The 72,089-nt window shown below is 41.3% G+C and overlaps 2 protein-coding genes across 2 annotated transcripts; both read left to right on the top strand.

Annotated features, from left to right (window-relative positions):
• The first annotated feature begins 37,515 nt into the window (after positions 1-37,515).
• On the top strand, positions 37,516-40,979 carry LOC139461290 (serine/threonine-protein phosphatase 6 regulatory ankyrin repeat subunit B-like). Its single transcript, XM_071242918.1, has one exon. The coding sequence runs from the start codon at positions 37,554-37,556 to the stop codon at positions 40,977-40,979; it is 3,426 nt and encodes a 1,141-aa protein (XP_071099019.1). The 5' UTR covers positions 37,516-37,553.
• A 14,381-nt stretch (positions 40,980-55,360) lies between these two features.
• Positions 55,361-55,966, top strand: LOC139461291 (glutamine-rich protein 2-like). The gene has a single exon (XM_071242919.1). The coding sequence runs from the start codon at positions 55,361-55,363 to the stop codon at positions 55,964-55,966; it is 606 nt and encodes a 201-aa protein (XP_071099020.1).
• Positions 55,967-72,089: the final 16,123 nt, after the last annotated feature.

The following is a 72,089-nucleotide window of genomic DNA, read 5'->3' on the forward strand; positions in this document are numbered from 1 at the left end:
AGGGTGAAAAGTGATCTTCACAGGGAAGCTGGTCTTGATGTAATGTCAGATGAAATATGTGAGATGCAAAGTCCCTTCTATAGCCCAAACACAAAAAGTTGTCAACTGATCTCATGCGAGCGATACATAGGATCACGCACAGGATACATCACACCATATGCCCCGAGGGATCGGTTGACAACGAATTTATCTCACCAACATTCATTCTCACCGACCCGGAAAAGATGTCCGAAGTTTCACTGACAGCTAGCTGACGACATTAACGAAGAGTAACCTCCCTTTATCCAATGAACATTACCTGAATTGCGTTCTGATTGACTTCTCAGAGGGGTATATGAGCGGGCTACATCAGCGGGCTACATGGAAAATAATACAGTCAGAAGCTAGTACTATAATGTACGGAGATATACTATCATCCATTCTCTAGGGTGAAGTCCTTGTTGATGTCAAAGTAACAAAACAAATAAATGAAAAAAATAAAATCTGACTAAAGCTAGCCCCAGGCATATCATTGCATAAACCATTTGCACTCAAGTAGTTTGTCACATGACCAGAACAAATTCATAGGATGTGATAATTATTCATAAAAAAAACCAACATGCTTATGATATGTTTTGAATCGTTCTATGGATTCTGCTTTGCAGACATTTCTGCGATTAAGGAAATGGTTTTGTCTTTTTTATTTTCTTTATTTGACGGTCAAGGTAAAAACTGCTTATAGCCCAACAAATTGAGATATGGTGAGAGGAAGAGATACAAGCAGTGAGACACTATACCGACATATTATTAAACATATTCATGGCCATAAAAAAATATATATGAGGGACGGCCCTCCCCAACAGTTTTTCATGAACTGACCCTGACCCCCTGCTGTTAGCATCTCGGTACCGCCACAGATGCGCCGACATTGGCAACTGACCAGTCTGGTAACCCGTTAACAATAGTACGTAATACCCGGGGCTAGAGTTAATTCCCGAAGCCAAATATTTCTCCGAAATACGTTTTCTTGTAAGCCCAGGCCATTTTATTTCATTTTACATTCGGCCATGGACGACTTCATTCACTGGGACTATTTCGTCTTGGAAATAAATAGTTTACTTGGAGAATTCCCACACAACGGCCAGGGATTGGTTTCGGATGACTCTTGGTCTGAAGAAAATGACAGTGATGTTACGACTACCAAGCCGTTGGTAATACATCCCAAAACGTTTCAATTGGAGGAACAACAAAATAATACGCGATTGTAGGTTTTCGAAGGTATGTGAAGAAAAATCAGATCCGAACCGATATCAAAAGTATCATATAATTTATTCCATGTTAAGAAAATCAGTAAATCTATCAGATTTTTATTTTTGCTAAATTTGTATAACTATCATAGGTAAACAAAGTTACTAGATCTACCACGAACGCCACAGAAAGTACGATCAGGTAAATTGCACAGAAACTCAGGAAGTGTAAATAAAACTCATCCAGAGGCAAGCAAGACAGTTGTAACAGTTAAGCATATTCCCGATGTTCACAAAATATATCTCCAAGTTATCTGGCAAATATGCATGGCCACTGGCTGGTGTAAATGCTCTACTGTCAGCCACTGTCAGCCAGAAAAAAAAATCAACGGGTCATGTCTTGATAAATCATGTAAATTCGCTACTATGTTATAATGCTAATTGCAGCGTCCAAATACAGCCTGCAGCGTTTGAATGTATTTGATGTTTAATGATTGTACGGGGCTTTAATTTTGTTCGTCAACCCTCATGGAGCCTGGACGTCAGTCAGCCTGCATACGGCTCAGTGCCGCACTGTGCTGACGTCGCGGTTTCGAAAACGAAAGCTTTGTATCAAAAGTGTTACAACGTTCTTATTTCTTCACACAGTGTAAGCCAATTGTATAACATACAACTCGAGTTAACTGTCTATCCTACAGCATCTAAAGTCACCAAATCCAAAGGATCTATGCACTGCCTAGCCATCGATAAAGTGCTGGTATTGTAAGATTCCTACTTTTCTACATAATCGTTATATGGAAAGTGAAGTCAAGTCAGTGCCCTTGTTTGAAATCTGCCAAATAATTCCTATCATTGGATGTCGTGGCCACACTTTTGAAATCTCCTGTAGCGACAAAATGTGAAACAGTAAGGGCAATTCATTCCCATGGTCAGGTATACGTTGGTTAAGCAATAAGACATGACTCTTACTCATTTCTTATGAAAAAAAACCGTAACTGTTCGACAAGAAATCGCGGCAGAGCCGTGATGCAAACATGCCCTGTCGATCACTTCAGGCTTGGCCATTCAATGTTTACGTTTCGATCATGAACTTCCTGCTTGTTAAGCCATTACCCCATACACTACACTGCCCAGAAATATACACGTCAAAGCTATCTTTCCATATATTATATTTGAATATTTACTGTTAATCAGTATCATAAACAGAAAGACAATCTGCACCGTCGTTTCGTCTCTAGCGCCGTGCTAAATCGCCATGACACAGTCATACAAATACGTTAGTTAGTAGTCTTACACCAATAACTGTACAGTGGAGAACAGTAAATCTTTCTGGTCAGCTTGATAGATTTCTCTTTCAAATTGGCTGTCTAGTATTATAATAGTTACTTGTATGTGGCATGGATGCATACTAATAAAATCGCTGTCATTCGCATGAATATGAACATGGCAGAAAAAGAACGAGAAGCGCGGTAACCGCTTTACCAATGTCGCCATATTTCGCAATCTATAACACTCCATAGAATATGAGTTACACTTAACCTGAGATGAATAGGGTGATGAGATAGGGTTATAAGTTTGGTTGTACGCACGCAATCTTTGACATCTAAATCCACTTTTGAAAAGGGATATATGGTCCCGTGGCACTAAAAGGGTTAAAAAGGGAGGATACTGTAATTGTAAGGGGGTTGAGAAGCGGCTTGGCTCGAGAAGCGAGAAGGCTCCTAATAACCAGTTTCTCTTGACCAGAGTATATTAACCAGATGTTCTCTGATTGGCCAATGTCCCCTTGGCTCACCAGGTATTGATACAAACCCTACTAGTACGGTTATTGTAATGATTGTCTTTGCGTCGCGACTGTCCACCGCCCGACAACGCCGTTGATTCATCTGCGGGTGTGTTTAAGGGTCAAAGGTTTTCCACTCACCAGTGCGTCATTACTCAGGGAAGCAATCTGCGTGATTATTCAGGGCCGATCTGGCCTTCCTTTACCCCCGATACATGGTACATGTACCTGACTAAATACGAGCATTAAATTTTAACCTGGAATGAGGCATGCAACTATTTTTATTCAAACAAATAAAAACATCATAAACTCAGATATATGAATATATATTTATCATCCCAAACTGGCTTCCACGTGAGATATCGGTATCCCTCGGAGTTTGTATAAACTGACTGTATAAACCTTCTATTTTCTTGACACTTACAAAGCAAATGACAATTTCTTAATATAAACATTTCACATAATGGATTTGTATCTTGTATGCTGATTTCATTGTTGTGTGTCAGAAGCTGTTATTCCAAACGCAATCTGCACTTTGCTGATTTTACATATGCAGCATTTTCCAAGCGTGATCACACTTATCGAAAACACTGACACTAATATGCTTTAGGTCACCAAAAAATCTCAGTTGTAATGTGAATAAGCTTAAGAAATACATATATATTTTGATTTACATCATTTGCATGGAAAACAATGTGACAACAATGACGATACTTAACGCATTTCCGCTAGCTTCCGGATAGGCTGTGCAAGTCGTAGCTAAACTTTATGGTATCTGGTTAATGATATAAGTTCGATTTTGATTACAAATAGATAAACGGACACAGACAGACACATATACACATCCCCACACATCTCACACACACACCCCAACACACGCACACACTTCACACACACAGACACACAGACACACACACACACACACACACACACACACACACACACACACACACACACACACACACACACACACACACACACAGCTTCTTAATAAACAATTAAACCTGCGATACTAATAAAAGCAGTTATACACTATACCGCCATATTCTGAAACAATTGATAGCCATTTCTATGTAAAACATATCTATGTTCCATTTTGATTTCAGTGTTTAATGCTGACGGTGTGAGAGAGTGCGTCCCTGGCCACTACGGGAAATCATGTGACAAGTCCTGTGCCCAACACTGTGCCCCGATGCCTGGGTCGACTATCGGGGTCTGTGCCAGAGACACCGGGAGATGCTATGAAGGATGTGTTCCTGGCTGGCACGGAGATCACTGTAGTCGGCCATGCAGCAGCAGCAACTGCAAGAAGAACGTTTGTTACCAAGTCAATGGACGCTGTGGTTTTGGCTGTAAAGAGAAAGACATCATTGGTGACTTTTGCACTATAGGTGAGGTTGGAACAATTTTACAGAGATCTGTAAATTTAGGAGGTGCAGGAGAGGAGAGTACTTTACTTTTCTACATGTTCTTACATTCCTTTATTTGACACTCTGTTGGGTCTTTCTTGAATGCAAATATATCTTATGGGTTGTATTATTCTTACATTTGTTGATTTTGGTTCATTTTTGTTCATATATCACATTAAGATTAATGCCAGAGGTTTGAAAAGAAATATCATGTACAACCCATGACTTATGATTATCACGTAATGAAGTTTTATGCATAACTGACAGACATAAGTAATATGGCGCAGGCTGCAACGGTTTGAGAGACAACAGCAACACAGAATTATAAGAGCGGGATTTTACTGACATCATAAACACTTATGTGCCAGATCAGCACATGTGACAGTGGTGATGTGGCAGGTAGCACCTTGCCTCACCCCAGCGGGGCTAAGGGTGGAACCTTACCTCTCTTTCTGTCCGTGTCCCTAACTCTTCTTCTTCTCTCAAGTGTTCTTAAGAGATTACCTACTGGCTTCGCAATTTTTGATGATTTGTCCCTTTGGGACTCATATATGTGAGAAGGGTGCAAATATGTAGTGTTTTTTTGGTATTGATTTGATTTCTGATTTTGTCCTGAGGTGATGTTTTTTTTTAGAAATTGGTAGGATGTCTCTGGTAGCTGTAATCAGATGCATTCCAGCAGCCGACCATCTTTCCGAATATATAGTCTCTGGCTTTTGCTATTCCATCTCCTGGTTTAAGGAGATCTACGAGAGATAGCCGACCTAAGTGCAATAATTATTGTCGTTTCAACGGAGCCTGGGCTGGGGCATTTTCTTGACATACCAGTATCACGTGAGCGATGAATTCCGGCTGATTGCAAGATGGACTTGTCATTGTGACAAGCCTCGCTGACTTGGTTGATACATGTCATCGTATCCCAATTGCGTAGATCGATGTTCATAATATCAATCACTTGAATAGTCCTTGTTGAACCCTGAAAGTCGAGTCATTTTAATGATGCATATTTTTTAAGTTCTGAAAACTGGACGTTGTGCGAGAATTGAGTGATGCACACTGGGTCTACCATCTGACAATGTAATTATGCAGAGATATAGGATGAATATATCTCAGATGAGTGGAGTAGAGGAGGAAGATTGTCCTGAATGTGACCAGCAATGTGACCGTTTTTAACCAGGTTCGAAACAAAGCAGGCTGTTTGCTCAGATGATTGAGGAACATGATGCCAATATCGAATTTCAGTTTGATTGTAGAGCATCAGTCAACATTTTACCACGAAGATTACTTAATTTTTTCTGGTACTTTTTCATCATGAAAAGTATTAACCTAGTAGTTTCGAAGGCAAAACAATTAAAATATCACACGTATCAAATTTATTTTATTCATAAAATCGGTTCATATTTTTCGCATTTACATAGAGTTCTATTTCCATAATAAACACACCAAGGCTTATGCCCCTTGCAATATGACGTCATTGGGGTCAATTGATAAAGGAATGACGTCATGATGCGCAACGTAGCTATTGTTTTTTTCGGTGCCACGCTGTCCAAGACACAACGCTAAGCACAATTACTCTAAAATTATTTCGTTTCCCTAAATCGTGACTGAAAAAACAACAATGCACTGATAACATACGGTAAGATTCGCGATTATGGTTGGAAGGGTCCGTTGTATGAATTGCGCTTATTCGTTCATTTGTGTTGCGCATATTCGCTCTTGCTGAGTTGCTGTCGTCTTCCGTGAGAGTTTAGATGCCTGCTGGTACTGAAACCACAGGACCATGTGTAACTAATAATAACAATAAAAAAAACTCGCCCAAAAATTAAAGACGAGGCCGAAGGCCGCTTTTGTTACTATTATTAGTTACATATGGTCCTGTGCTGAAACTGATCGGAAGCGGATGGTGTGCGATCCTTATATGGAAACAGGCTAAAGGGACAGCACTCTCATCAAGACCCTGACTGGGATGTTTTTGTAAACAAACGCCGTAAAGTTGAAGTAAGTCGATGAGGTAAGTTTGCTGTTTTAGTTTATTCTAACCACAGCAGTATTTAAGAAATGTGTTTTATCAGGGGTAGGGTGATATTTGTACATAGTTTCAATTGATAATCATGAATATCCGCGATGTTGTCTCGTTCACGTGTTCACTTCCTGCATGGTTATGTCGATATTCCTGATCAGCTGATCTTTGCAGTATGCAGCAAACTCCTCTTGATGGAGTAAGTTGTGTTACGTAATGTTTTAGTTTTACAACCAGTCCCGTCTGGAATTAACACTAATCATCTCATTTCGGTAATTAATAAACTGTATAATAACACAGTAAAACAAATTATAAATTATGTAAACTCATTGAAAGTCTGTGTGTGTGTGTTTGTGTGTGTACCTTATCTTTAAATAATCATGTACAATAGTTTTGATTCAGACTGTCGAAGCAGAAATCCCCCAAAATAAATTGTTGCAACATGTTATTTTTTTTTATATTTAGGCTTTTTATATTTTTTTAGTTAAAAAAATATCTGGTTTTGCTGGTTTGTAGCTGACAAAATATCCAGTCACTATCCAAAATCATCGCCCACCTAAAACCCAAAATATTCAAATTTCATGTTCAATGCACACATATATACAATTTATAGCACATTTATACATGAACAAAATCAAGTTACCATTCTATATTTTGTGATAGTGAGATATAGATGACAAAAGTGATAATGTTTCTATGTTGTATCTTTCAAATATGAAGTTTCCAGCCAAGTCATACCATACACTGATGCCCAGAAAGTACAGGTCCCCAGTCCATCATGGTGTAAAGTCGCTGTCCAATGTACACCAGAAGCATGGCACACAGTGCTTCACAGTATGAGGTACAAAATAATATTTTGACAATGAATAATCACACAATGTAAATACTATATGCAAATAATTTCTGTATTGAACTATTTTGTGTATCTATTAATTTCTTTATTGTTGTCTTTTGTTGTAAAAGTGTAGTGTGGGTGACAAATGAAAGTATACTGTGAATGACATAGATCTGATACAGTTTGCAAACAGTTAACTGATGATATTTGTATTCAGGCATCCAGTGACATACCTGACACTGCTGAAGATTATTACCACCTTCTTTTACAATTACTTAGTCAGTGTGCATATTATTTTGACAAATTTATGTTAAAATTATTTTTATATGTTTCAGGTCCCACAATGATATGGAAGAGTATATTCATATGAAATATCTGTAAAAAACAGTTGATTGCACGATTCTGACTAAATCATGAGCACGTGTTAATGAATCGCTATCAAATAGTGATAATACCAGGTGTTCGCGAAAGGTGAGAGTATCCTTCCCCCACCGGTGTCACAAGAAATCCCAGGTGTTGAGATCCATTTTCATTGTGCGCAAATTGTGTTTATTTTTATGCAGAGTTATAAGTCATAAAGTATTAGAGTGTCTTGTGAGGTACAGTGCTTCAGACAACAAACGAGCCGTACTTTTGAAATAGTCAACCAGTGCACTAACAAGTTGCCACTGAGCATTTAGCCAGTGCTTGTGATATTTTCTTCAGTCTTTTCCCCGGCCTTCGCCCTTGCCCAAAACTACCTGATCCAGCCTCAGCCAGCCTTTATTACAGAAACTTATCAAATGAAACAGCAAATGCTGATTGTTGTCAGAGACCATAAAACAGGATTTCAATGAAAAAAAATAAAATTTAAGAGCATAGAGAAAAAGATTACATACATCAGATGGAAATCTTTCATGAATCACGTCCACAACACAAGATGGAATAACCTTTCTCTGATTCTTCAACTATTTCTGCAAATCCCATGTGAACCTCTTGTTTATGAGGTGTAGATATATTCTGAAATGAAAAAGTGTATTTTATTAGTCAAGCAATGCACAACATTACAAAAAATATCATACCATTTACATATATATTATTGTCATTAAATCTGGAGGAATGCTTATATAAGAAGTAACTTGTATTGGTGATATATGCGTAATTTTTATTACATGTTAATAATTCAATAAATACCAAAACAGTTTATAGTTATGTTGACATGATGTGTTTATCACTGTAGGTTTGAATACTTCTTGAAGTTACATATGCATTCACAACTTGCTGGCAAATAAACATTTATGGTACTCGAATCTCTTATTTTACTTGTCAGATTTGTTTGTTGTGTCATGATAGATCTTAAAATGCATAATAAAATAAATTGATGAAAGTAAATCATATTATATGTTTTCTAGACTTTATTTATTTCAAGTGTTAATATAAAAAAGGATGGTGGGGTAGCCTTGTGGTGAAAGCATTCGATCGTCACACTGAAGACCCAAGTTCGATTCCCCACATGGGCACAACATGTGAAGGCCTTTTCTGGTGTCCCCCAGTTGTGATATTGCTGGAATATTGCTAAAAGCGGGGTAAAACCCTACTCACTCACTCATATAAAAAATTGATTGCATATTTCATTTGCATTTTAGGGGGTGGTTGCTACAGATGTTTTGCTCAAAAGGTCAGCTTGGGAGGTCCAAATTTCCAAACAAAGATTTACAATTTCAAATATTTTTCACTATTTTTCAACAAGTTTTACTTTTAGTTTCTTAGATAATATATATGTAGTGCTTGTGACAGTAATTGAGCTTTTTATAAACATTTTACATATATCTGGTCCACTCAGTTAAACAACCCACTGTTTTTAATAATTAATTATATATTAGATATTTCTTTTTTTTTATAGTTTCTAAACATTTCTTTCAAAAAGCTGGCCCCATAATACATGATTAATAGTTTCCCTACAAAGTTGCAATGCATTTTCTATGAATGGTTGTCAGAACAAACCTGTAGGCCTACTGCAGTAACTGGTTTCAAACACTAAACCAATCAATGGAGAGATATATCTTTCCACTTTCAAATGGGGACGGTTCTTTTCCCCCAGTACGTTTCCACTCGGCAACCGACTTTAGAAACGTACTGGGACGTAGCCAATTTTCGTGTTACTCTAAGCATATGGTCTCATCAGATGGTAGGCCTAATGTGTAATCTTGTTGAGACAACGTTTGGCGACAGATCGTATTTGTTTCTTGATATTGGCAAGTATCATTGATCTGTAGCCTATAGGTGGTGGGAATAGTTACACCTAATACAGACAAACTCAGATTGACGACAATGCCGATACCGGCGATAGGGTCGTAACAGGGTGGAACAGGATGAATAGGCCTGCTAACGAAGCATGCGGGTCACTAGGCTTGACAAAAATCTCATAGAATAGTACGTTTCCGCTTCTGAAAACGTAATAATGAGCATATAGGTAATTTAGGTATACACACATCAAAGTGTTATTCTTACCACGTTGTCACTGGTAGGCCTAAATGTGTAGATGTCGAGTCGGGGTCGGGTGACAAATTAGGTGATGTGGGTCTTCTCTTGTTTCCACTTGATTTTCATCGTTTCCATACCGCTAAGCTTGCTCGTTTTGGTTCAAAATCGTATGGTTTTGTGATTTCTTTAAGGGTCAAGGGAACCTCTTCAGACCAGGCAAGGTATCGGATGCCATGTTGTCTCGCCATAAACTGGTACTCGATATCTTTTGCGATTTGACAAGACAGGGACCCAGTTAAATTGTCACCAATTACGTCATAATCTAAGGGGGATAACTCAGGCCTGTTTAGCTCGGAAAACGAAGGCCTCATGACGGCATGACATTTTCACACTTATTGTGAGCTCGCTACTTTGACTGTGAAAAAAAAATGAGTGTATATTTTCAAACACTGATACTAACTAATTCTAAAAATCCGTTTTGTTTAAAATAAGAAAGAAAGTGATTTTTGCGTGTACACTTCCCCTTTAATGCTGATACTGATGTCACACCCACTTGGAAAATGCTTCGTATGTGACATCGTTTACTGGTACACCCTAACAGATATAACACTATTGCTGAGTACAGTTTTACAGCCAGGGATCACATTAGTCAAAGAGAAGAATTCTGATACTATCATTTCGACTTACTCAGATAATTTTCGGGAACATGAGACTTTGCCTGGCAAAGTTCTCGCATCAAGGACAGAGTGCCCATCTCACAGAGACAGGGTTAGCTTGTCAGTGATAGCACCCAAGAAATCATGGGAAAATAGCACTTGTATTGACCACAAGTCCTTAAATGAGGCACTTAGACATCAGCATTATCACCTGCCAACGATCGAGGAAGTGTTGCCAGAACTGACGAATGTGAAGGTCTTTGGTACATGTTGCTATTCTGCTGGATTTGGGCATCTTGACCTTGATGACAAATCCAGTTGCTGCGTACTTTTGGACTCCCTTTGACCAGAGTGTACCATTCAGGCTTGACATCTTTCTTTCGGAAATATACCGCCATATTCTGAAACAGCTTATAGTCATTTTTGAGTAAACCATATATGTTCTATTTGTATTTCAGTGTTTCACGCTGACGGTGTGATTCAGTGTGTCCCTGGCCACTACGGGAAATCATGTGACAAGTCATGTCCCCAGAACTGTGCCCCGAAGTCTTGGTCGACTGTCAGGGACTGTAACAAAGACACAGGGAGATGTTATGATGGATGTGTTCCTGGCTGGCATGGAGATCTCTGTAGTCGGGCATGCAACATCAGCATCTGCATAGGCAACATCTGTAACCAAGATAGCGGACACTGTACTAAAGGCTGTACTGGGAACTACACTGGAGACTTCTGCACAGAAGGTAAGGTGTTTCTATATGTTACCTTCTCCAATTAACACATCAGTACCTATCTTGTCCAACACCATTGCATTTTCGAACAAAAATGGAAACATTGTCTGCAAACACAACGCTTTGCAGAGCTTGAAACACCTCTTGAAACATCTCTAATGCAGACCCGCCCCTTACGCTCATGGCCTTACCCCAAAACCTTTATTCTTGTCTTTTTTGCCATGTTAAACACACATAGGAATTTGCTCTGTGATAGATCGTCAATTTTACCAGTTTTTTTATCTTCTTCACATCACCTATCAATTAAAACTGTTCTGGTGAGGCAGTTAAAACAATCATGTTTAGGTAAAAAGACGTGCGAGGTAAAGCATTCTGACCATATATGTAATGTAACACGATACTTGCCAGTCTGACCTATTTCACCTGAGGGTTACATATAGTAGGCTTTCTGTTAGTCGGGGCTTGATCCTAGGATCTGCAGGCTAACTGATTGTATCGCCTCCAAGATGCCACCTGGCCGGTGCTGTTCTAGCACCATTAGGTAGTTGCATTTGTTGAACCACAAATATATGTGATGTGGACCCAAAGATTGACCCCTTTGTTTGAAGAGCTGATATGCCAAACAAACAGCCCGTGGTACGGCAGGGAGATCCATACAAACTGCCCGTGGTACGGCAGGGAGTTCCATACAAACAGCCCAGGGTATGGCAGGGAGTTCCATACAACAGAAAGTAACACAGTGTCAACACTGGGACATGACCAGTAACAAAAATCTCTTTGAATTGTTAATGTTTGATATGTAACATAACAGCTGTGCCTAAAAGTGCAAAACTGGAGCGTTAATACCGCATTTCAGCGCCATTAATACACTTACTTATAAAACGTATAGTGCATGTGATGTGAAACTTTGTGACAATCTGTGTTTCATGACCCATTGCTGGCTCCCATGCATGACAAAAAAACTTGTGACAGTTGCAGACAAAGACCCTCATGAAAACACAGCACACGTGCCTATCATCATCTCTCTAGTGACAGCTGCTGTCCTGGCGGTCCTGGTGATACTGGGGATACTCCTATACAGAAGGTAAGCTTGCCACAGGTGACGGTACCACCTTCAGTTGAAGGAATCACAGCAGCAGGTGACCCTGGTGGTCCTGGTGATGATGGGGATACTCCTATACAGAAGGTAAGCTAGCTAGAGGCGACGGTACCACCTTCAGTTGAAGTAATCACTGCAGCAGGTGACCCTGGTTGTACTGGCGATACTGGGGATACTCCTTCACAGAAGGTAAGCTGGCTACAGGTGACAGTACCACCTTCAGTTGAAGGAATCATAGCAGCAGGTGACCCTGGTTGTACTGGTGATACTGGGGATACTCCTATACAGAAGGTAAGCTTGCTACAGACGACGGTACAAACCGTTAGTTGAAGGAATCACAGCAGCAGGTGACCTTAGTTTTCTCATCAGACGCACAGGTCACAGTCTCAACAGTTCTCTGTTCATCATTCATCCTCCAAATATGTTTTTATATTGATGGAATATTAAATGTAATCACACTACCAAAACTTAGATTAATTCAATGTTGTGCAGGTCATGGGTTACATTGCATCTCAACTTTGATGCCCAGCATTTTCCACTGGTATTGGTGCTAGATATCGTTTGATAAAATGTGTTTCCAATGTAGGAGTTTCCATTGTAGATTTAGTACCTCTAAATTTCCTTTCCGGTTGACTGTGAATTTTTCTTCATTTCATTGTGGTATGAATCGACACAAAAACGATGATAACCTGTCTGAATCCATGATAGACGATGGATAACAGTTGTTGCCTGGTGTATGTGTCTGTCACCCATATTACAAAGCCACAATTAGAAAACCTGGCGTATTCTGTGAACCCCAACTGGTTCTTGCCATTTCACTCAATCCACGTGTGCTGAGCATGAGCTCTGGCCGTCTTGGTGAAAACCACCTGGGCTACCCCTCCCCCCCCCCCCCCCCCCACCCCCCACCCCACCCCCCCCCCACCCCCGACGATCGATCTCTTCATTGTCTGGTGTGTTTACAGGCTGACGCCTCATGGCAGGACTACTGCTGTGCGGTATCAGGCGATACATACTTACTTTTTTTATGCAAATTGAGTGAGTGGTGGGTGCTACCGTTGGGGCAGACATGCTTACCCCTTTTCGCGAACACCTGGTGTCATCACTGATTTTCAGTGGTCCATTCATATAATTTCCACAGTTGTTTGCCCTTTACGCCAAGTGGAATCTGTTTCAGCAGAAAACCTGGGCTGGTTATTATTTTATTTTATTATTTTATTCTGGTTATAATTTAATTTCCTTACAGACGCGGTCGCAGACGAGGAGACAGAAAGAGACAGAAATGTAAGTCTACTGCTGGTCGATCTGATCTCCCATTTGAAAAGATCTAATGATTTTCTCATGGAATGTTTCCTGTTTCTTCTATTTTATGTGACTGAGGCAACTGGGTCTGTCAGTCTGTCGGTCAATGTTCATATCTCTCTTTATGAATCTCAACATCGATGCTAATGATTCTGGCATGCCAGTGAGTCTATCTGTAAATGTGCAAATGTGAGTCATATGCTTGGGAATACCCTTACTCTATCACTTCATAGCCATACATCACTTTATTCCTGCATGTGCTTGTAGCAACAGCAATACTATTTTCGTAGTTGAGACTGCAACACAAAACTGTCAGGTACTGGATGGAAAAACGACGGAAAATTCAGCACAATTGATTGCTTGGTGAGCATCCAGAAAGTGTCAGCAAATGAGTTGAGTTTTTAGAGAATAAATATATAGAAAAACGAAGCATTTTGCCCCGCCTGGTACACATATTAACGGCCAATCACATGACGCCGGTCCAGTCCCCTGGCGCACGTGATGACTAGGGCTTCCTCCAGGAAGGCTGAATGTTTAAGTGTGGCGGCATGCCTGGCTGTCATTACATATTTCTCTGCTATGCACAGTTACCTCTATTGGGCAATCGGTTGTGTATTTTTTGGTTACAGCTGGAAATGAAAGTAAATCTCTAGAAAAATGAGATATTGCTTCATTTCACGCAACAAGTATTGTGATTAGGATGGAATGTAAATAATTGAGTCATTTACCTGCTTGCATGTAATGTACAGAACATATAACATACAATTCTTATTTAATAATCATCACTACTGAAGCACGTATCTGATACGAAGGACAAAAACCAAAGCCTTCTAAAATACAGTCATGCAGACGCGAAGACCAAAGCAAACATATTTTTTTTGTAATATTTTTTAACTTACCTTATTGAATATAGAATGCGTTTCATATTAGGAACCTGTTTGGATTGTTTAATTTGTGCTAAATAATTTCAATAATCATATCTCTGATGTCTTAAATTTAAATCAGTCTAAGTTCTTCATGTCTAAGGTCTTCATGTCAGATGCAGAAATTAGCATATTATTTTGACATTTCTAATTTCAAGTGTTTTGGTTGAATACTTGTTATATTCAATCATACAGATGTAATGCTAGCAGCCGTTCGGAAATCATACATGGCGCGCTTTGCCCGACCTCAGTAGCAAATATTACAATTTCAATATCAACAAAGTTTACAATGCCTTCATATGTATGCCTTGGCAAAAGTTGATTTTTTCGAAATCGACAAGTGTATCATTATTTTGTCAATTCAGTTTAATATAACGAGAGTAAAACAAAAATAAAAATGTGAGCCAATATCACCGATGTGGTGTCTCTGACAGCAGTGTGTCTGTCAGTGCCTATATCACCGATGTGGTGTCTCTGACAGCAGTATGTCTGTCAGTGCCAATATCATCGATGTGGTGTCTCTGACAGCAGTGTGTCTGTCAGTGCCAATATCACCGATGTGGTGTCTCTGACAGCAGTATGTCTGTCAGTGCCAATATCACCGATGTGGTGTCTATGACAGCAGTATGTCTGTCAGTGCCAATATCACCGATGTGGTGTCTCTGACAGCAGTGTGTCTGTCAGTGCCAATATCACCGATGTGGTGTCTATGACAGCAGTGTGTCTCTCAGTGCCAATATCACCGATGTGGTGTCTCTGACAGCAGTGTGTCTGTCAGTGCCAATATCACCCATGTGGTGTCTCTGACAGCAGTGTGTCTGTCAGTGCCAATATCACCGATGTGGTGTCTCTGACAGCTGTGTGTCTGTCAGTGCCAATGTCACCGATGTGGTGTCTCTGACAACAGTGTGTCTGTCAGTGCCAATATCACCGATGTGGTGTCTATGACAGCAGTGTGTCTGTCTGTGCCAATATCACCGATGTGGTGTCTCTGACAGCAGTGTGTCTGTCAGTACCAATATCACCGATGTGGTGTCTCTGACAGCAGTGTGTCTGTCAGTACCAATATCACCGATGTGGTGTCTCTGACAGCAGTGTGTCTGTCAGTGCCAATATCACCATGTGTTGTCTCTGACAGCAGTATGTCTGTCGGTGCCAATATCACCGATGTGGTGTCTATGACAGCAGTATGTCTGTCAGTGCCAATATCACAGATGTTGTGTCTCTGACAGCAGTGTGTCTGTCTGTGCCAATATCACCAATGTGGTGTCTCTGAGAGCAGTGCGTCTGTCAGTGCCAATTTCACCATGTGGTGTCTCTGACAGCAGTGTGTCTGTCAGTGCCAATATCACCGATGTGGTGTCTATGACAGCAGTATGTCTGTCAGTGCCAATATCACCGATGTGGTGTCTCTGACAGCAGTGAGTCTGTCAGTGCCAATATCACCGATGTGGTGTCTATGACAGCAGTGTGTCTGTCAGTGCCAATATCACGAATGTGGTGTCTCTGAGAGCAGTGTGTCTGCCAGTGCCAATATCACCATGTGGTGTCTCTGACAGCAGTGTGTCTGTCAGTACCAATATCACCGATATGGTGTATATGACAGCAGTGTGTCTGACAGTGCCAATATCACCGATGTGGTGTCTCTGACAACAGTGTGTCTGTCAGTGCCAATATCGCCATGTGGTGTCTCTGACAGCAGTGTGTCTGTCAGTACCAATATAACCGATGTGGCGTCTTCTGACAGCAGTGTGTCTGTCAGTGCCAATATCACCGATGTTGTGTCTCAGACAGCAGTGTGTCTGTCAGTGCCAATATCGCCATGTGGTGTCTCTGACAGCAGTGTGTCTGTCAGTGTCAATATCACCGATGTGGTGTCTCTGACAGCAGTGTGTCTGTCAGTACCAATATAACCGATGTGGCGTCTTCTGACAGCAGTGTGTCTGTCAGTGCCAATATAACCGATGTTGTGTCTCAGACAGCAGTGTGTCTGTCAGTTCCAATATAACCGATGTGGCGTCTTCTGACAGCAGTGTGTCTGTCAGTGCCAATATCACCGATGTGGTGTCTCTGACATCAATGTGTCTATCAGTGCCAATATCACCCATGTGGTGTCTCTGACAGCAGTGTGTCAGTCAGTGCCAATATCACCGATGTGGTGTCTCTGACAGCAGTGTGTCTGTCAGTGCCAATATCACCGATGTGGTGTCTCTGACAGCAGTGCGTCTGTCAGTGCCAATATCACCGATGTGGTGTCTCTGACAGCAGTGTGCCTGTCAGTGCCAAAATCACCTATGTGGTGTTTCTGACATCAATGTGTCTGTCAGTGCCAATATCACCGATGTGGTGTCTATGACAGCAGTATGTGTGCCAGTGCCAATATCACCGATGTTGTGTCTCTGACAGCAGTGTGTCTGTCTGTGCCAATATCACCAATGTGGTGTCTCTGAGAGCAGTGTGTCTGTCAGTGCCAATATCACCCATGTGGTGTCTCTGACAGCAGTATGTCTGTCAGTGCCAATATCACCGACGTGGTGTCTATGACAGAAGTGTGTCTGTCAGTGCCAATATCACCATGTGGTGTCTCTGACAGCAGTGTGTCTGTCAGTGCCAATATCACCGATGTGGTGTCTATGACAGCAGTGTGTCTGTCAGTGCCAATATCACCTACGTGGTGTCCCTGACAGCAGTGTTTCTGTCAGTGTCAATATCACCGATGTGGTGTCTATGACAGCAGTGTGTCTGTCAGTTCCAATATCACAATGTGGTGTGTCAGACATCAATGTGTCTGTCAGCGCCAATATCACCAATATGGTGTATATGACAGCAGTGTGTCTGACAGTGACAATATCACCGATGTGGTGTCTCTGACAACAGTGTGTCTGTCAGTGCCAATATCGCCATGTGGTGTCTCTGACAGCAGTGCGTCTGTCAGTGCCAATATCATCGATGTCGTGTCTCTGACAGCAGTGTGTCTGTCAGTGCCAATATCACGAATGTGGTGTCTCTGAGAGCAGTGTGTCTGTCAGTGCCAATATCACCATGTGGTGTCTCTGACAACAGTGTGTCTGTCAGTGCCAATATCACCGATGTGGTGTCTATGACAGCAGTGTGTCTGTCTGTGCCAATATCACCGATGTGGTGTCTCTGACAGCAGTATGTCTGTCAGTACCAATATCACCGATGTGGTGTCTATGACAGCAGTGTGTCTGTCAGTGCCAATATCACCATTTGTTGTCTCTGACAGCAGTATGTCTGTCAGTGCCAATATCACCGATGTGGTGTCTCTGACAGCAGTGTGCCTGTCAGTGCCAAAATCACCTATGTGGTGTTTCTGACATCAATGTGTCTGTCAGTGCCAATATCACCGATGTGGTGTCTATGACAGCAGTATGTGTGCCAGTGCCAATATCACCGATGTTGTGTCTCTGACAGCAGTGTGTCTGTCTGTGCCAATATCACCAATGTGGTGTCTCTGAGAGTAGTGTGTCTGTCAGTGCCAATATCACCCATGTGGTGTCTCTGACAGCAGTGTGTCTGTCAGTGCCAATATCACCGACGTGGTGTCTATGACAGAAGTGTGTCTGTCAGTGCCAATATCACCATGTGTTGTCTCTGACAGCAGTGTGTCTGTCAGTGCCAATATCACCGATGTGGTGTCTATGACAGCAGTGTGTCTGTCAGTGCCAATATCACCTACGTGGTGTCTCTGACAGCAGTGTTTCTGTCAGTGTCAATATCACCGATGTGGTGTCTATGACAGCAGTGTGTCTGTCAGTTCCAATATCACAATGTGGTGTGTCAGACATCAATGTGTCTGTCAGCGCCAATATCACCAATATGGTGTATATGACAGCAGTGTGTCTGACAGTGACAATATCACCGATGTGGTGTCTCTGACAACAGTGTGTCTGTCAGTGCCAATATCGCCATGTGGTGTCTCTGACAGCAGTGCGTCTGTCAGTGCCAATATCATCGATGTGTTGTCTCTGACAGCAGTGTGTCTGTCAGTGCCAATATCACGAATGTGGTGTCTCTGAGAGCAGTGTGTCTGTCAGTGCCAATATCGCCATGTGGTGTCTCTGACAGCAGTGTGTCTGTCAGTGCCAATATCACCGATATGGTGTATATGACAGCAGTGTGTCTGACAGTGCCAATATCACCGATTTGGTGTCTCTGACAACAGTGTGTCTGTCAGTGCCAATATCGCCATGTGGTGTCTCTGACAGCAGTGTGTCTGTCAGTGCCAATATCACCGATGTGGTGTCTCTGACAGCAGTGTGTCTGTCAGTACCAATATAACCGATGTGGCGTTTTCTGACAGCAGTGTGTCTGTCAGTGCCAATATCACCGATGTTGTGTCTCAGACAGCAGTGTGTCTGTCAGTGCCAATATCGCCATGTGGTGTCTCTGACAGCAGTGTGTCTGTCAGTGTCAATATCACCGATGTGGTGTCTCTGACAGCAGTGTGTCTGTCAGTACCAATATAACCGATGTGGCGTCTTCTGACAGCAGTGTGTCTGTCAGTGCCAATATAACCGATGTTGTGTCTCAGACAGCAGTGTGTCTGTCAGTACCAATATAACCGATGTGGCGTCTTCTGACAGCAGTGTGTCTGTCAGTGCCAATATCACGAATGTGGTGTCTCTGACATCAATGTGTCTGTCAGTTCCAATATCACCGATGTGGTGTCTATGACAGCTGTATGTGTGTCAGTGCCAATATCACCGATGTTGTGTCTCTGACAGCAGTGTGTCTGTCTGTGCCAATATCACCAATGTGGTGTCTCTGAGAGCAGTGTGTCTGTCAGTGCCAATATCACCATGTGGTGTCTCTGACAGCAGTGTGTCTGTCAGTGCCAATATCACCGATGTGGTGTCTATGACAGCAGTATGTCTGTCAGTGCCAATATCACCGATGTGGTGTCTATGACAGCAGTGTGTCTGTCAGTGCCAAAATCACCGATGTGGTGTCTATGACAGCAGTGTGTCTGTCAGTGCCAATATCACCATGTGTTGTCTCTGACAACAGTGTGTCTGTTAGTGCCAATATTACCGATGTGGTGTCTCTGACAGCAGTGTGTCTGTTAGTACCAATATAACCGATGTGGCGTTTTCTGACAGCAGTGTGTCTGTCAGTGCCAATATCACCGATGTTGTGTCTCAGACAGCAGTGTGTCTGTCAGTGCCAATATCGCCATGTGGTGTCTCTGACAGCAATGTGTCTGTCAGTGTTAATATAACCGATGTGGCGTCTTCTGACAGCAGTGTGTCTGTCAGTGCCAATATAACCGATGTTGTGTCTCAGACAGCAGTGTGTCTGTCAGTACCAATATAACCGATGTGGCGTCTTCTGACAGCAGTGTGTCTGTCAGTGCCAATATCACCGATGTGGTGTCTCTGACATCAATGTGTCTGTCAGTTCCAATATCACCGATGTGGTGTCTATGACAGCAGTATGTGTGTCAGTGCCAATATCACCGATGTTGTGTCTCTGACAGCAGTGTGTCTGTCTGTGCCAATATCACCAATGTGGTGTCTCTGAGAGCAGTGTGTCTGTCAGTGCCAATATCACCATGTGGTGTCTCTGACAGCAGTGTGTCTGTCAGTGCCAATATCACCGATGTGGTGTCTATGACAGCAGTATGTCTGTCAGTGCCAATATCACCGATGTGGTGTCTCTGACAACAGTATGTCTGTCAGTGCCAATATCGCCATGTGGTGTCTCTGACAGCAGTGTGTCTGTCAGTGCCAATATCATCGATGTCGTGTCTCTGACAGCAGTGTGTCTGTCAGTGCCAATATCACGAATGTGGTGTCTCTGAGAGCAGTGTGTCTGTCAGTGCCAATATCACCATGTGGTGTCTCTGACAACAGTGTGTCTGTCAGTGCCAATATCACCGATGTGGTGTCTCTGACAGCAGTGTGTCTGTCAGTGCCAATATCACCGATGTGGTGTCTCTGACAGCAGTGTGTCTGTCAGTACCAATATCACCGATGTGGTGTCTCTTACAGCAGTATGTCTGTCAGTGCCAATATCACCGATGTGGTGTCTCTGACAGCAGTGTGCCTGTCAGTGCCAAAATCACCTATGTGGTGTTTCTGACATCAATGTGTCTGTCAGTGCCAATATCACCGATGTGGTGTCTATGACAGCAGTATGTGTGCCAGTGCCAATATCACCGATGTTGTGTCTCTGACAGCAGTGTGTCTGTCTGTGCCAATATCACCAATGTGGTGTCTCTGAGAGCAGTGTGTCTGTCAGTGCCAATATCACCCATGTGGTGTCTCTGACAGCAGTATGTCTGTCAGTGCCAATATCACCGACGTGGTGTCTATGACAGAAGTGTGTCTGTCAGTGCCAATATCACCATGTGTTGTCTCTGACAGCAGTGTGTCTGTCAGTGCCAATATCACCGATGTGGTGTCTATGACAGCAGTGTGTCTGTCAGTGCCAATATCACCTACGTGGTGTCTCTGACAGCAGTGTTTCTGTCAGTGTCAATATCACCGATGTGATGTCTATGACAGCAGTGTGTCTGTCAGTTCCAATATCACAATGTGGTGTGTCAGACATCAATGTGTCTGTCAGCGCCAATATCACCAATATGGTGTATATGACAGCAGTGTGTCTGACAGTGACAATATCACCGATGTGGTGTCTCTGACAACAGTGTGTCTGTCAGTGCCAATATCGCCATGTGGTGTCTCTGACAGCAGTGCGTCTGTCAGTGCCAATATCATCGATGTGGTGTCTCTGACAGCAGTGTGTCTGCCAGTGCCAATATCACGAATGTGGTGTCTCTGAGAGCAGTGTGTCTGTCAGTGCCAATATCGCCATGTGGTGTCTCTGACATCAGTGTGTCTGTCAGTGCCAATATCACCGATATGGTGTATATGACAGCAGTGTGTCTGACAGTGCCAATATCACCGATGTGGTGTCTCTGACAACAGTGTGTCTGTCAGTGCCAATATCGCCATGTGGTGTCTCTGACAGCAGTGTGTCTGTCAGTGCCAATATCACCGATGTGGTGTCTCTGACAGCAGTGTGTCTGTCAGTACCAATATAACCGATGTGGCGTTTTCTGACAGCAGTGTGTCTGTCAGTGCCAATATCACCGATGTTGTGTCTCAGACAGCAGTGTGTCTGTCAGTGCCAATATCGCCATGTGGTGTCTCTGACAGCAGTGTGTCTGTCAGTGTCAATATCACCGATGTGGTGTCTCTGACAGCAGTGTGTCTGTCAGTACCAATATCACCGATGTGGCGTCTTCTGACAGCAGTGTGTCTGTCAGTGCCAATATAACCGATGTTGTGTCTCAGACAGCAGTGTGTCTGTCAGTACCAATATAACCGATGTGGCGTCTTCTGACAGCAGTGTGTCTGTCAGTGCCAATATCACGAATGTGGTGTCTCTGACATCAATGTGTCTGTCAGTTCCAATATCACCGATGTGGTGTCTATGACAGCAGTATGTGTGTCAGTGCCAATATCACCGATGTTGTGTCTCTGACAGCAGTGTGTCTGTCTGTGCCAATATCACCAATGTGGTGTCTCTGAGAGCAGTGTGTCTGTCAGTGCCAATATCACCATGTGGTGTCTCTGACAGCAGTGTGTCTGTCAGTGCCAATATCACCGATGTGGTGTCTATGACAGCAGTATGTCTGTCAGTGCCAATATCACCGATGTGGTGTCTCTGACAGCAGTATGTCTGTCAGTGCCAATATCGCCATGTGGTGTCTCTGACAGCAGTGTGTCTGTCAGTGCCAATATCATCGATGTCGTGTCTCTGACAGCAGTGTGTCTGTCAGTGCCAATATCACGAATGTGGTGTCTCTGAGAGCAGTGTGTCTGTCAGTGCCAATATCACCATGTGGTGTCTCTGACAACTGTGTGTCTGTCAGTGCCAATATCACCGATGTGGTGTCTATGACAGCAGTGTGTCTGTCTGTGCCAATATCACCGATGTGGTGTCTCTGACAGCAGTGTGTCTGTCAGTACCAATATCACCGATGTGGTGTCTATGACAGCAGTGTGTCTGTCAGTGCCAATATCACCATTTGTTGTCTCTGACAGCAGTATGTCTGTCAGTGCCAATATCACCGATGTGGTGTCTCTGACAGCAGTGTGTCTGTCAGTGCCAATATCACCATGTGTTGTCTCTGACAGCAGTGTGTCTGTTAGTGCCAATATCACCGATGTGGTGTCTCTGACAGCAGTGTGTCTGTCAGTACCAATATAACCGATGTGGCGTTTTCTGACAGCAGTGTGTCTGTCAGTGCCAATATCACCGATGTTGTGTCTCAGACAGCAGTGTGTCTGTCAGTGCCAATATCGCCATGTGGTGTCTCTGACAGCAATGTGTCTGTCAGTGTCAATATAACCGATGTGGCGTCTTCTGACAGGAGTGTGTCTGTCAGTGCCAATATCACCGATGTTGTGTCTCAGACAGCAGTGTGTCTGTCAGTACCAATATAACCGATGTGGCGTCTTCTGACAGCAGTGTGTCTGTCAGTGCCAATATCACCGATGTGGTGTCTCTGACATCAATGTGTCTGTCAGTTCCAATATCACCGATGTGGTGTCTATGACAGCAGTATGTGTGTCAGTGCCAATATCACCGATGTTGTGTCTCTGACAGCAGTGTGTCTGTCTGTGCCAATATCACCAATGTGGTGTCTCTGAGAGCAGTGTGTCTGTCAGTGCCAATATCACCATGTGGTGTCTCTGACAGCAGTGTGTCTGTCAGTGCCAATATCACCGATGTGGTGTCTATGACAGCAGTATGTCTGTCAGTGCAAATATCACCGATGTGGTGTCTCTGACAGCAGTATGTCTGTCAGTGCCAATGTCACCGATGTGGTGTCTCTGACAGCAGTGTGTCTGTCAGTGCCAATATCACCATGTGTTGTCTCTGACAGCAGTGTGTCTGTCAGTGCCAATATCACCGATGTGGTGTCTCTGACAGCAGTGTGTCTGTCAGTGCCAAAATCACCTATGTGGTGTTTCTGACATCAATGTGTCTGTCAGTGCCAATATCACCGATGTGGTATCTATGACAGCAGTATGTGTGCCAGTGCCAATATCACCGATGTTGTGTCTCTGACAGCAGTGTGTCTGTCTGTGCCAATATCACCAATGTGGTGTCTCTGAGAGCAGTGTGTCTGTCAGTGCCAATATCACCCATGTGGTGTCTCTGACAGCAGTATGTCTGTCAGTGCCAATATCACCGATGTGGTGTCTCTGACAGCAGTGTGTCTGTCAGTGCCAATATCACCGACGTGGTGTCTATGACAGAAGTGTGTCTGTCTGTGCCAATATCACCATGTGTTGTCTCTGACAGCAGTGTGTCTGTCAGTGCCAATATCACCGATGTGGTGTCTATGACAGCAGTGTGTCTGTCAGTGCCAATATCACCTACGTGGTGTCTCTGACAGCAGTGTTTCTGTCAGTGTCAATATCACAGATGTGGTGTCTATGACAGCAGTGTGTCTGTCAGTTCCAATATCACAATGTGGTGTGTCAGACATCAATGTGTCTGTCAGCGCCAATATCACCAATATGGTGTATATGACAGCAGTGTGTCTGACAGTGACAATATCACCGATGTGGTGTCTCTGACAACAGTGTGTCTGTCAGTGCCAATATCGCCATGTGGTGTCTCTGACAGCAGTGCGTCTGTCAGTGCCAATATCATCGATGTGGTGTCTCTGACAGCAGTGTGTCTGTCAGTGCCAATATCACGAATGTGGTGTCTCTGAGAGCAGTGTGTCTGTCAGTGCCAATATCACCATGTGGTGTCTCTGACAGCAGTGTGTCTGTCAGTGCCAATATCACCGATATGGTGTATATGACAGCAGTGTGTCTGACAGTGCCAATATCACCGATGTGGTGTCTCTGAGAGCAGTGTGTCTGTCAGTGCCAATATCACCATGTGGTGTCTCTGACAGCAGTGTGTCTGTCAGTGCCAATATCACCGATGTGGTGTCTATGACAGCAGTATGTCTGTCAGTGCCAATATCACCGATGTGGTGTCTCTGACAGCAGTGTGTCTGTCAGTGTCAATATCACCGATGTGATGTCTATGACAGCAGTGTGTCTGTCAGTTCCAATATCACAATGTGGTGTGTCAGACATCAATGTGTCTGTCAGCGCCAATATCACCAATATGGTGTATATGACAGCAGTGTGTCTGACAGTGACAATATCACCGATGTGGTGTCTCTGACAACAGTGTGTCTGTCAGTGCCAATATCGCCATGTGGTGTCTCTGACAGCAGTGCGTCTGTCAGTGCCAATATCATCGATGTGGTGTCTCTGACAGCAGTGTGTCTGTCAGTGCCAATATCACGAATGTGGTGTCTCTGAGAGCAGTGTGTCTGTCAGTGCCAATATCGCCATGTGGTGTCTCTGACAGCAGTGTGTCTGTCAGTGCCAATATCACCGATATGGTGTATATGACAGCAGTGTGTCTGACAGTGCCAATATCACGAATGTGGTGTCTCTGACAACAGTGTGTCTGTCAGTGCCAATATCGCCATGTGGTGTCTCTGACAGCAGTGTGTCTGTCAGTGCCAATATCACCGATGTGGTGTCTCTGACAGCAGTGTGTCTGTCAGTACCAATATAACCGATGTGGCGTTTTCTGACAGCAGTGTGTCTGTCAGTGCCAATATCACCGATGTTGTGTCTCAGACAGCAGTGTGTCTGTCAGTGCCAATATCGCCATGTGGTGTCTCTGACAGCAGAGTGTCTGTCAGTGTCAATATCACCGATGTGGTGTCTCTGACAGCAGTGTGTCTGTCAGTACCAATATCACCGATGTGGCGTCTTCTGACAGCAGTGTGTCTGTCAGTGCCAATATAACCGATGTTGTGTCTCAGACAGCAGTGTGTCTGTCAGTACCAATATAACCGATGTGGCGTCTTCTGACAGCAGTGTGTCTGTCAGTGCCAATATCACGAATGTGGTGTCTCTGACATCAATGTGTCTGTCAGTTCCAATATCACCGATGTGGTGTCTATGACAGCAGTATGTGTGTCAGTGCCAATATCACCGATGTTGTGTCTCTGACAGCAGTGTGTCTGTCTGTGCCAATATCACCAATGTGGTGTCTCTGAGAGCAGTGTGTCTGTCAGTGCCAATATCACCATGTGGTGTCTCTGACAGCAGTGTGTCTGTCAGTGCCAATATCACCGATGTGGTGTCTATGACAGCAGTATGTCTGTCAGTGCCAATATCACCGATGTGGTGTCTCTGACAGCAGTATGTCTGTCAGTGCCAATATCGCCATGTGGTGTCTCTGACAGCAGTGTGTCTGTCAGTGCCAATATCATCGATGTGGTGTCTCTGACAGCAGTGTGTCTGTCAGTGCCAATATCACGAATGTGGTGTCTCTGAGAGCAGTGTGTCTGTCAGTGCCAATATCACCATGTGGTGTCTCTGACAACTGTGTGTCTGTCAGTGCCAATATCACCGATGTGGTATCTATGACAGCAGTGTGTCTGTCTGTGCCAATATCACCGATGTGGTGTCTCTGACAGCAGTGTGTCTGTCAGTACCAATATCACCGATGTGGTGTCTATGACAGCAGTGTGTCTGTCAGTGCCAATATCACCATTTGTTGTCTCTGACAGCAGTATGTCTGTCAGTGCCAATATCACCGATGTGGTGTCTCTGACAGCAGTGTGTCTGTCAGTGCCAATATCACAATGTGTTGTCTCTGACAGCAGTGTGTCTGTTAGTGCCAATATCACCGATGTGGTGTCTCTGACAGCAGTGTGTCTGTCAGTACCAATATAACCGATGTGGCGTTTTCTGACAGCAGTGTGTCTGTCAGTGCCAATATCACCGATGTTGTGTCTCAGACAGCAGTGTGTCTGTCAGTGCCAATATCGCCATGTGGTGTCTCTGACAGCAATGTGTCTGTCAGTGTCAATATAACCGATGTGGCGTCTTCTGACAGCAGTGTGTCTGTCAGTGCCAATATAACCGATGTTGTGTCTCAGACAGCAGTGTGTCTGTCAGTACCAATATAACCGATGTGGCGTCTTCTGACAGCAGTGTGTCTGTCAGTGCCAATATCACCGATGTGGTGTCTCTGACATCAATGTGTCTGTCAGTTCCAATATCACCGATGTGGTGTCTATGACAGCAGTATGTGTGTCAGTGCCAATATCACCGATGTTGTGTCTCTGACAGCAGTGTGTCTGTCTGTGCCAATATCACCAATGTGGTGTCTCTGAGAGCAGTGTGTCTGTCAGTGCCAATATCACCATGTGGTGTCTCTGACAGCAGTGTGTCTGTCAGTGCCAATATCACCGATGTGGTGTCTATGACAGCAGTGTGTCTGTCAGTACCAATATCACCGATGTGGTGTCTATGACAGCAGTGTGTCTGTCAGTGCCAATATCACCATTTGTTGTCTCTGACAGCAGTATGTCTGTCAGTGCCAATATCACCGATGTGGTGTCTCTGACAGCAGTGTGCCTGTCAGTGCCAAAATCACCTATGTGGTGTTTCTGACATCAATGTGTCTGTCAGTGCCAATATCACCGATGTGGTGTCTATGACAGCAGTATGTGTGCCAGTGCCAATATCACCGATGTTGTGTCTCTGACAGCAGTGTGTCTGTCAGTGCCAATATCACCAATGTGGTGTCTCTGAGAGCAGTGTGTCTGTCAGTGCCAATATCACCCATGTGGTGTCTCTGACAGCAGTGTGTCTGTCAGTGCCAATATCACCGACGTGGTGTCTATGACAGAAGTGTGTCTGTCAGTGCCAATATCACCATGTGTTGTCTCTGACAGCAGTGTGTCTGTCAGTGCCAATATCACCGATGTGGTGTCTATGACAGCAGTGTGTCTGTCAGTGCCAATATCACCTACGTGGTGTCTCTGACAGCAGTGTTTCTGTCAGTGTCAATATCACCGATGTGGTGTCTATGACAGCAATGTGTCTGTCAGTTCCAATATCACAATGTGGTGTGTCAGACATCAATGTGTCTGTCAGCGCCAATATCACCAATATGGTGTATATGACAGCAGTGTGTCTGACAGTGACAATATCACCGATGTGGTGTCTCTGACAACAGTGTGTCTGTCAGTGCCAATATCGCCATGTGGTGTCTCTGACAGCAGTGCGTCTGTCAGTGCCAATATCATCGATGTGGTGTCTCTGACAGCAGTGTGTCTGTCAGTGCCAATATCACGAATGTGGTGTCTCTGAGAGCAGTGTGTCTGTCAGTGCCAATATCGCCAATGTGGTGTCTCTGACAGCAGTGTGTCTGTCAGTGCCAATATCACCGATATGGTGTATATGACAGCAGTGTGTCTGACAGTGCCAATATCACCGATGTGGTGTCTCTGACAACAGTGTGTCTGTCAGTGCCAATATCGCCATGTGGTGTCTCTGACAGCAGTGTGTCTGTCAGTGCCAATATCACCGATGTGGTGTCTCTGACAGCTGTGTGTCTGTCAGTACCAATATAACCGATGTGGCGTTTTCTGACAGCAGTGTGTCTGTCAGTGCCAATATCACCGATGTTGTGTCTCAGACAGCAGTGTGTCTGTCAGTGCCAATATCGCCATGTGGTGTCTCTGACAGCAGTGTGTCTGTCAGTGTCAATATCACCGATGTGGTGTCTCTGACAGCAGTGTGTCTGTCAGTACCAATATAACCGATGTGGCGTCTTCTGACAGCAGTGTGTCTGTCAGTGCCAATATAACCGATGTTGTGTCTCAGACAGCAGTGTGTCTGTCAGTACCAATATAACCGATGTGGCGTCTTCTGACAGCAGTGTGTCTGTCAGTGCCAATATCACGAATGTGGTGTCTCTGAGAGCAGTGTGTCTGTCAGTGCCAATATCACCATGTGGTGTCTCTGACAGCAGTGTGTCTGTCACAGCAGTGTGTCTGTCAGTGCCAATATCACCGATGTGGTGTCTATGACAGCAGTATGTCTGTCAGTGCCAATATCACCGATGTGGTGTCTCTGACAGCAGTGTGTCTGTCAGTGCCAATATCACCGATGTGGTGTCTATGACAGCAGTGTGTCTGTCAGTGCCAATATCACCATGTGTTGTCTCTGACAGCAGTGTGTCTGTTAGTGCCAATATCACCGATGTGGTGTCTCTGACAGCAGTGTGTCTGTCAGTACCAATATAACCGATGTGGCGTTTTCTGACAGCAGTGTGTCTGTCAGTGCCAATATCACCGATGTTGTGTCTCAGACAGCAGTGTGTCTGTCAGTGCCAATATCGCCATGTGGTGTCTCTGACAGCAATGTGTCTGTCAGTGTCAATATAACCGATGTGGCGTCTTCTGACAGCAGTGTGTCTGTCAGTGCCAATATAACCGATGTTGTGTCTCAGACAGCAGTGTGTCTGTCAGTGCCAATATCACCGATGTGGTGTCTCTGACATCAATGTGTCTGTCAGTTCCAATATCACCGATGTGGTGTCTATGACAGCAGTATGTGTGTCAGTGCCAATATCACCGATGTTGTGTCTCTGACAGCAGTGTGTCTGTCTGTGCCAATATCACCAATGTGGTGTCTCTGAGAGCAGTGTGTCTGTCAGTGCCAATATCACCATGTGGTGTCTCTGACAGCAGTGTGTCTGTCAGTGCCAATATCACCGATGTGGTGTCTATGACAGCAGTATGTCTGTCAGTGCCAATATCACCGATGTGGTGTCTCTGACAGCAGTATGTCTGTCAGTGCCAATATCACCGATGTGGTGTCTATGACAGCAGTGTGTCTGTCAGTGCCAATATCACCATGTGTTGTCTCTGACAGCAGTGTGTCTGTCAGTGCCAATATCACCGATGTGGTGTCTCTGACAGCAGTGTGTCTGTCAGTGCCAAAATCACCTATGTGGTGTTTCTGACATCAATGTGTCTGTCAGTGCCAATATCACCGATGTGGTATCTATGACAGCAGTATGTGTGCCAGTGCCAATATCACCGATGTTGTGTCTCTGACAGCAGTGTGTCTGTCTGTGCCAATATCACCAATGTGGTGTCTCTGAGAGCAGTGTGTCTGTCAGTGCCAATATCACCCATGTGGTGTCTCTGACAGCAGTATGTCTGTCAGTGCCAATATCACCGATGTGGTGTCTCTGACAGCAGTGTGTCAGTCAGTGCCAATATCACCGACGTGGTGTCTATGACAGAAGTGTGTCTGTCAGTGCCAATATCACCATGTGTTGTCTCTGACAGCAGTGTGTCTGTCAGTGCCAATATCACCGATGTGGTGTCTATGACAGCAGTGTGTCTGTCAGTGCCAATATCACCTACGTGGTGTCTCTGACAGCAGTGTTTCTGTCAGTGTCAATATCACCGATGTGGTGTCTATGACAGCAGTGTGTCTGTCAGTTCCAATATCACAATGTGGTGTGTCAGACATCAATGTGTCTGTCAGCGCCAATATCACCAATATGGTGTATATGACAGCAGTGTGTCTGACAGTGACAATATCACCGATGTGGTGTCTCTGACAACAGTGTGTCTGTAAGTGCCAATATCGCCATATGGTGTCTCTGACAGCAGTGTGTCTGTCAGTGCCAATATCATCGATGTGGTGTCTCTGACAGCAGTGTGTCTGTCAGTACCAATATAACCGATGTGGCGTCTTCTGACAGCAGTGTGTCTGTCAGTGCCAATATCACCGATGTTGTGTCTCTGACAGCAGTGTGTCTGTCAGTGCCAAAATCACCGATGTGGTGTCTCTGACAGCAGTGTGTCTGTCAGTGTCAATATCACCGATGTGTTGTCTCTGACAACAGTGTGTCTGTCAGTACCAATATAACCGATGTGGCGTCTTCTGACAGCAGTGTGTCTGTCAGTGCCAATATCACCGATGTTGTGTCTCTGACAGCAGTGTGTCTGTCAGTACCAATATAACCGATGTGGCGTCTTCTGACAGCAGTGTGTCTGTCAGTGCCAATATCACCGATGTGGTGTCTCTGACAGCAGTGTGTCTATCAGTGCCAATATCACCGATGTGGTGTCTCTGACAGCAGTGTGTCTGTCAGTGCCAATATCACCGATGTGGTGTCTCTGACAGCAGTGTGTCTGTCAGTGCCAATATCACCAATGTGGTGTCTCTGACAGCAGTGTGTCTGTCACAGCAGTGTGTCTGTCAGTGTCAATATCACCGACGTGGTGTATATGACAGGTGTAGTCTGCTGATAATCCTTCGTTATAAAATAATACAATGATCCACCTCGAGATGCCCGCTTGAAGCTATGCTCGGCTTCTTTTTAGCCAACACTATTTCCACTGGACCACAGCTCCTTTCACAAATAATGAGTAGTCGTTTACCAAGTCATCAACACCCTATTGTTTACCTCCATGCGCATGCGCAGTAGCCAGTTTCTCCGCGAAGTTGAAAGGTGATAGAATTTGTACGGAGTTTCCTCATATGACATTGGATTAAATCATTAAAAGAGATTGCTGACGCATACCTATTTAACACATATTATATTTGGAAAAACACATTCTTTGTAAAATACAGATTATTGTAAAAAAATGTGTCCCGTCCCGGATTTGAACCCACACAGACAGAGGGAGGCACATAATCGCCAGCACACACAGTCAGCGATCTAACCCACTCAGCCACCGAGGCTTCCACGGAAATGAAAGTATGACAACTGGTAGTCTAGATCTCTGGTAGTGTGTGTTCATAACACCTACCTACCTCGCAACTAACACTAATGATCGTAAAGGAATGTCTATCCCTAAGGATTGGGAAGAGGTGTTTGATCGGAAAGTGGTACCTAACCCTGATGATCGTAAATGGGTACTTGTTTGGAAAGGGGATCCAAGGGCTGATGAAAGGCGTTAAGGCGTGAGGTTAGCACCACTACCAGTGTAGGAAGATCAGGTCACTGCCTTGGATCATATCATTCTGGATTGATTTCATCCTAGGCTCAAATCATTCCCTTTAGGATCATACACTCTCTCTTTTCAGGATAAAAAAACACTCTTCTTATATTTTCTGTATTGTTGACAAGCAGTAACCTACCCTTATTGATATATATATATATATATATATATATATATATATATATATATATATATATACACACACACACACACACATATATATATATATATATATATATATATATATATATATATATATATATATATATATACTTGAAATACTTCATCTATATGTCAAAAGTTAAATACAGAAAAGCTTGGATATGTGCGATAACATAAGCACTAAAAGACATTAATTATTTGAAGGTAGTAATGAAATTTTGCTGAAAGAAGATATTTTACTTAAGCCTTCAGCTTCTTATACGTATTATGTATCAAATGTATACTGGTGTTTTTGAAGAAAACATTGTTCACATCAAGCAGTCAGTCGTTTAGTTGAACAATATGGGGATGGCTTTCTCTACTTTTAAGCTTTTCTGTCAATGGTCACTACTCCGAACTGTTTTTATAACTTTTCCAACATTTCTAATTTATAAGTAAATCACAAGTTGGAGTAGTTTATCGTACAATAAAAACATTGCAGGGAGAATGAACCATTAGGAGTAAAGGTCATTCAAAATATATTTAATACATATGGTAATATATATTCCATTAATAATAAACTCCCATGCGTTTTTGTAGTTAGTTGTGATTGGCTGTCTTATTTATCCCTCGCGTTATCCAGATGCTAGAAGTTTATCAGCCCAAGTATCATTTCAAGAATAAATTGGTTGATTTATCATTTCCACACCACCATATCAGTACAGCAATATAAGATAAACAAATTAAAATCATATTGAACAAAATCAAAAGTTCTTGGCACAAATATATCCGCACAGCTCAGAACAGTTTGCCTCTGAATACCCCTCAGGGTCTCACCATGTTTGAAGCTCATGTACAGGACATGTGTCTTCAAACCCTTTGGTCGCTATATGGCTGATAAAATGCCGATGCGGCGTTAAATTTAACTCACTCACTCAAAACCATTGTGGAGGATTTCCCATATTTCCTGGGGATCTGAGCTTCCCTAGGTCGAATCAGATGCTCCTTTTGATATTTCCTTCAGTTGAGCTAAATAGCTCTTCCTGTGATAATTGTCTGACCGCTCTATTCGCGAAGTTTCCACACCTTTTCTGTGAACTTACTTACCTTGATGTCCTCACCTTCCTTTCTCTCGTTTCCCGTCGTTTTAGCCTGCAGATCTCCATCATAACCCTGTGCCCTACCTCGCTCTTCCCTTAGATGTGTCATTACTTTCTGTACCGGTTATTGTGATTCCGACATTCTGAATTAGGAATAATGTTATATGATCAAGTGGACAACAGAAGTGTTTTGGTTAATTTCAGGTAGTTTAACTCAATATCAAGTATCATTGAATTATTTCTAGGTGACTTTGTTAAACGGCCAAACACAGCCTGCAGTCTATGAATGTGATTGGCTGTTCAAAGATTTTACTAAGCTTTAAGTTTGTCTCTTAAAAAGGGAGGTTACTCTAATTCTTATTGACCTAAAAAATAGCATCTGGTCGACATTTGAATGAAGATGGCTTTGCGTTGAAGAACGAAGAGTCATTTGGTCATATTAAATGGTATGCATTTTCGAGTAACATTAATAATTAACTGAATAAGCTTCGTTATACGTAAATAAGACATAATATTTATGTTAAATGTATTTACACGTCCTGTCATGCTGTCCATTACTGTAGCAGAGTAATTTGGTAAATTTCATTTTGTTGAAGCCAATAATCTCTTACCCCCTAATACAGAAGAAAAATATAAGAAAGGGAAAAGCAAGAACAAGTACTGACTTTAATAGATATGTAACAGCGGTATCACGTTTGTGTGGATTGATGACGAATACTTGTTGGGGGCTCATGGGATATATTTTGTGTGTTCGGGGATCGAGAATACAGAGATGCCACCACTATATGAATATGGGTGACATACATAATATAATGAAGTTGAATTAGTGATATGCAATCAGAGGAATCTACAATTAAACTAACACATTATTACATTTACTGTATACCATGAGCATGAATTTAAGCATATATTATCAGAACAACCATCAGTATATTATAGCTACAAATACCATTTATATGATACAATACACATCAATATATATACACAAAAAGATAAGCACATACACACCAACCTCGTCACGGCAAAGCCAACAGTAATACTCTATATGTGCATTCTCTCTGTCTATCTCACACACAGAGTACATATTTACCAACATTTTTTTATAGAACTATGTACATAATAATCAACTAACTGATACAATATTGTACAATATATTATAAGTACTGAAAACACCTTATAACAATGTGGTAGCTTTACACACTGATTACATTATATTTTAATTGCTTACTTTAGGGATGACTTATCACAACACACACTAATGTATCATGACTTTGAAGAATAAGTAATATATTTACAACATTGCATATCATGTAGAACTATTTACATTCTGCTACAGATACACATGTGTAGGACACTGTTTTCCTCTACGTATTCCAAAGTCAATGCAACTCTCCTTAAATTGGACAAAGTATTTTTCCAAAAGCCATTGCTTGAGCACCAATCTGTTTGTTTAAAGCCTGATGTAGCATAATTTATTTGTTTATGACATATGTCAGTTTTCAGTATCTCAGTATCACATATCTAAGTTCAAATGGCTCCTGTTACAGATACCAAAGTCCCGGAGGAGGAACCACTGCCTGCAGCACAGAAGATCAGGAGTGAGTTATTTGCTGTACTAGATCTCTGAACGATCGTTCAATTAAGGGTAGTTTGTTTATATTGACTTACAAGCAAAAGAATCTCTGCACTTGTGCACCGCAGACATAATACAAAATTAGCATCAGTTAACACCTGATATATACACTGAACAACAAAAGTTCCTGTGATATTGAATAAGATTTAATGCAAAGTTATTTGTTTTACCTGATCTGAAACAATTTCGGTTTGCAACAGAAAAAGGACTCCTGTAAGTGTTCAAATGGTTTAATTTGCCATACTGACTTCAGAAAATGCGAGATTTCATCAAAAACATGAACATGCCAAAATATCAATTTACAAATCAAAAGCATGTGTGTCCACCTCTGGTTGAGATGCAAGCAACACTTCTTATTCTCATGGAATGGACCAGGCGTCGCACAAAGTCCTGTGGGATATCTGTCCATATCTGTCCATATATGTTTTGAAGTTCCTGGAGTGTCTGTGGAACACGTGGTTGATGTCGAAGGCGCTGATCCATCTCATCCCACATGTGCTCGATTGATTAGAGATCAGGGGAGCGAGCCGGCCAGGGGATGACATTCACGTTGTTTTGTTGAAGAGATTCCTGAACAAGTCGAGCAATATGAGGCCTGGCATTGCCATGTTGAAAGGTAATGCCTGGGCCATGTCGACGCAAAAACGGTAGAACAACATGGCTGATGATCTCGTCGCGGTAGCGCTGTCCATTGAGATTTCCCCCTACAACTATCAAACGGGTCCTCTGTCTTGCTGTAATCCCATCCCATACCATAACGCTGCCGCCCCCGAACCGATCTTCTTCCATGACACAATGATTGACGTAGCGTTCACCTCGACGTCGGTACACTCGAATCCGTCCATAGCTGTGGCTGAGGTGAAAACGAGACTCGTAAGTGAATAGAAATTGTCCCCACTGTCTTCTGGTGACATTCCCTGCACATCTGAGGCGGCGACGTACAGTTTGTGAAGATATTCGTCGAAGGCCAGGGATGCTTCTTGCAGTAACTGTTGCTGGCTGGAATCTATTTTGTAGTTGTGTTGTTCGAATCCAGTTGTCTTGTCGATTATTGGTTACGCGTGGCTTCCACTCCGAGGATGGTCTCTGTCTGCATTCGTCTGTTGCCAACGTTGCCATAAACACCAAATTGTGTTTCTGTGGACGTTAAATTGTCTTGCAACATCACGTTGACTCGATCTCGCTTCAAGCATACCATTGGCTCGCAGACGCTCATTTTCGGACACGCGTGTCATTTCGTAATGTTGATTGATTGCATAATTTTTTTTCTTTTTCTGAGTGTTGTTGTCAGCACGATGTTACACAATGCCGTTAACGCACATGTTTTTATACCCATTCTTGGGTAGTGAAATGCATGGGGCTTGCACAAAAGTCAACTGTTGTCTGGAATGCATGCTTTTCTGTAGCAGTTGCGTTTTTGTGACTTCATTCCATACATGTACTACAATATTGAAAACCAAATTTTATTTTTTTGAAAAATACACTAAAATATTGGTGTCACAGGAATTTTTGTTGTTGAGTATATATCAAAATTTTTATCTTTTCATTCGCAGGTTGGTATGCAAATTGGATATACCATTAACCAAAATAATATCCAATGCAATTCCTTTTTTTCCCTTGTACCTGGCTTTACTTGTTTTAGGTGAATAATTGACATCCCGTTGCATGTGTTTGTGTTGGGAGCCACTTTTGGGCAGGATACATTTACGTTTTCGTAAACACCTGGTTATGATAGTGATTTATTCACACATAGTTATTGATACAGTTGTGTACCTCTAAATACCCATGCACTTGGTACGATGCCCTTTGTTCACATGTACAGCGTGTTATGGTCCACTGTCAAACCAGTCAATATCCCAACGCTATGTAAACTGCCTGCTCTCTTGTTCAGAACATTCAGTCAAAGACAGATATTGGAGACTTAAGAAATGCTGAGGAAAGGTGAAATATGACATTTGTTTTATTTGGTTTCAAAGGTGATTTTGTCACACCTAATGATAGCATTTTGACAGTATCCATGTTCACAGGACACATGTTGACACAAGGGTGCTCCGAGTGAAACCTTATTTAATGATGACCACAAGATGATCCTTGAGGACAATTTTAATCTGGAGAAATGTTTACTTTACAGAAGCTCAAAAGTCGAGTGGGTTTGTGTAATGGCCTTTTTGTCTGTCATCTGTTGGAAACTGCGTCTCCTCAGAAATAATTATATAAAGCGAAAAAAACATGTCCCTATCCTATAGAAATATCCATTGTACGATTCCGACTATGTCGTGAGCATGTGTTCATGAATCACTCTGTCAAATAGTGATGATACCAGGCGTTCGCGAAAGGTTGAGCGTATTCTGAGGCACCTGTCACAAACACATGCAAAGTCAAGTCAATTATTCACCTGAAAAAAACACGAGAACACTGCAGGGAATTGCATCGGACATATTGTTTGTCACTGATGTGTCAAATGAGGGAATGTCCTCCATAAACCTTGTTAAAGCTTTACTAAGGTCTTGAAAGTTGTAACCTTGATCAAACAACTTCTGTGCAAGAGTTATATACACTCTTTGAAATCTTGGTAGAAAGAGCATGCTCGATCTTAAAAGTTGTGGGGCTGTGGGGTAGCCTAGTGGTTAAAGCTTTAGCTCGTCACGCCAAAGACCCGGGTTCGATTATCCACATGGGTACAATGTGTGAAGCCCATTTCCACTGTCCTCCGCCGTGATATGGCTGAATATTGCTAAAAAGCTCACTCACTCACTTGACATGAAGGGGACGTTGACTATTGGAACGTTGGAGTCATCCCTCTTGTCATACAGTCTTGTGGAGAGTGTTTTGTCACTCTGAATCTTTGTGTATAGGTGTAAATATGGAACAGGTGAGGCGGACAGAAACCACTAACTAGTGAAGTTGAAAACGCCACTTGCTTTTTCCAAACAATGATGGCATATGAATTTGGTCGAGAGTTTTAAGTCAAAATGTCAGTGTGCACAGCCATTACTTGGTCATTTAAAAAAAATCTCAATGTGGATAGCAAGGCACAATATTGAAAATTCTATTTATTGCCACTACACGAACACATTTGTAGAAATGTAATGGTAAGATTTGGTACTTGTATTTGTATTTGTATTGTTCATTTTGAGACTCTTGTTCAGTCCCCTTTTCTGCATTGTTTTTACTTCTTTTTTTCATAACTGTTATATTCCCTCAAAAGCTTATTTTACTCTGTAAACGTCTTCTCTCAAAGTGAGGAGATCAACTTTGGTATGAGTACTTCTTCTTATGATGAATGATATCATATTTTGTTCAAATAATTAGGAAGAACGGAATCCAGGATACAGTCGTTGACTAAAGACATGGTGGAGACAGCAGCCCTGAGGAAGGTGACAGAAAAGCTGGACAGAGGAGCAACATGGGTGACAATCAAGGGAAGACCTGGAGAGGGGAAGTCTACAATAGCCTACATGGGTCTCAAAGATCAGCACCTTCACGGGAAACAAGTTTATCAGGTGGTGTCACCAGAAGAGTTCATTGAGGTCATAACTGCCTGTGCTGATCCTGTCATTATGTTAGATGACATTTTCGGTGATCTGGAATTCGATGCAGCAGAGTGGGCCAAGTGGAGACCAAGTCTGCAACCTTTTGTGGATGTGAACAATTCTGACACATATACTGAACCAAAGCCGAGAGACAAGTCTACTGAAATTCCAACATCTTTAGAGAGAACTAAAGATGAACAAACACAGGTAAAAAGAACAGGACCAAACAAAGGCAAAGCTATCATTATTCTCGTAGGCCGCGATTATGTGCTGAAATCCTCATTGCCAGATTTAGGAAGGATGGCAGATTACATATCCAGTCCCCAATACGTGGTGGAAGTCACCTCACAGAGACATGTAGATGAGCGCAAGAAGATATGGCATGTTCATGCCAAAACAAAACACATAGACTTTGATGAGTCAACTGTGTCTCGGATATGTCAGGCTGACTGTCCACATGGCTTTCCCCATGTCTGTAAAATGTTTGTCACAACATATGAACATGGTCAGACTCAAGATCAAGCGGTAGCTTTCTTTCAATCACCTCTTAAATTCCTTACGAACACCATGGAAAAGTTTCTTCAGGATGAGACAAAGCGTTCACTGTTCATGGCTATGATTAAAGGAGATGGGAAGATTAGTGGACAAGAGTTGGAGGAGGATGGTAACCTTGGGTATAAATACAGAACAGCTGCTGGTGATTTGGTTGGTTCTTATCTCAAGAAAGAAGATGACACATACATGTTTGATCATCCATCTATATACGACAGTGTTGCTTTAATTCTCAGTACAAAACAAACAAAGTTTGTCATAGAGAATTGTAGTTTGAGTTTCATCCATCAGCGAATTCGTCTTAAACCTTTCTCAAAATCAGGGGAAAACGTTGCTTGTGAGACAGATCTTGTTGCAAACATCCAATGGACCTGTGCTATACATTTAGCAAGAAGATTTGCAACTGAAATTGAAAGGAGCAATTTGTTGCATGTTTTATCACACCAGGCATGTTGTATAGCAGAGTATGTTGAGTTGATGATGGACTGCGTGAAGAAACAAGGTCACATGTCTGTTCCTGATATTCTGAAACTAACTGATAAATCTTCAGGAAAATCGTTTTGCGAATTACTTCCCAGCAACAAGTCATTTCATCTCATCAAATTCATTATGGAGAAAGAGAACGTATCATTCAGCCAGAGTGAAATAAGGGACATTTTACATGGAGTGTGCACGAATGCTGCTTGTAGTGTACTGACCTATATCAGTCAACACATGGAGCTTGACATTAATGCTACATATTGGCCGATGGGGCAAACTCCGCTTATGTTAGCAGCACAAACACAGGACAGTGAGTTTGTTAATCAGATTCTGTCCCTTGACCCTGACCTGTACGCAAGAGACCACCTAGGTCTAACTGTCTTTCATTACCTTTGCGAATATGGCCTTACATCAGCTGTGGAATCTACGACTAACATGGGCGTGGATGTTAAAAAGCATTATATGTCATCAGACACATTCAGCTTTCACAGTTGGCATAAATTTTATTTTAACCGTCTCCCTCTATACCGTGCCATACAAAATGGCCACGTAGAGGTGGTGCAACTGCTGGTGAGAAGAGGATGTAAAGTAGACAACCAGGAAGGTCTTAGACGTGCTTGTAAGAGCCTCAACATGGACATGGTGCGTTTATTCTTAGACAGAGGAGCACAGGTTGACGGTGATGCTGTGTTCAATGCTTGTAAGGAGGGGGACTTAAGTATTATCAGTATGTTGTTTGACCTGGGTGCTTCTGTTAACATGGTGTCTTCTAACGGATATACTCCTCTTCACAGCTCATGTGGATACAATCCTAAGGTTGTCTTGTTTTTACTGGAGAAAGGAGCAAGTGTGAACCTTTGTTCAAATGTTACAGGTGACACACCACTTCATACAGCAGCAGGACGGGGATCTACAGAGTGTGTTGATATGTTGCTGAAGGCAGGGGCTGATGTGAATGTACAAAATAATACAGGTGACACACCACTTCATAAAGCAGCAGAAGAGGGATCTACAGAGTGTGTTGATATGTTGCTGAAGGCAGGGGCTGATGTGAATGTACAGAATAATACAGGTGACACACCACTTTATAAAGCAGCAGAAGAGGTATCTACAGAGTGTGTTGATATGTTGCTGAAGGCTGGGGCTGATGTGAATGTACAGACTAATACAGGTGACACACCACTTCATACAGCAGCAGAAGAGGGATCTACAGGGTGTGTTGATATGTTGCTGAAGGCTGGGGCTGATGTGAATGTACAGAATAATACAGGTGACACACCACTTCATAAAGCAGCAGAACGGGCACCTACAGGGTTTGTTGATATGTTGCTGAAGGTTGGGGCTGATGTGAATGTACAGAATAATACAGGTGACACACCACTTCATACAGCAGCAGAAGAGGGATCTTCAGAGTGTGTTGATATGTTGCTGAAGGTTGGGGCTGATGTGAATGTACAGAATAATACAGGTGGCACACCACTTCATAAAGTAGCAGCAGCAGCACTACTGGGATCTACAGAGTGTGTTGATATGTTGCTGAAGGTTGGGGCTGATGTGAATGTACAGAATAATACAGGTGGCACACCACTTCATACAGCAGCAGCAGCACTACTGGGATCTACAGAGTGTGTTGATATGTTGCTGAAGGCTGGGGCTGATGTGAATGTACAGAATAATACAGGTGACACACCACTTCATAAAGCAGCAGAACGGGCACCTACAGGGTTTGTTGATATGTTGCTGAAGGTTGGGGCTGATGTGAATGTACAGAATAATACAGGTGACACACCACTTCATACAGCAGCAGAAGAGGGATCTACAGAGTGTGTTGATATGTTGCTGAAGGTTGGGGCTGATGTGAATGTACAGAATAATACAGGTGGCACACCACTTCATAAAGTAGCAGCAGCAAGACGGGTGCTTGCAAAGTTACTGAAAGGGGAAGTTGATGTGAATGTACAGAAAAATACAAATGACACACAATTTCATAAATATGTAGCAGCATTGCGGGATAGATATACAGTGTGTGTTGATATGTTGCTGAAGGCGGGAGCGGATGTGAAGGTACAGAATAATGCAGGTGACACACCACTTCATGAAGCAGCAGTACGGGGATCTACAGAGTGTGTTGATATGTTGCTGAAGGCGGGAGCTGATGTGAAGGTACAAAATAATACAGGTGACACACCACTTCATAGTGAAGCACAGTGAAATCTGTGAATGAAAATATTATTTGCATGCGGTATTGTTGGGCTTGTAGACATGTTTGAAATGCTTTTATAAAATAATACTAGTCATATTTTTTACTAGGAAAACTCTTTGCATGGTTTTGGTGTAAATATCAGCACTGAACTGGAGTTTTCATTGTCAAACAGAATCGCATGAACGCAGCTTCATCATTACTGAGTTTAAAAAAAAATCCTGCTTCACGAATATGGATTGTATCGAACTTTTTTCATACAAAATGGGATGCACGTGCATAACGACAAAATGGCTCGGAACGGTATAAAATCCGCCAGTCTGTATGTTTTACACTACAATCTTTCCGACCACAACAGCTGACATGCCGAGACTGACCGCACACGAGCGCGAGAGAGCAATTGGGATGTTGCAGTTGGGAGCACGCCATGCCCATGTTGCTCACATCTTCAACTGCACCAGAACAACGATAACGAGGCTGCAGACACGACTCACACAAACAGGTCGTACAGATGACAGGCCAAGAAGTGGAAGACCCAGGGTCACAACCGCCAATGAAGATCGGTACCTCCGCATCTTACATCTACGCAATCGTTTCGTCACTGTGACGTCATTGGCAGCCACATCATTACATCACATGGTCAGCAGAAGGACAGTTGCCAGGCGCCATCAACAGAGGGTATACGGGCCTACCGGCCCTTTCGCGGGATGACCTTGAGCCGTCGTGACAGACGTAACCGGCTCCATTGGGCAAGAATGGTACAGCGGAGGCAAAACATGAACTGGCAACTTCTGGCAATTCTATTCTCTGATGAGATCATGTTCCAGTTGTATCGAGCTGATGGCCGTGTGCGTGTGTATCGTCGGAGAGGAGAGAGAACAGCCATTCGGTGGTGGAAGCGTCATGGTCTGGGGTGGGATTTGCAGGTACCATACAACAGACCTGGTTGTCTGTGACCGTAATTTAAATGCTCAAGTCTACATCGACCATGTATTGCGTCCTGTGGTGCTTCCCTTTCTCCAGAGGAATCCCAGAGTAATCTTCCAATAGGACAACGCTCGCACTCACACCGCCAGAATCACCAGAGACTACCTAACTGCAAATAATGTAAATCTTTGCAATGGCCAGTACGATCGCCTGACTTAACACCCAATGAGCACTTGTGAGACTATCTAGACAGACAAATAAGGTAAATAAATCCCCCTCCGCCAAGTCGTTAAACGTTGATTCAGGCACTGTTGGAAGAATGGCGAGCCATCCCCAATGGCGTCAACAGGGATCTTATGAACTCAGTGCGGTGACGTGTCCAAGCCTGTATTCAGAGCAATGGAGGCCATACAAGATACTGACAGTAATGCATTTGTGAAAAATATGCGTTTTCTCTTTTCGTTCAGATGATTTGTTTATTTTGCAAATTGACATTTACCCCCTGTGTCATTCCTCACCTGATATTGTAGTTCCTGTAAATGCCACCTTTGTGGAACTTGAATCAGAACATTGTCAGATACATTTTCTTTCCAACTCGCAATACTATATTTTTGTGATATATTTCATAATGTTGTCAACACCAAATCAATGTTGGTATAATTTCTTTTGTTCGTCAGTTTATTTACATCCATGTTTAGAACATCGTAGCTGTAAATCAGGAGCTTCCATTGACTTAAACACTAATTCTCTTTTACTGCCCTCTCCATGGTATTTACAAATTTCAAAATGTAATGTATGTGCACTTGCGGAACAAATGTAACTGTACTTTATATAAAGTGGTGTAAATGATTTCCACTTGAAAATAGTCAAGTGAAGATCCGGGATAGAATACATCTTGAGCAAAACGCAATTATGCTTGTCGTAAGAGGCCACTATTGATGCATATCATCGTATCCCAAATGTTCATGATGTCAATCACTAGACTGTCTGGTCAAGACTCGATTATTTCCAAACCATCGTCATATAAGAGAAATATTGCTGAGTGCAGCGTTAAACAACAAACAAACAGTTGAAAATAATATTTTGATATTCGTCTGATGAATGTTTTATCATAACAAATTCATTGACAAAACCAATACATGGTCACAGGAGACGGAGTGACAGGAGACAGAGTGACACATATTAAAAGTGGGATGGTGCAACAACCCAATTAACAATGTCAGGCGTGATCACTGTTTGCGTTGATACAGGCGAGGCAGCGTCGGCGCATTGAAGACACAAGATTATTAGAAACAGCCAGGGGAGACCCACTGAGCTCGCGTTATTGGCTGGTTCCAGTCATGTCGTTGATATCGGCCATCTCACCCAAGACTATGTTCTGTATGGGGAAGGTCTGGAGAAACAGCCCGCCATGACAGTACAGCAAGTTGACAATGACTCAAAATGTCTTTTACAACAGGTGCAACTTGTACGTGTAGGAGTATCATGCTCTCTACAAACACGCAAACATCCAAATTGTGGCCGTGCATTAACAATCTGACATGCACATTCGCATTATGAATCATGACCTTAAAGTGGAAGAGTCATGACCATGTATTGCTTTGTGTAGTTTTAATATAAACATGTTCATTCAAATTGTATGAAGCACAGTTACATTTTTTTAAGATTAAATACAACGCTGGATAAGTGACATGAAATGTGTCATAGTGAGGGAGGGAGAGAATGTAAAACGTTGTTCATAGGAGAGGAATATAATGGATGAACAGTTCTCACAAGCATTTTAGTAGTATTTACCATCCAAAACCGGGTCCCACAGGAGATATCGCTTGACGTCAGAATAAAATGTCATCACTAATGGCTCTGCTACTGATGTTGTTAGCAGTACCTTTTATATTAAGACACTGCTTATTACTGTCTACAAACTGGAAGAATGATGTTGTTTGATAAGTAAAGTATCACCCGGTTGAGATTCTCTCTCTATATATGTAGTGTTCCATTGACTTTAATATAACTTCATTATCTCTACAGACTTCCCCAGTTAACGTGCACATTCAGCTTTGCAATTTTGATCAATAAACTAAATTGCTTGTTTTTCAATCATAACATTATTTAGGCTGTACCTGGAATATTAGCATGCAGAAACAAACAATAAGACACATATCACTTTTCTAAACACAGGGCCCCATAGTAATTTACATGATGTGGTACACTATATTTTGTCTCTAAATTGTTTCATAAATGTCCATGTGTATTTTTAAACTCGATTTAATTTAATTTACACACAATGCAAACCTAATGATATAACAAAAAAAATCACATCCTTGGTGTTATGGTGGTGAACATTTTTTCATTTTGAAATTGGAACGTGAATTAAGACTGCATTTTCCCACAAGAATTCCATATTACAATCTGTAGAACATTGAACATCCAATATAAATAAATATAAATGTACAAATTTTACCATGTTTACCCTGTTAAACACAAAGGAATTATCTACTGTTCTTTCTTTTCCAATGTCCTTTAACAAATGCGTTGTCGTGTCAAGTACTCTTTCTTTTCCTGTATCGTTTAACAAATGCGTTGTCATGTCAAGTACTCTGTCTTTTACTTCTGGTTTAATGAGTCATCATCCAAAGTACTGGCTTATTTCTCACTGAACTTCTCTAAACATCATAACATGCCATAAGTTGATTGGGAATGGTTGGGTTTTTAAATGATGTTTAGATGTTCATGTGATGTTCATATGTTCATATGATGTTCAGAATATGTTAAGATGCCAAGAGGATGGTCATATGTTCATATGATGTTTAGATGTTCATATATTATATAGATGTTCAGAATATGTTTATATGTTCATATGCTCATATGATGTTTAGATGTTCATATGTTTAGATGTTCATATGATGTTCATATGTTCTGAATATGTTTAGATGTCAAGAGGATGTTTAGATGATCATATTATGTTTAGATGTTCAGAATATGTTTAGATGTCCATATGATGTTTAGATGTTCTGAATATGTTCAGATGTTTAGATGTTCAGAATATCTAGATGTTCATATTACTTTTAAATGTTCAAAATATGCTTAGATGTTCAGATGATGGTTAGATGTTCATATGATTTTTAGATGTTCAGAATATATTTAGATGTTTAGATGTTCATATGATGTTTAGATGTTCAGAATATGTTCAGATGTTTATACGCTCATATGCTGTTCAGATGTTCATATGATGTTTAGATGTTTATATGATGTTTAGATGTTCATATGATGTTTAGACGTTCATATGATATTTAGATGTTCAGATGATGTTTGGTTGTAACACTTGTTAGAAGGGGGTGGGTTCCTCACAATAAGATATGTTGACAGTTAATAAGACGTCTCTTGAAAAATGTAAAGATTTTAATAGTGTGATTGACAGTCCAAACCGGAATTTAAGTTGTTATGTAATAGAGGTAATCCGAGTGGTATATTCATTTTTTCTTGCCTTCTTGAGTCGATTTAGTACTGGATGAGACAAAACCCTTTCCATATCCAATAGAAATATTGATAGTCGACAGTACGATTCCGACCATATCATGAGCATGTGTTCATGAATCACTATCAACTTGTCATTATATCATGTGTTTGTGGAAAGGTGAGCGTATCCTGCCCCACCGATGTCACCCATCAAAAACACATGCAAAGGCGAGTCAATGGTTCACCTAAACAAAAATACGGATATATATGGTACAAGTCAAATAGGGAATTGCGTCAAATTTGAGAGTCTGTCATGTTGTAGTACTGAGGCTAGGGCTGTTCTGTAGCCTTCAATGTGCCATGTCTGAAATTCTTATCCTTTCTGAGATTTAGTATATGGACATGTTCTTCCATTGGTAGAGGTAACGTTCTTGGAAACCATGTTCAGTTGGACCAAAACTATCAATATAATCACACAAAATCTGTGTCCTCTATGTTCCTCAGTACTCTGTGTTGGAGAGACCAACATTCCCTCCCAGCTCCTAGATGGGGCGTCCACCTCGAGGGCTAGTGATTCTGGTACTGGGCTGACTTACACAGGGAGACTGTTCTTGAGGCAGGTGGCGAATAGCTGGAGATGTAGGGTGTCCCAGATTGAGGCCATTCACTTGAAGATCTCAACAATTGAAGGACCATTGCATGGGCATGATCATGTTCTTCCGGAACAGTCAATCCGCAAGTATGGTCAACTTTTGTGATGTGTTCCATCCTGCAGTTCACTGAGTCTGCCAAGGCAAATAAACAGGTCATCTCCTCCAAACAAATGTTGTCACCCCATTGGTGCTGCATTATATATGCTACCACTGTGGTGTTGTCTGTTGCAATCTGCACTGATGGTGTAGATATGCCCTGATGGCTTGGAATATTGCTCTCATCTCCAGACAGTTGACATGATCTTCCTGACAATTTCACTTGAACTCAGACGGCGCCCGTGTTGAGGTGCCGTTGTGGGTTGGAAATATGAGACGTATGCCTGGCATGACATTGTGGTCCTGTAGACACCAATGTCGTTCTGACAGCTGAGCCGGTGGCATTTCTTCGTCTAATTCTAGCTCTCTGGAAGAGCACTTAAAATCTGTTTATTGCTCTTGTATACTGTCCTCTGGGGGACATCTTGCTCCTGTACGGACCATGTCTTGAGTAGGTACTAACCCTGATATTTCGGGGTAAACCAGGAATCCGAGGTAGACAAGTAGTTGGATGTGTTCTGCTTGATCTGTGACCTGTACTGGTCAGCTGATAGAAAGTCGTCAATGTAGACCTGTAGCCTTACCGGTTTGATAGGGCAAACCCGATGACGGGGTGGTAATCCAGGCAGTACCTGCAAATCATAGACAAGTTCGATGAACGGTGACGTGAAGTTTGAGGGCATTCCTTGATGTCTTGACCGACTTGGTTGGAATTCCAGATTATCATTCTCATTCTATTTTTCTTCACAACCAGGAAGACTGGTGAGTAGAACATGTGGGTGGTGTCTGATTCTTCTATTGCGGTGTTGGCACTCTTGTTAGAAGCTTGTGTACGGCCAAGTTCGGCGTGGCAATCTTGGCCCCTGCCTGACGGAATCGGCGCCAATCTTGGGCATTGTTGAAAATGAAGCTTCTTACAACATCCAGCAGTCAGGCATCGTCTGTGAATAACTTCCAGTTTTCGGTGTTTGTGTTATGTTGAATCTTGAAAGTCTTCAATCAATGTCTGTGAGACAGGCAAGATTGACAGGTTTTACAAATGAAAGGCAACTCTTAATAAAACAACCCATAGAAATGCATTTTTAGAGAGCATGGTCAAAGTTCAAATATTGGTCAAAATTCAAACTATCGCCAATAAAAGAATATACATGTTGGATTTAGATGGACTCAAATTCCAGGCCGAGGAAAGTAGACCATAGTGCCTTATTTACTTCTGAACTTTTCAAACACACATGTCGCAGACATAGAGCCTGTCTGTTGTTTGGCATATTTCAATGTTGCCTTGTTCCCCCAATTGATGAATAACACGATACAAACATGTATCTGCTTCAGTGATCACATGTCATTATAAATCAATCTCTTCTATAATTGATGAGGAAATACAGCAATGATGTCATGCATGTGTGGCAGTGACATTGTGATGGTATTTTAATGTCTTAATTGGGTTTCTTTGTACAAATCTATTTTCAATTATATGATGTAACATGGTGTTTTATATTTTATGGTTTAAAGGTAAAATAAGAATAAAAGTAATGTATAAGTCATAAAAAGGTTGTTAAAAATATTGATGATTGGTGGCAATATCCTAACGTTTATTGTTTTAAGCGAATGTCAATAAGAATGACATTTGGTTTTGTTTATCTATTACATATATATGTAGTTCATATGAATTTCATTCATCTGAATGGTTATGACGTCAGAGTTATGTAAAGTATAATGCTGGATGAAGAGTATTGTCTCATTCTGGACCCAGGATGAAAGTTGTTTATCATCTGACCCTAATTCTTAGCTTCTCATTTCAAACTAAGATAGTATTCTTTGCACCAATCTAACCACTTCAAAATCACAGCACATGAGGCAACAGCAAGGTAGCAGTAGGATTAAACCGGTCAGTTAAAGACTTATACACTAAATTATGTTTAGGTATATTAGTTATTTGATATGTCCATTAAATATGTTTGTTTTTTTAGAAATTGATGTTATTTAGTATCTTGTTATATTTGAAAAATGTATTTAAGTATCTTATGTTGGTCAAAGCTAAAGTCCATTTGGTAGTGTAGAAAGTTACATTAAATGTCAGCTCAGGAGGTTTACCTAGAAAGAATATGAATGATTGTGGTTATATGAGCTAGCACCAAGATCAATACCAAATGGTATATATACCATATATGTCAAGTGACCTAACAATAAGGTGATACTCTTAAAAAAAGGCAAGAATTAAACGTTGTGGCTTTAATATCGGCAACATTGATGTCTCACTGACATAGGTTGAATGTTGTTGTATTATGAACTATAGGCTATAAACTACCATGCACCAAACCTCTTTGTGTGATAGCACCTGTAAATAGAGCTGCTTGGCAAGAATCAGACTCTTCATTTGGAGTTATTGTGTGGTAAGCTCACACCCTAGAGTGTAATGCTGCTTTGTTTAATTTCATTTACTCACGACTTTGCATATTGTTCGGGTTCGCTATCGCTGATTGCTGCCTATGTTGACAATTTCTGCTTGATACTCGCTCTACCTGTCCTTGACCAAAGGGGTACACTGCCATAAGTTAGGTGAGGTGAGATGGAATGGGGTTTAACGTCGCGTCCAAGATTATTGCACTTACATATAGCAACGTACATATACGTGTGTGTGTGTTTGTTTGCCTGCTTGTACTAGTCCGGACTGATGCCCATTTATAGTGCTAGCTCACTGAGATACCATGCCACAGTTTAACATGAATACCACACTCAGGCACTGTACCATGGAGGCGGCCATTAGTTAGGCGTCTGTGTCATTTCTTTTTCATAGGACATTGATGACAAACAAACGACAGGGTTACCATTGTTTTTGTCACAACCATCAATCATGGTGAGACTGTCACCATTACAAAACAACAGCTGAAAATAGGGGTAGGATGGTCCTTGGTCTCCTTTGATTTATTGGATGTTTATATTGGAATTGAAGATGTGATCAAAATTCCAGGAACAAAAAATAAAACATCCGTACATTCATGAAGACATTTTAGTGGTTTTAGCGTATGACTTAGAAGAACCAAAGTCTGACAACAGGTTGCTGATTGCAACCACAATGGGAAATGCCATGTATCGTGGTTTTCAAATTCGTCCGAAAGCAATGGTCATAGATGGGATTTATTTTGGCTTCGTCTATATTGTAAAGACGGGATAAGGCGGTATATTGACACAGTCTCATAAAGGGCATTCCCTTAGGATAAGTTATGCCTCACCATACAGGAAAACTTTAATTCCCTTCTTCTATGCTTACTGCGAGGAGCTGGCTATGCTACAGAGGAAGTAAATCGATTCTGTATATTTGGGAATGGAGGAAATTTAGAAAATCAGCTAAGGCTTCAGTAGACATTTCCCTTTCTACGATTCTTGGAAAAAGTGTGGCTATTGTAGGGAGGATATACAATGTACTTAATTTAGATACTTCTACACGTGGAGGATATGAAGTACAGACATGCGCGTGGTGCAGATGTATATACCATTTCTAAACATATTTTGAGACAGGTTAAGTTTGAATTGAGGGATAGCATTGCTGGTACATTGGGCAGGTTGTCTGAGCAGGACAAAGAACATGTGTTTGTTGACAGTAATAACTCACACCTGCGTGAAGTATGTCAGGTCAGGATGGATGGTAAAATATGCGTGGACATCGCAGATACTTTGTATCTACCTTTCTGTGACACACAATGCAAAACTGTAGCTCACTGTATCTGCATCTATTTTCGCATTAACTCCAAAATTGTTTGTCAATGATGAATTATTGAAAATATTGTAACCATGATCATAATACAATTCTCAGATAGGTACAACCATAAGACAGATCCTGTTTCAGACATTGTCTGTAATGTATTTCGCATATTTTTTTCTGGTCCTCAGATACATACACACAACTATTATTACATATAGATTTTGTATTTTGGTGTTTTGGATAATTCCTGACATGCTTTGTGTGCAGGACTCACCACTATTGGGAGCGCGGTCAGTCAGGTAGGTAAAGCATGAATACATCAGTGCTGTTTGAATCTCAACGATAAATTCACAAAGTGCAAAGTAGTTATTTGTTTAAAACAGCTGTGACTACTGAAACACGGAGACACAGAGATAAGACTTGTTTTGGCTATTGGACTGGTGTATACAGAGAAAGACAGAGTTAGGATTATAGTATTTTGTTGACAGAGAATGGTGCGAGAGTTCGAGTCTCCCCGCTGACATGAAAGGTTCTCTCTATTCTTTGATTTGGTTTACTCAAAGTGACAAGTTCAATACAATGCTCTTCAATACACCATCTAGATGAGTGTTGTGTTATTGTGAATATAATAGTCAGGCAAAAGAATGTATCTGAGGACATATGTTATATAATACTTATTCTATAATAAATGGAATTGAAGATAAACCTGACTTATGATTTGAATGAGCTACATCACCCGGGAACTAAAGTTTTGCCTGGAGATGTGATAATATGATGTCAAAAGTTTTGGTTTGGTTTGGTTTGTTTAACGCCGCACTCAGCAATATTCCAGCTATATGACGGTGGTCTGTAAATAATCGAGTCTGGACCAGGCAATTCGGTGATTAATATCATGAGCATGTATCCAAGCAATTGGACTCGATGACATGCATCAACAAAGTCAGCGAGCCTGACTACATGATCCCGTTAGTTGCCTTTTACGACAAGCATAGTCACCTTTTACGGCAAGCATGGGTTGCTGAAGACCTATTCTACCCCGGAATTGATATCAAAGGTAACAGTTCAGATGACATTATTAATCACTCAGTTCTATAATTGACATACATTAACTGCAAAACTCGTAGGAGATGCTGTGCTCCCTTTAATTCACAGGACAATATTAACATGAATTACAGATACATCTTTAAACAACAATCTTAACGTTGTCTGCTACATACCTTTCCTCAGACTCTGATTACATTTAATGAGCATAAGAACAGGTAACTGCCAAACACCCAGGTAACTGTCACACACCAAACTAAAGGCAACACGCAGAGGTAACTGCTATATACCCAACTAAAAGCCATCGCACACAGGTAACTGCCACACATCCAACTAAAGGCCATCACACACAGCTAACTGTCACACACTCAACTAAAGGCAACACGCAGAGGTCACTGCCACACACCCAACTAAAACCCATCGCACACAGGTAACTGTCGCAAACTCAACTAAAGGCCATCGCACACAGGTAACTGCCACACACCCAACTAAAGGCCATCACAGACAGGTAACTGTCACAAACGCGACTAAAGGCCATCGCACACAGGTAACTGCCACACACCCAACTAAAGGCCATCACAGACAGGTAACTGTCACAAACGCGACTAAAGGCCATCGCACACATGTAACTGCCACACACCCAGGTAACTGCCACACACCCAACTAAAGGCCGTCGGACACTGGTAACTGGCACACACCCAACTAAAAGCTATCGCACACAGGTAACTGCCACACACCCAAGTAACTGTCACAAACCCAACTAAAGGCAGCACACACAGGTAACTGTCTCACACCCAACTAAAGGCAACACACACAGGTAACTGTCACACACCAGCTATAGGCAACACACAGGTAACTGTCACACACCCAACTAAAGGCAACACACACAGGTAACTGTCACACACCAAACTAAAGGCAACACACACAGGTAACTGCCACACACCCAACTAAAGGCAACACACACAGGTAACTGTCTCACACCCAACTAAAGGCAACACACACACGTAACTGCCAGACACCCAACTAAAGGCAAAACACAGAGGTAACTGTCTCACACCCAACTAAAGGCAACACACACAGGTAACTGTCACACACCAGCTATAGGCAACACACACAGGTAACTGTCACACACCCAACTAAAGGCAACACACAGGTAACTGCCACACACCAGCTATAGACAACACACACAGGTAACTGTCTCACACCCAACTAAAGGCAACACACACACACTCTGTCGTCTCTGACGTTGCAGCTGTACAAAATCAGTACATATGTCAACTCGGTCTTCACTAAAACTGCAGCTGTAGAATACCACTACATACGTCAACTTTGTCTTCACTAAAACTGCAGCTGTAGAATACCACTACATACGTCAACTTAGTCTTCACTAAAACTGCAACTATAGAATACTACCACATACGTCAACTCGGTCTTCACTAAAGCTGTAGAATACCACTACATTCGTCAACTCGGTCTTCCCTGATACTGCAGCTGTAGAATACAACTTCGTAAGTCAACTTGGTCTTCACTAAAACTGCAGCTATAGAATACCACTACATACGTCAACTTGGTCTTCACTAAAACTGCAGCTATAGAATACCACTACATAAGTCAACTTGGTCTTCACTAAAACTGCAGCTGTAGAATACCACTTCATAAGTCAACTTGGTCTTCACTAAAACTGCAGCTGTAGAATACCACTTCATAAGTCAACTTGGTCTTCACTAAAACTGCAGCTATAGAATACCACTACATGTGTCAACTTGGTCTTCACTAAAACTGCAGCTGTAGAATACCACTTCATAAGTCAACTTGGTCTTCACTAAAACTGCACCTGTAGAATACCACTTCATAAGTCAACTTGGTCTTCACTAAAACTGCAGCTATAGAATACCACTACATGTGTCAACTTGGTCTTCACTAAAACTGCAGCTGTAGAATACCACTTCATAAGTCAACTTGGTCTTCACTAGAACTGCAGCTATAGAATACCACTACATACGTCAACTCGGTCTTCACTAAAGCTGGAGAATACCACTACATTAGTCAACTCGGCATTCACTGATACTACAGCTGTAGAATACCACTACATTTGTCAACTCGGTCTTCACTAATACTGCAGCTGTTGAATACTACTACAAACGTCAACTCGGTCTTCACCGATACTGCAGCTGTAGAATACCACTACATACGTCAACTCAGTCTTCGCCAATACTGCAGCTGTAGAATACCACTACATACGTCAACTCGGTCTTCGCCGATACTGCAGCTGTAGCATACCACTACATACGTCAACTCGGTCTTCACTGATACTCCAAAAATCTATAGATGCTGGTTGCCACAGCAAAACAAGTGTAGGTTTCCTTCTTCCGAAAACCTTCCCATTTTGGATCCGGCCTGGATACCTTCAGGAAACCTTTAAAAAAAATGTCAAAATGTAGGGGTTTAGGGGTGCATTTTGTTCATTTAAGTGTGAAACGCATAAAACAATTATCTGGAAAATACCAAGAAATTTGAAGGTTGCTGAATGTATGTGGAAGGTTTCCGGAAGGTATCCGGATGCAAATTTTCTTCATGTCTTGTTTCTTGTAAATAAGGTTAGCCTGTGCATAACAGTGAGCTGTTGTAATATTCTTTGTTACTTAAATGGTAAATATCCTCCTAAAACTGAGATCCATTGGCATGCATTTTTGGAGAAGACAATTGTTCAATTTCATATATTGTTCTTTTCAGATGTTAAGGGTATTTAATGAACAAACATTAGTTCTCTTATAATGAAATCCTTAAAGTTTGTACTGAGAACAAGAAAAAGTCATTGACTATGTGCTCACTTGGGCCTTTGGTCCCAGTGAGATGATAATAAGACTATTTGTAACAGTACATGTACTTGTTATATCCAAAAAGCTAACTTCATTGACATTTGCCTCACCCTAGTTTTATGGTACTACAGTAAGCTCTTCCTCAGTTACTGTGAATTCTTTCATTGAAAGAGATTGGGAGTTAATTTGACACTTGAGTTGTAACCACTGCTCATATATGTGTATTCAAATAATATAACAACTACGTGCTTAATACTTCACAAATATCTCCAGAAATAGGCATTTTAGTTATAATTGCAAACGGTTCTTCTGCCCAGCCTTTATCTTCTCCAAGTAATTAATATAAGAGTCTATGAAGAATTCTGCGACATTGACGTTACGTGCACTGTATGGTGATCAGCATATTTTGCAGTCGACTGATGATAAACCTCATGCTTCATTGGTAGATTGTCCAACTTAACAAGGCTAATAATGACAAAGGGTTTTTATGTGTGTTCAAGACGCCATTACCAGTAGGCAGTGTCAGTCGGTATATAACAACTCCACAGGACTCTTCTGTCAACTGATTTCATCATTTCTGCACACCATGCATATTTGTAAGGAATGAAATATCAAAATTAGCTCCCTACGATGTGTATCGCTTGATGACATCAATAAAAACACATTGTCTTCTGTTATTCTTAATTAGGTGTACATTTTAGACACATTCATTGTAATTCTTGTGACTCTTTAATAAACTGTAAATCAGATCACCATTTTTTTCTTTTTTCTTGCGCCATGTTCAATCCATGTTACCTGAGTACCTGAGTTCTCCGTCATGAACTGTCTGCCGTAAAAGGTGACTATGCTTGTCGTAAGAGGCGACTAACGAGATCGTGTTGTCAGGCTCGCTGACTTGGTTAAATCATGTCATCAATCCAATTTGCGTGGATCGATGCTCATGATGTCAATCACTGGATTGTCTGGTCCAGACTCGATTATTTACAGACCGACGTCATATAGCTGGGATATTGCTGAGTGCGGCGTAACAAACCAACCAACCAACCAGCCAAAGACGCCGTTTGACTACCAAAGAATTACGTCAATACATAGGCATGCTTTGACCTGGGTCAACACAACGTCAGGTTGCAAACGTATTTGATGTCAGCCAAGGAGTGATCAGCAGGGAATGGAGTAGATTCTAGACGTTTGATTCATCTACCCAGTGACCGGTAGATGGTCGACACCGTTCCGCCACATAAAAGGAACACAGGTGTCTTCTGATAGCAGCAAGACCTCATCATTTCGTGACTGCCACCACATTCAGAAATGACTTGCGAAATGCCAATGCCATTAACGTTTCTACTCAGTGTGTAACGTCTCCACGAGGCTGGTCTCCAGTCGAGACATTTGAAAACAACATGCAGTATAAATAGTGGAAGATCGTCTTACAAAATATAGTTTTCACATGTGCACATACCTCCAGCTGCATCAGACATAATACAGACATTTAAATATTTATATCAAAACCAATCAATAGACACTACAAGCATAATAATCATATCAAAAGGAACTGTTTGTATAAGGATTACATTCTTTGAAACATGGATACTTTTGACAGAAGACATATGTAACTTTTACCCCGTGAAAATAAGTAGGTATAAATCAGAATCAGAAGGTATACATATAGCACATGTATATTGAAACACCAAATAAATATGCCAATTTTGCTGACTCAGCAAGAAATAGCCTTCACATCTGAATTGCAGCCAGCCGAGGGACGACACGGCCAGCCGAGGAACAATGCAGCCAGCCGAGGGACAATACAGCCAGCCGAGGAACAATGCAGCCAGCCGAGGGACAATATGGCCAGCCGAGGAACAATGCAGCCAGCCGAGGAACAATGCAGCCAGCCGAGGAATAATGCAGCCAGCCGAGGAACAATGCAGCCAGCCGAGGGACGACACGGCCAGCCGAGGGACAATGCAGCCAGCCGAGGAACAATGCAGCCAGCCGAGGAACAATGCAGCCAGCCGAGGAACAATGCAGCCAGCCGAGGAACAATGCAGCCAGCCGAGGAACAATGCAGCCAGCCGAGGGACAATGCAGCCAGCCGAGGAACAATGCAGCCAGCCGAGGAACAATGCAGCCAGCCGAGGGACAATGCAGCCAGCCGAGGAACAATGCAGCCAGCCGAGGGACAATGCAGCCAGCCGAGGAACAATGCAGCCAGCCGAGGAACAATGCAGCCAGCCGAGGAACAATACGGCCAGCCGAGGAACAATACGGCCAGCCGAGGGACAATATGGCCAGCCGAGGAATAATGCAGCCAGCCGAGGGACAACACGGCCAGCCGAGGAACAATGCAGCCAGCAGAGGAACAATGCAGCCAGCCGAGGAACAATGCAGCCAGCCGAGGAACAATGCAGCCAGCCGAGGAACAATGCAGCGAGCCGAGGGACAATATGGCCAGTCGAGGAGCAATGCAGCTAGCTGAGGTGCAATACAGCCAGCCGAGGAACAGTGCAGCCAGCCGAGGAACAATAGAGCCAGCCAAGGGACAATGCAGCCAGCCGAGGGACAATGCAGCCAGCCGAGGGACAATACAGCCAGCCAATACAACCAGACGAGGGCCAATACAATACAGCCAGCTGAGGGCCAGTAGTTTGCTAAGGACCAAAACAGCAAGCTTAGGGCCAATACAGCCAGCCAACGGCCAATATAGCCAGCTGAGGGACAATACAGCCAGCTGAAGGCCAATAGTTTGCCAAGGGCCAATACAGCCAGCAAAGGGACAATATTTTGTTCTTCAACAATGACTGAAACTGTTATATGTTTTTCTGTTGAGATTCGATTGACGCTCACTGCATTGTAATGGGACAGTGATTAGTCGTCAGGAATATAGTTCTATCTAATGTAAGCAGTCGTCAGGAAGTTACTTTAATTAGATGCTAGTGTGGTGTATAAACTTCCGATCCGGTATACCGCTGACAGTCATAGTGAGTTATATACACATGTGGTATGTTCTAGTGTGTTCCTGTGTGGATCACTCATCACCATTGAATCCCTGTCTTAGCCCTCTCTGAAGCTTGGCCACTGTCGCCGCTGGGTGAATATACTATAATCACTACATTTTGCTATCATCACTGTATTTTGGAACAGAATATATACCATAGCAATAGCCAACATTAATTGAAGGGATTGGTAGTGTAAGATTTGTATACAGTGAATCTTTTATTAAGAACATTTAAGCAGCTTATCATTTAAGAGACAAATACATACAGGGATGAATGATTTCCGGGCCATTTTTGTCTTCAGCATTGACATGTGCTGTCGGAGGCAACATGGTAGAAACAGGTAATCTGAAAGAAGTACATAAAAAAATTGTTACTTGGTATCTTACGCGCCTTTTTTTTGACGTTTTGCGCAGCTCATATATATCGACAATGTGTTGAGAATTGGTCCCTGAAATCTTGCATGCTGTATTTGAAATCATCTTTTAGGTTTATTTTGAAAGAATGGCCCCAATGCCAATTGACATTAACACTTTGAATAACTGTTCCATAAGCAGAGATAGTATTGTATTATCAAATTTAAAACATCTACGCTGTAAGAAAAATCGCTTTTTGCCCTTTTTTTTAAAGATATGCCATTTGTTTGAATTCCAAGTGAATTTCGAATTAATAATGGTGCAAAAAAAACTTCTACTGTTTTTTATACTGAATTTTGGTCTTCTCTTTCTAAAATCTATTTTTGAGTAGGAACATTAATCTTGCATTAAACGACTAATTTTGAAATTTGGGAGTGACAATAAATTTCAGACTGCTTTATGAAACTGGCCAGCGCTACGTCATCTGTAAACTTAATGGTTAAACAAGTGTTAAGTTTGCTGATACAATCACAATACACAATAACATAAATCAGGAGAGAGAACAAAACCTGTGGTCTATTTGCAAGAAAATATTATATCCATGTAATAATTATTGAACTAACAGACATGTTACAGATACTTTCATGAATAAGCAGTTGATGTTGTAAGGTAATACAAGCAGAGCAGAAGAACAAGATTCGTACAAGTGAATTGGAAGTTTCAAGAGGTTGTAAGATACTGTTTAACAGAGTAAGAGTGGCATCATCTACTCCTCTCCGGCTCTGTCGGCAAACTGTAGTGGGTCAAGTGAAAGTGTTCTAGAAATGTGCTTGTGAGTTGACTATGTCCTGCGCACGCTTTGACCAACAGACTTCAGTGAAGAGAGAGACTTGTTCAGTAATGCTTTATTGATGTGTGAAACGCTAGACCTTAGCCACCTGTGACGTGTTACCGTCCTTGTTCAGAAATAGAGGTCCGCAAAGCTACTGGTCCTGATAGTGTACGCGGTATCGTCTGGAAGGCATGTCGTGATCGATTCTGTCATATTTTCAAAATAATTGTTAAAATATGTATTGATACTAATGTTATTCCTAAGCTTTGGAGGACATCTAATGTTATCCCTGTTCCAAAAAAATCAACTGAAAGATAACTGGAAAGCAGGTGACTGAACGTCTAACTAAAACATATTGGCTTTGTATTTGTAAATGAACATTGGTTGTTCTGACTCTCGCTTATTGTCCTAAATGGAAAAAAAATCAATACGAAAATCAAAACTTCACATTTGGTTGTGACAAATATTAATCAAACGGGACAATCCAGTACGTGACTTTTTAAAACTCTAAGCAATCCAAGTGCATGATACATAAAAACATATTAACATATTAGCTATTATCAACATCGAGTTTTCAGGTTTCAATCGTCAATAGTGGATTTAGGATAGTTTTTGTTATTATTTGCGAGGTATTTATGACATAGTCCCATTCAATTAGGTGTAAATATTCAGCGGGAGTTATTGTTCATACGTAGGGTACTTACTGAATAAAGTAAATTAGGTACGTAATTGTCATGAAATGTTTTGTTGTAAATAATGATTTATATTTCTGCTTCGACTTCGTCTGATACCATCTAAAAAACTGCAAATTGTTCATTCGAATATGAACAGGTTGCCGTGATATATTTGAAAACAAAACCTTTCTAATACATTTTGTGCATCAGAAATATTCAGGTGCATACATTGAAACGCAAAACGTTACATAAAGACATGTGAAATGCACAAAAGAACGCGGAAACACGTAGTCCTTCTGATCTGATATCATGGAATGCCCTTGCAGTTGTCACAAGACGAGGGTTAGTGAACTTCAATGTCAACACCAATTTGGATCGAATCATTAAACTGGGTAGTTCTCATTTGTTTTCACACTTCATTGGTATGACTGTGTTTTTGTGACATTTGACGAGTCGAGTGACTATCAGCAGTGCGTGTGTTACTATACTAAAGTGTTTTTTTTATAGTTTTAGTTCAGCTTGATTGTTTCCTAAAGCTATTTACCATACCGAAACCACACCAAGAACGTGATCAGTTCTTATGGGTTTTAAACATGTATTAATATACGCGTTTTACAGAGTTTGTGTGTGTTTTGTTTGAGTCTGTTTATATTTCTTGGGGACTGTTGAACAAATGAACTGATGACAAACAGTCATTGAATCAATGTATTCGTACTACCTTTGCGACCACATGTTTATTATCATCAGTACAGTACTCAACAACAGTATTGCTGTTGTGTAGGAGTTTTAGCCCAACTTTAATATTCCTTGATCCTAAATATATTGAAGAAAAACATGAATTGATGACAAACAGTCACTGAATCAATTTACATATATATTTTTTTTTATCATCAGTACAGTACTCAGCAACAGTTTAAGCTTCACCACAACTGGCTATTAGACCAGAATCCCTGCTGATTCCGTGGTAAAACTTGCAACCAGTAATCTTGTCACAGTACAAATGGATGATGTAATCTGGCTGTATGATTTTGCTTATTGCTTGCAAACGTATCCAAAGGTGTGAAGCATTGTTCAAATATTCAATCACAGCTGTGATTGGTCCACACTCAATCATACAATTGCGATCGTGATAAAGCTGGAATAAAACTAACAGAGAAGTCTAACATGAGTTACATTGTCTACATGAAGGCATCAAAACATGCAAAGATAGCTCCATACGCTTCAATACAATATATCTACCTAACGACTGCGTATTTTACTTCTTATTTTTCTACGTGTTACATATGGGCATTTCTAAGATACATAATTCTAAAATGTGGTAATGGTACATAAATTGTGATATGCGATACAATATTGTAACGTGTCGACTTCCAAATTAACGTTAACCCGGAATTATATACACAAAATAATACAGTATAAAACCAAAAAACAACAAAGAAATGGTATGCAATTAACACGTGTATTATAACATTAACTAGGTTTACAAATCAATGCAGAATTATTGCAGAGCAAGTACACTGGCAGTACACAATAGCGTGGTTGCACAACATTCGAATGCAGTATAAAATATAATAGCTGTGGTAATAATGTTCACCTAGCAGGGACAGTAGCCAAACTTACAAGATAGCTTTAGGCGAGATATCCAGGGTGAAAACACGATCATCACACAACCGATGGTATTGACGTAAGATGAGATGAAATATTAGATTGGAGAGACGCGCCCTTGTCTATTACATACCTCCTGGAAGTTTCTATACAGTGCTTGACTATTCTTATTTACGCTTGACTAAAAGAAACCCATCTAAACATAGTAACTTCAACACCACTGCTTACATCAGATAGTACTAAATTCCTAACAACTAATCATTGTCAAAAGACAACATGAGCTTCTACTGAATCGCAAAAAAACACAATGTAATACATTATTTAAACAAGAAATTACAGTGTCATATAACACTAAATAATATCTGGCCAAAGGTCAAAACATGCCAAAATAAAATTCAAAATGATACATAGAGTGATCGTAAAAAGATCAACATTGTTATTTTGTCATCCATGATTGAATAGCATGTGAATTCTGTAATCAAATTAAGATGCATGCTCTCTTGGATCATTCATTCAGACAGATGCTATCGGGGAAATAGATGCCAATTTGTAAATTCATTTTTATCTCGAAAGGAAAAAGATAGCTTTAACCTAAATGTGTCCGAACTAGGCCTTGTTTCAATATTTGTCATTGTGTTGTGTATCTGACTGCATTTTGTAATCACGTTTCCGCGGTATGGAATCGCTAAATTACAGTTTTGAATTACACCTTTTATGTTGAAATGAGTATACCGGAAATGAATACTTGCACACAATCAACATGTCATCGTCTTCGTTCACCAGATGCGTACATCGTACCATCAGGCCGAAATCTGTACGCATATGACTAATAATACTGATAATTACTAATTCGGTTTTTAATGGGTAAAAAGGGAAGAAGATAGATTTAACCGAATTTGTCCAAACTTGTACTTATTTTTATATAATTGATGACATAAATACCATACATATACGTCTTTGGGGGAGTGGGTATGGATAAGTGTTTTTCAACTACATAACTTTTACATTCTCTCCCTTATTTAGATATGTTATCAGTTTTTTTTCACATATCTTATCATAGAGATTAAAATCAGTGGTTTCACAGGCAACATTGTCTTAGACCTAAGCTATGAGCAAGTGAGCACAAGCATCTGATTCAGCACCTGATCAAGTTGAAAAATAAATACCCGAAAAACATTTTGTTTTGGCCCATGTAATTGTTACGCTCTTTTATAACATATTAATGTGTCAATACTTGCAATGTGTAATATATGGTTTGTGGGAGGTAGACATAGTTATTTTCAAGATCGATGTAAGAACGTTTGTCTGGCTTGGGATGCCAAATGTCCTGCAGGGGAAAGCGGCTCATAAATAAAGTATTATTTTTAAACAGGCCATTGACTCTCCCCAAAGGACACTAGCGTGATTATTTGCATTTACATTGTAATTGAATACACTCAGAGATATTTCTAGAAATACAATGTGTGAAGAAAACTATTAGTTCTTATATTAATGACTGAGCACACAAAGCGATCAGCTTGTCGTCTTTCCCGCCATTTGTTTTGAGAGTCTGTTACAAATATGAAGCATCATTTACTGGGGATTATTTGGTGCATATTCATCCTGTGCATAGTTCACGTCCGTAGCAGAAAACAGAAAGACCAAAAGAAACCAATGTTTTCTGTTCCTGACATTAGCCTAGTCTTGTGTGCTGCGACCTGTTACAAACATAGCAGATGTATGTATTTTGTGTATAACGGAGCTGACAGGAGGTGTGACGGCTACGTGGAATACAGTAAGTATATGTCTGGTACACCAGCTTCCATCAGGGTTTCCATAGATGTCAACCTACTGATTGCACCCTGTAAAATTATGAACCCTGAATATATTACAATATAAAATGATGAACCCTGTATATATTACAATAGAAAATAGTGAACCCTGTATATATTACAAGTGAGAATGGTGAACCCTGTATATATTACAAGATAAAATGTGAATCCTGTATATATTATGAGATGAAATGGTGAACCTTGTATACATTAAAAGATAAAATGGTGAGCCCTGTATATATTACAAGTGAGAATGGTGAACCCTGTATATATTACAAGATAAAATGGTGAATCCTGTATATATTATGAGATGAAATGGTGAGCCCTGTATACATTAGAAGATAAATGGTGAACCCTGAATATATTACAAGTGAGAATGACGAACCCTGTATATAAACTAGTGTCCAAAAGAAACGATACCACCTGTTTGCAACGACATATAAGAAAAACTAAACAATGCAGAAGTTTAGGATTGGTGTTATGCTTTTGAGAAATCCTTTCACAACATCTGTACAAAAATTTCATTTCAATAAAATCTGTACAACCAATATAACAAGCCTTTAAAGATGGGTGGGGTCGAAAAATGAACATTTCGTTAGAGCACTGATCACAGAAACAACGGAAAATGTCACACCACACGTCTCAAAGTCAAGTCAGTAGCGGGTATGTCCACCGTGAGCATCAATACATGCCAGAACACGCCTACGGACTGATGACGTCAAACGTCTGATGACGTTGGGAGTGATGCGTTGCCATTCCTCGAGGAGACATCGTTCCAAGTCCTGGACGTTGACTGGAGGCACACGGCGACGTCGGATTTGCCGATCGAGGTGGTCCCATAAGTGCTCGATGGGATTCATGTCCGGTGAACATGCGGGCCATGGCAAAACCTGTACGTTGGCGTTGGCAAGGAAGTTCTGTGTCAATCTTGCTGTGTGTGGCCTTGCATTGTCATGTTGGAAAAGGAGTCCACGAGGCTGTTGCTGAATAAAGGGCACCACAACAGGCCGTAGGATGTCATCAAGATAACGCTGTGCATTCAGGTTTCCACGAATTACGACAAGCATCGTTTTGACGTCACCACATATGCCACCCCAAACCATTAACCCTCCACCTCTAAACGGCCGGACCTGTTGGATACAGTTAGGCGCCAAACGTTCACCAACTCGTCGGTATACAAGCTGCCGTCCATCGTTTCTGAAGATGAGGAATCTGCTCTCATCAGAGAACATAACACGTGTCCAGTCCCGCCGTTGCCAACGTCGAACTCGCCTGGCCCAGATCAGTCTATTGTTCCGGTATCGAGGCGTCAGGAGCGGTCCGCGGTAGGGATGACGTGGCCGGATACCATACTACCGTAGTCTCCTGTAGACGGTCTGTCGACTGATCCTGTGTCCCAGTGCTGTAGCCGCCGTGGACGTCGCTGTTACAGTGCGGTTCCTCAGGTGTAATACCCGGATGTAACGATCTTCACGGGGCGTGGTTACTCGTGGTCTTCCACTCCTGGGCCTGTCTGACGTCTGACCTGTCTGACGTAACTGCTGCATCAACCTGGTGATAGTGATGCGTGCGCAGCCCAACCTTCTGGCGACGTCGACGTGTGACGCTCCTTGTTGGACCATTCCAACGGCTCTCTCTCTCTCGATGGCTGTCAAACGTGGCATATCTTGTGTTCTTTTTGTTGCTGTGATATCAACGTGTCTGATCAGCCGTTTTATACAGTTTTTTCTGCACGTGCAGAACATGCTAGAGAGGGAAATGTCACTTTCACGAAATTTGCGTTTTTTCCCGGAAGTGATCACGTGTTCCCGGTATTTTTTATCGACTATGCTGTGTTTGGGATGTGCAATACGAATTGGCATGTTTTCATACTTGACAATTCACTTAGTCAAAAACAGTTTTGAAAATAAGTTGGTATCGTTTCTTTTGGACACTAGTTTATTACAAGTGAGAATAGTGAACCCTGTATATATTACAAGATAAAATGGTGAATCCTGTATATATTATGAGATGAAATGGTGAACCCTGTATACATTAAAAGATAAAATGGTGAGCCCTGTATATATTACAATATAAAATGGTGAACCCTGTATATATTACAAGACAAAATGGTGAACCCTGTATATGTTACAAGTAAGAAAGATGAACCCCATATAGATTTAGCTTGGATGTAGCCATCAGCCTTAGTGCAGGCAACTCGTTTATGTTGAGGTATTTATCCATCGCACCAAGCGCCTTACTTCTGTCCCCTGTTGATATAGTGCTTTTCCCTAGTCTGATTGGATGTTGTTTCACGAATTAACGAATATAGACCAGAGTATCGGATCTTTTGAGTCTGATGCGATGTCAGTGTATTTACACTTAATACTTTCAGAAGATTGTGATGACGATGAGGACGATATGACAGGGGGGAAAAGAGCAGGTGGCCTGGGGTACAGACACAAGTGCATAAAGAGATGCGAGGTTGGAAGTAAGTATCTTTGTTTCAAACAAAACAAAACAAAACAAAACAAAACAAACAAACAAAACAAAACAAAACAAAACAAAACAAAACAAAACAAAACAAAACAAAACAAACAAAACAAAACAAAACAAAACAAAACAAAACAACCGGTAACGATCAAAGTCTTCATGAACACTTCTAACATAATTATTCAAGAAGAAATAACGAGGCATTCCAAAAGTGAACATCGGGAAAATCATACGGTGTGAGGCAGTTGTCTCCAGTCTTCAGGTTTACACGCAATAACAGTATTTCATTGTGGTCAGTGTTGTTCTTCTTGGTGGTAAACAGATTTTATTTTCAAATTCATGTTATCCTACATTTTACTTCAATCCATATGTTTCAGTCATGGGTGGTAAAAATGGGAGTAGACATTTGGGGCTCTGTCATTTTATATTTTTATTTGAGTCGTGGTTGCGCCCTATTTCAGTCAACTGATTCACTTGGCAGTGCATGTATTTTGTCTTTTAATGCATCATTGTTCATCTTAAATGCACACTCCAAGTTTATTCAGTTATACACTGTGAACTTACTTAGTATGTGGGGAATTGATACCAACAGTGTGAGTGGTGTGAGTGGGACATATCTGAAATCAGTTACTGGATTAGCTTCCTTGTGGATGATGTGTGAGCATTATTCATATACTTATGTATGGTTGTGTGTAGCAATATGTGTATACTTATGTATGACTAGATGTGGCATCTTGTGGTTGTAACCGGTGTGTTTTTCATGCTCAGAACCAAGAGCAGCTTACAAGATAAAAATCAAGACTGGAAAGAAAGGAAAGGCTGGTTCCACGGCTGACCTGCGGCTAACCATTGGAGGGACGTGTGGGAAAGTTGGAAGAGACTTAAAGAATGGAAGAGATATAAAGCTGAGGAAAGGACATCGAAGCTTAGTAAAGGTAGCTTCATTGTTCTGATTGGTCGAAACATCACCAGCTGTGACATTATACTGTGTCCGGAATAATACTGACTGAAGCATTGAATAACATGTTTTTTTGGCCAAGTCGAGCACCCATGTCCACGAACGGAATGTTTATAAGTTTTGTAACCAACACATGTTCGTATTACTAGGACGATGCTCAGTAATGTTTTAGGAAGATGTTTTAGGTCGATATGTATACAACATAGTTGAGGAAACATGATACATTAAACAGTGGTAGGAATATAACTCACTTTAGCTTTAAATAACACGTTTGTTTTGGTCAAGTCAAGGACTCGTGTTTCAAAACTGAATGTGTAGAAGTTTGGGACACATGTTTATGTCGATGGCATGGTGGGTCAGCAGCAAGATGATTCATACTCACGTTTCATTCCCCTCACAAGTACAACGTATGCAACACAGTGGAACTGTCACTCGTCGTTATGCTGCTTACACACTTACCTTTAAGAGGGATCTTCCAAATACGTTTTTATTTGGCTGTATCAGATATTAGACATCCATACGGGAAATCAAACATACATGATACTGACATGTAATGAATATTCAACCACCACAAGTCACGCCCATTCCTTTTTGGGAGATACATTGTTCTACAACGTCCAATGATATCGAATGGTGTGTAAACGTTCAGATGAATATACACATTTGTTATTGTGTATCACACATCATTATACCCAAGCCATGTGTTAGAGAAGGAGAGAACACAGGGACACTTTCGTATGGTTGAAATGTTGCCGATATTGTCAAACTCTTTTCTGGAAGGGAGCCACTGTTTCGTGTTTGCAGCACACACGTGTTTGTGCATCAGTATACAAGTATGGCCTAAGCCCAAATGTTGATTGGCAGATTGGAACAAATTAGAGCCACAGTTAGCACTATTGCTGGGTGTATATATATCTATATAACTGGCAAATGATATAATATTGAAGGTCTATTACACATATCTTTGTCTGAGCAAATATCTCCTTTGATCGGGGAACCAGTTGTAGAAGCAGATTGGAGGTTGATTGGACATGCTCAAGTCTCTAAGGCAAGACATTAAACTACGTTTATAACGAACCCACTTATAACATATTGACTGATATAATTAATGTACTTTTTGGTCCCGGTCATTTGTTGTAGATATTCTGTATATATGCTTCTAACAAACTTCAGTTATAACGAACTAAAATTAGTGATACCTTTTGGTTTGTTATTATAGTAGTGTATTGCCATTATTAGTTTATTTGTTTGTTTTATTGTTTGTTGATTAACGTCGCACTCAGCAATATTTCAGCTATATGACGGCGGTCAGTGAATATTCGAGTCTGGACCAGACAATCCAGTGATTGACATCATGATCATCGATCAATGCAATCAGGATACGATGACCTGCATCAAGTCAGCGAGCCTGACCACCCGATCCCGTTAGTCGCCTCTTACGACAAGCATAGTCGCCTTTTACAGCAGGCATGGGTTGCTGAAGACCAACTTACCCCGGATCTTCTGGGGTCTAATTATTACTTTAAATCATAGGTTCTAGATTATGTCAAGAAGAAGAAAAGGTTGAACAGAAGATAGAATTACAACACAGCCAAGGACTTTTCTTTCAATACAGCATTGGAGCAAGGCTAGGGGCTGATGATTGGGGTACTGGTTCGGGTCTGATTTCTCAATGAGAAAAGGTTAGGTTGGGCTGTGATGCTTCACTATACAGATTGAAAGACATACTGGAACAGGTACAATGTGACTGCTATAAGGTCGATGCTTTGTCATTTGGGTTTGGTAGTATAAGATACAGAATCAAGAATCATGAATCGTGAATGTTTATTGTACACAACACCCTCATAGGACATGGGTACAAACTAGCTGCATAGGAGAGTAGATATAAACGTGAAAGGTGAGGCTAAAGCAGCAAATGGTATAACATTGAACATCTCCCTGTAGAACAGAGATCGGTCGTATTCTTTACTGAACATAAGTGTCTCGGTCCCCAGTCTTTCTTGTAACGTTGTTTCGCAGGTCCTTGGAATGCAGGTCTTGTAACCGTAGATATCGTTATTGTCAATGGAATATGTGACTGGATCTGAAGGCTGCACGAATTGCGGACCTTAAACACACATTCACAAACAAGGGCATTCGCGAGGCGAGTGAATGAGTTGGTTTAACGCCTCGATGAACAGAATCCCAACAATATCACGTGCGTGTCAGGTCACCCGCGGTGCAGGTCACCTTAAAACTCGCGTATATCATTTAATTATTTATTACTTTTCGTTTTAGTTTGTCGACGATTCCGTCTGCATTGTAAAAGAGGTTGAACTTGCCTTTGTTGAACCCTGCCACTCAGATGACTGGTTCGTTGAATATGTGAGTACCTTTCCTTTTAACGAATCAATGAATATTTTATTCAGCAAATAGGCCCTCGACACTTTGTACAACAGTGAAAGCCTAAAACAGAGTTGCGCAACGCTTACAGCACAACAGCAGATACTTGTAAAGAAGAACATTTTAAGTTATGGGCAGCAAGAGATCTGTTTCTTTACAGCTGAGAAAAAACCTGTTTGCCTATACAAAACGATCTAAACAGTTGTATACTTTGACTTTGTGATGGACACTTCCATTGATATTAAGGTACAGTGTGTTGTCCAAGAACATCATACAATGGGCAAACAGGGTAAACATGGTAATCGGATTCCAAACCAGACTTTACAAAATGGATGATGTTATCTTTCACAACTTGATAAACTTTCTTCCTTGTATTATCAGGAGACTTAACCTGACCATTAATGTGTAAAACAAGCTCGCATAACTTGGCATGGATATACATATTGATAAAGCATGAAAACAACAGTTCTCGGATCCGTCCATGGGGATCGGTAAAATCCTTGTGTCGAAGATGTGCAAAATTGAATATATTAAAGATTTTAATATGAGCATAACTTTCCATTCCTGCTCTGAGTTGTATATATGACCCTTAGCTGGCAGGATGAACACCCAGATGTTTGTATGTGGAGTACCTATACTTGCATCTATGTTCCTCTGTACAGTCTCATCTCAGCTTGGCGGTGATCAGAACAAACTAAACATGTATATATCATCTCTAGACAAATTGAAGACAAACTAGTAATCGCAAAAGAAGGATTTGTGCACACAGACACCACATACACCACCGCCAGTAACTGATGGTTAAACAGGCCTGCTACGTGATAATACAGTTTAGCAAATCACAGAGAAAGAAGTTTGCATACATAACATCAATCATTGAGGGTTAAAGCAACATCATGAAACTTCAATGTGATCTTATAGTTTTCTAATGTCCTCGTCATTTTGTCGTGCTTCAGGTTGTAGTGAGTACAAAAGAGAAGGAATCAGGCATTGCAGGCAGTTGGATATTCAGGACAGAGTATTGGTTCAATGCACATAGTGATGGCGAACAGACAACGGGAATCACATGTATCTACAAGCCTATTGATATGTTTTCCCTCTTCACTAGCGTCAAATCTACTGACTGCTCACCTTCCCAAAAATGTGAATGGTCGTAAATGATAGGAAAGTGAACCCTCAGTCTTGTTTTTGTTTACTCTGTATGCATATCACAAAATACGAAACGGATGAGGTGGTTTATCTGGTCTCTCATACAGCTAGTTCAAATGGTTAAATTACTGGAGGGCAATTGGCTAGTTGATGGTTATTGAACGGTCTCAGAGTATTTATACACCTGAAGCTTATGGTAAATGTCTTTCCCGTGTTCCGATTCAGGTGAACAATTAAACTGGTCAGAAAGAATGGGAGCAAAGTTGATGACCATATGCATGTCTGTTTCTTACCTGAATGTAACATCACGAAATTTTAGATGTTTTGTTTTATATATGAGGAATACCAACATGTCAAACATCATTACTTTCATTAAACTTCCGATAACACCCGTTTTAATTTTTGACAAGAAGATAGAGATGTAAATATATATATAGCCACCACGTTTAGTGACCAATGTCCCATGGAGTGTGGATTGTGGTGCACAAAGTTGAACATAAAATGGTATGACATGATTAATTGTATTTTCATTTCAGATATTGAAAAACATGATTATGAGAACCCACATAGTAATTAATAATTCTCATCTCAAATAGTTTCAAGTCTTCGGTTGTATTGCGATTGTAGTTAATTGTTAATTGTTGAGACATGTTTGCATTTTCCCAAAAATGCCATGGGACTAAAGATACCAGATTCAATAGATTTGAATAAAGTTTCAATTAAGCCAACATGTAAATGTTGACTTCAGAAACTGTAACGCTATCTGCTGTAGGTGTTGTTAGTACTGTGAATGTTAATCTATTTTGCAACAGTTGACCTTAACCTTCATATTGTCCTCGATTAGACATATGTCACCTGGCCATGCTATTAAACTATTCCGGAATGCAAGTCCTCGCACGAAAGAAAACATAATGTACAGAAGGAATGAGGCCAAAAATTGCTTGCTTAACCCGACCAACCATGTTGCTATGCTATCTCAAAGTTTTAAAGTTTTAACATTTTGACAAACATCATTTACCATTATGTCACATTAGTGCGTGATACGGGTGGAGCAGGACAAGCCTACTCCTTTTGCAAACACCTGGTTTCATCACTGATTATAAGTGATTAATCCTATAATTTTGACTGATATTGTGCATTTTACGCCCAGCGAAATGTTTTGGCAAATGATGGAGATTGATTGTTTGATGTGTTCGACGTTTTGTATCTGTGTTTTTTTTTTAATCATCGACATATGTACATGTACATTTCCTCCGTTAGGAATCATTTAAGAATTGAATTGCAAGCTCCCACGTTCATATAGTTTTGCCCTTACTCTCGGAAGGGTATTACATTGTGCCATAGCTCCCCACAGAGACTGCTACAAAACCAGGGTGTACAGACATGTCTGACTTGTAGGACATGTAGACTCTGGATTTCTTTCTGACTGAGAGATTTGAAATGGATTTCGGAGTATTTGCATGTATAAAGTGCAATACTTCTAAGCTTAAATTCTGGTGTTCCCTGCCGTGCTGAAATATTGCTAAAACCAAAACTCCAAGCTTGCATGCTTCTTTCACCTAATGCACAAAAAACATGTTTCTGAAAGCGTTGTCGAGCCTGAGTGATATCTCCTGATGGAGATGAATACAAGCAATGAACATGACAATGAACACCTCCAACCAATTTGGCAACAACCATCCTTGTGGACACGGTGTCTGTCTGACTGTGTGATGGAAGTTATTTAACATCCTTCATATTCCCCCGATTCGGCACCATCGGATTTCCACCTCTTCATAAACTTGGAGAAGGAACTGTCTGACAAGCATTATACAAATGAGTTTGTGGTCTTTTCTGCTGTGGACCGCGTTTCATAACGCCATGATGATGGCTTCTGCACAGAAGTTGGATCCACATATTCCAGCATCGTTGGCAGAAGCGTTAGGAAATGTATTGCAGTGAAACAAGTTAGCAACCCACTTCAGCAATAAGGTTGTCCATCAGTATGGCTCTGTACAAGCCGGCCGCCCCTTGTAGCAGGTTTGGCAACCGGACTTGGCGTGTAGATGTTCAGCTTCTTCGGAAATAGTGTGAGAGAATAAGGAATAGTGTTTAATTGACAATTTACTTCAATAATGTTCGTGTAGTGCACCTGATCTTGAAAAAACACATACACTTAATTACCTAAGCACACAGGACATGAATACATTTGTATTGTACACAATATGTTTGTCTTGCAATGTATAAGATGTATTAAACATGTGTTTTGTATACTCTCATGGTTTGTATAAGATGTATTTGTCATGTAGTGTGTGCATTTATCATTCATTATATAAAAAAAAGTATTTATCATGTCTATTGTATAAGATGTATTGTCATGCATTTGTATAATATGTATTTATCACGTGTGTTTTAATAGATGTAGTTATCACGGATCGTATAAGATGTATATGGCATTAGATGTATATGATATAAGATGTATATGGCATAAGATGGATTTGTCATGTGTGTTATGAACAATGGGTGTTTCATATGTGTTGTACAATATATATTTGTCATGGTAATTGAATAAAATATATTTGCTATATGTGTGGTATGATGTATAGTTTTAGTATATACATATGAATGAAATACTGGAATTTATCAGTGACGATAGATCCAGTTATCAGTCACTAGTGACTGATATAAACAAGGTTCCGGAACTCCTGAATCAAAACATTAAAGAGTTATTCCCCTTTGTACATGTCAGATGCCGACTGTACTCAGTCTCAACTGCAGTTGCATAACTTCCCTTCAACTGAAAACAGGAACTTTTTGACGAGTCTGATGTCTGGAAATAACATCTATGGCAATGTAAATATCACTCTTGCGCCGGACATGCTTCGCCAGATATTAGGCACAACTGGCAACAGGGAGACGTACCGCCGAGGCGAGAAGCGCCCGCTTGAATTTTCCGAGAATTGAGCTTTCCTAATTTAATTCATGACAGCAAAAAACAATGTTTCAGTTAAAATGTTCGGGGTTCTATAAATGTGTTTATGTCAACTTTCATACTTATCTGTGAGAAAATTTGATCAAATTTGGCGGATTTTGTAAGCCTGGAGAGAGCTCAGCTGATCGTTCGACGTGGTCACAGAACTAACTGTTTATGTATTCCTACGCCAATACAATAATCGCTGTTTGTTTCTGTTTCTGTTTTAATTTTAAACAGGAAT

The sequence above is a fragment of the Haliotis cracherodii genome, unplaced genomic scaffold (assembly GCF_022045235.1).
Source record: "Haliotis cracherodii isolate W230 unplaced genomic scaffold, xgHalCrac1.p SCAF_14, whole genome shotgun sequence".
In the NCBI taxonomy this organism is placed as follows: domain Eukaryota; kingdom Metazoa; phylum Mollusca; class Gastropoda; order Lepetellida; family Haliotidae; genus Haliotis; species Haliotis cracherodii.

Coding starts and splice junctions, on each gene's coding strand:
- LOC139461291 (XM_071242919.1), top strand. CDS start 55,361: ATGCCAATTTTGCTGACTCAGCAAGAAATAGCCTTCACATCTGAATTG.
- LOC139461290 (XM_071242918.1), top strand. CDS start 37,554: ATGGTGGAGACAGCAGCCCTGAGGAAGGTGACAGAAAAGCTGGACAGA.